Here is a 54,809-nt window from a genome sequence, read left to right on the forward strand (position 1 = left end):
TATTGGTTCTTATAATTAGATTCATGTGGTTTTGATCCCGAAAAAGAAGATATGTGAGTCTCCTGTTGATTTTAGGCCAATTAGTCTTTGTAATGTGTTGTACAAAATTGTGTCAAAGGTCCTTGCCAATCGATTAAAAATAGTTCTTCCTTATATTATCAATGAAACACAAAGTGGATTGGTTCCGGGAGACTTATCACGGACAACTCTTAGTAGCGTATGAGTGTTTTCATTGTTTGAGGAAGAAGAAGACAAGGAAGAAAGGCTTTATGGGGCTTAAGTTAGATATGAGCAAGGCCTATGATAGGGTAGAATGGAGCTTTCTGCAGAAAATGATGGAAAAAATGGGTTTCCCGTAACAATTTGTACAACTGATCATGAGGGGTGTCGACGACTTCTTTCTCGGTTTTGGTCAATGGTCAGCCTTCATGATGGTTTTCTTCGAGTTGTGGCCTTCGACAAGGTGATCCCCTTTCACCTTTCCTTGTTATTATTTGTGCTGAGGGTTTTTTCGGCTCTTTTGAGATATGCGAAGATGAAAAAGAGCATTTATGGTATTAAAATCGAAAGAAGGGTGGAGCCTATTAGCCACCTTTTTTTCGCCGATGATAGTTTGCTCTTTATTAGAGCTTGTGAAGAAGAAGTGGAAGAAATTCTTGATATTCTTTCAATCTATGAAGCTGCTTCCAGACAAAAATTGAATATGGATAAATCTGAGGTGTCGTTTAGCCGAAATGTGGAGCTTGCAAAGAGAAATTTGCTTCAGACGAAGCTAACTTTTAAGGCGGTAGATGACCACGAAAAATACCTTGGCCTTCCTACCTATGTGGGAGCGTCAAAAAGTAAGATTTTCCAATCAATTCTAGATCATGTCTGGAAAAAGCTTAAAGGGTGGAAAGAGAAGTTTCTATCTCAAGCGGGAAGGGAGGTTCTTATCAAAGCCATAGCACAAGCTATTCCATCTTATGCGATGCAATGTTTTGCTCTCCCGAAGAGTATTCTTGAGGTGGTGGAGAAGTTGTGTAGGCAGTTCTTTTGGGGGCAAAGAGGGGAAGAGAGGAAGCTTATGTGGATTGCATGGGAAAAGATGTACTATCCAAATAAACATGGGGGAATGGGTTTTAGGAACATGAAGTTGTTTAATGATGCTCTTTTGGAAAAACAAGGATGGCGGATCCTCACCAATGAAAACTTTCTAATGGCGAAGGTTTTGAAAGGGAAGTATTTCCCTAATTCGTCTTTCTTGGATGCAACTGTAAGTCCTGCAGTGAGCTTCACATGGAAATCAATTTGTAATGCCAGATGGTGCTTAAAAAAGGATTGAGGAAAATGATTGGGAATGGTGTTTCAGTTGATATTTGGAGGGATCCATGGGTTCCATCAATACCAGATTTTCGAATTGACAGCATTAATAGAGTTAATAGCCAGGGGCCGTATATGGTGAGTGAGCTTTTACATGAAGGAAGCTGGAATATTAATACTCTTGAGAATCTGTTCTCGAGTATGGAGGTTAATGCTATAAGGAAAATCCCGGTTTCTATGTTCAGTGCCGAATACAGTTGGTCTTGGATGCATACAAAGAATGGAGTTTTCTCTGTTCAGAGTGCTTATAATCTGCTTCTAAGTGATAGAAAACAGAACCGTGCTTCATCTTCCCATACTCTCACAGATTTCAAGTGGAATAAACTATGGATAAATGATATTCCCCCCAAAATTAAAGTTTTCGCTTTGAAAGCTTTAATGAATGGTTTACCTACTTGTGCTGCGTTGGTGAAGAAAGGTATGTCTATTGACCCTGTATGCCCCATGTGTGGTGATGATGAGGAGACGGTGTTCCATTTACTTGTGAAATGCTCAGTGCGAGTATTGTTTGGTTGCAATCCCCTCTTAGAATTCATGTGAGTGACTTTGGTGGGGATAATTTCAAGCATTGGTATTCTCACTTGGGCAATGCTCGTACTGACAAACGTTGGTGGAGCATATTTTGGTGTACTCTATGGGGAATTTGGCGTAGTAGAAATGCGTGGGTGTTTGACAAGAAGCGGTGGGAGAGGGGGGGAAATTATTCACAAAGCTATGCAAATTGTAAGTGAATGTGAGAAGGTTGAGGTGGGAGGGAGGTGTGGTAGTGAGGAGAATGAGGATTTTTCTAAGTGGCAGAAATCGAGCCCTGGCACCTATAAAGTTAATTCTGATGCCACGATCTTAGATACAATTGGGTTGGTTTAGGGGGAGTGGTAAGAGATATGGAGGGTGATGTGGTCCTGGCTACGTGCGTAAAGGTTAGGGGGATAAGGATGTGGAAGTGGCTGAATGCTTAGCTCTGAGACATGCTCTTCGGGGATGCTTCTGCAATGGGGCTGATCATCAAAGATATCCTTCATATGGCTGCTTCCTGCTTGTCTGGCTCTTTTTCTTGGATTAGAAGAACTGGAAACCGAGTGGCCCACCATTTAGCTCGCTTAAGTAGTAGTTTTGATGATTATCGTGTATGGCTAGAGGATTTCCCTGATTTAATCCAGGCTTATGTACAATTTGATAATTGCCATTAATAAAATTCTGCATTGCCCGTAAAAAAAATAAAAATAAATAAATAAATCCCTTATCTCCTTTTTTTCTCGATAATCTCTCTATTCTTTATACATAGATAGTCACAAATTGCAGTTAAAAATTGTTTTTATGAACTGCTTTTTTTTTTTTTTTTTTTTTTTGTTCAAAATGAACTGCTTTGCAAATGGTTGAAATATATATATGGAATGATTTAGAAATTTAATTTGTAGATTCATTAGTTTTAGATATGGAAGCCTAGAGTCTATTAAAAGGGAAATTTGTGGATTCATTTGCTCTAAATATGGAAGCCTACATTCTAAATTAAAAAACTGTATTTTTTTTTTGGTTGAATCAATTACTCCGCATTCATTGCAGTGTCTTTTTCTTTTTATTAAATTAAATAACTAATTTTTTTCTAATATTTTGGTAAAAAAAAAAATTAACTAATGGGATTAAATTTTTAAAATTCAACGATTATATGATTTAAAACAATTACAATAGCCATAATATTTGTGTAGCCATTGGATAATATATTCTTATTAATGAGAATATTATAATTTCTTGCTAAAAAAACTCCATAAACTAATATTTTATATTTAGACATCTTTGCAACAATTACCACAAATTTGTTGTCATTGTAGTTTTTTTTTAAAAAATATGATTTAGATAGCAAATATCAAACACCTACATTAAAAAACTAGAATGGCAAAAAAAAAAAAAAATAACTTTATATATGTGAAAACATATTAGAGATAATAATATAATTAAACTAATATATTAACTTATATAATTTGGTTGCTAGCCATATTGTACAAGCACATAATTTTATATCAATTATTTATCAGCAGCAGCGCGTAACATTGATAAGTTTTTATATAAGTTAATGTAAATAGCTAGTATTCCATTTTATTTTATTTTTGAAAAATAAATAAATAAATGGTTATTATTAAAATTAAAACATTGGCTTTTTATTTAAGATTTTTATTTTAAAATAACTATACAAATAAGAATGTTCCCTAAAACGTGTGAAAATTCTTCATTGTACTTCTTTCAAAAAAAATATTCTTCATTGTACTTTTTTCGTTGTTTTAATGCTTGGTATTGTTCGGGAGAGAATTGCAAGCTAAGTATTTGGATGCTAGGTATAAATGTGCCTTGATGCCTATTTATAGGCCTCTTTAGTATCTACAAAAGTATATATTGTAGAAGGCTCTGAAACTAAGAACGGACCTCCTAAAATTAAACCTTTTACAAGGAGCCATCTAGGGGTTACTTACTCCCATCACCCATGCGACTCCGTCATGGTCAAGGATATTGCCCACCAAATTTCAAACATCAAGCCTAATGTAACCCATTAAAGCCTTGAAACGCGGCTAATCATTAGGATATTAGGATATCTCCATGCGAAGGTTCATTACATTTTCATAGGGAGATGCTATCCAACTATGTTAAATATCAGTCTGGCCGCACCCGCAAACCAAGAGAGAGAGTCCACTTTACAAAACCAAAGGAGGTTCCATCCCAAAATCATATGACAATAGGAGGAGTAGCCCCTTAGCCTTATAAAGTGATTAACTCTCTCTTCTTCAACCAATGTGGTACACTTACATGTGGTGATACTTGGCAGATCTATTCTTCAACACTCCCCCTCACATGTAAGGTCATTCTTTAAGTTTGTCTCATGTGATTTTTCGGGCTAGAGTGCTTCTTCACTCCCCCTTACATGGACCTACTCTTGGCCCAGTGAACTTTAGCCATTTGAGGTCCCATATCGTGGGTCTGGCTCTGATACCATGTTAAATACAGGTGTGAACCGCACCCGCAAATCAAGAGAGAGAGTCCACTTCACAAGACCAAAGGAGGTTCCATCCCAAAACCATATGGCAGTAGGAGGTCTATTCTTCAACCAATGTGGGACACTTACATATGATGATAACTGAGAGGTCTATTTTTCAACAAACTATCCAAGGTAGTCCATGGGTGCCCCTGATTATCGTCACCATGCCCACGCACCCGTCGACACTCTTGGTGTCTAAGTCTATGAGTTAGACCGTGGCATAATGTTGTTCCACTTGAAGGATGCAATGTCTTGTACTAATATGTCTTATACACTACCTCTTCTAAGGCAATGACTTGGCAGACTTGCTTAACTTGCATTAATCCCCTCTTATTATTACTCCCTCCGTCCCCGAATGATAGTCACTATTTCCATTTTTGGACACCCAAAATGTTAGTCACATTTCACAATTTTAGGTCCCATACAATAACACAAAATGACCTATGTACCCTCATTTTTTTTGGATGTATTATCTGTGCTTCCCAAAACACCCTCATATTTGCCTTTGTACTTGTGCCTTAATTGAATGAGTTGTCTCCCTTTTCAATAATGACAATCAGTTTCTCTCTCTTCTTTTTGTTTTGCACATGATTGAATTTTAGTTCCCATGTACTTTATTTATTTCTCCTTAATTCCCGTGATTTTCACCCAAAAGTAACTATCATTCGGGGACGGAGGGAGTAGTACTTTGATAATAGTTTGATAATGAATCAAAACATTTATGGAGTATACACATTTGTAGTCTTTCTATGGTTTCTTTTTTACTTTGATAATAGTCTGATCTTTTTATGGTTTCATTTATAATTGATAATAAAGAATTCAATTCTATATGAAAATAGAGACTCGTCATTTTAATTTTTGGCTCACTTTCTTATCGACTTAACATTTTAGGTGCAAACGAGTGCAAAGGCCAGAAATTTGTGGCCTCGTGGGCTATAATCTTGGTTTCTTGAAAATTAAAAAAAAAAAAATGAAAATTTGAAAACAGGAACGAGTACGATTAATAAGTTTTCATTATCCTCTTTTTTCTTATATTAGTCTCTAGGCCGTTATTTTACATATCAAACCCTTTCTCAAAGGTTATCCCATTTTATCAACCGAATTAATTACAATTTCTAAAACATACAAAGTAATATTTAGATCATTGGACTCTAACTTTTACCTTATTTTTGTATACACTATTTGAAGGGTAAAAAAGTATACAAAAAACAGCAATTATGTATGGTCAACTATTAAGCATTTTATGAATTTGAATTGTAAACCCAAATTAAAATTCTTCCAAATCAAATCTTATTACCACTTTCAACATTATTCCTACGCCATGACTTTACGCATTCCACATGTGGGGACCACCGAAGAGACCTGGTTACATTAGCCGGAGCAGCTTTGAACCGACCCCAATCATGAAGAACCCTCCTCAAGTCAGCTACTTTGGCACTAATATACCGGCAACAATTTGAATGTACCGTTACAACGGAACGGATATCCCGACTATCTTGACAAAAACCACTAAAATAACGGGTATTAAGGAATCGCGCCCTGATACCCATTTTTTTTAAGTTCGCCGTGCCATATCATATTTTGTAACACGTCTTGTTCCTTTAGACCGGTTGAGTTGTCCTTCAACCCGTACCATTTTTCAAACAAAGAGATGGTTTTGTTGTTGGATTTTACAAAATAAAATCCGGTGTTGATTGCGTTGGAAGTAGAGGACGAGTTACCATTGAAATTGTCCGTGCTTAATTGTATGTCAAAATGCCGAGTCCTGTTTGTAGTTAGGACTTTTAAGGGATTCCTTAGCCATACCACGTCTGTATCCTGTTTCAAAATATTGGAAAGCACTTCATTTCATTAGTCTATAATCATCAAATCATTCGTAATTTTGAGTACAAGTTCTGTACCATTGGCAGGGAGAATTAACTCCCCAAAGAATCATGCAAGCACAGGAAGAGTGAGCAAATTAATTGGGAAAAAATAAAAAAAAAAACAAAATGCCATGGAAACAAAGTGATGGCCCCTAAATTATGAGTAGGTGGGAATTTTAAAAAAATCAACAAATAGAAGAAGTGCTCTTATATCTCAAATCACATAGAACAATACGGGGTTTGTGTTTAGTTGTTTACACATAATACGAAACAGATTAAGTATTTGAAGATATTAATTTTATGTCAACGTCGTCATAATATGGACTTATGAAGTAATAATTGGCATTGTCCTAGACCATGGTGTCACAAACAAAAGACAAAATGAGGTTAAAAAAAAAAAATGAGTAACATGTGACAGCGAAGCTAAACAAGGAACTTTTTTGTTTGTTTGTTTGAGGGAAACCATCGAGTGAAGAAATTAATCAAGGGACGAAGCGTACGAGGTACAAAAGAGCAATTTTCGGAGAGCTAAACTAGGAACTTGATAACCACATAAATGGAAAAAAAGGGAAAGATGGGGGTTGTACCAAAGAATATGATACCCTACAATCACCAATTCTCCTCTAAGTTATTGTGGGACTTGTACTACATTTGGATCTACTAGGAAAACTACCCTTTTACTTTGAAAACAAAGTCTTTACCTGAACTAGTTACAACTAGAAAGTTAACAATTACTCGTATGATGGAGTGCTTCGTATATTAGTTCAGAAATGGTAGGATTGTGTTAGGTTTCAGGAGTGCATGTTTATGCTTTTATGGGTTTCCTTGTTATAAATGAGAGATAGATTAAATGAAAAACAACAAACAATCACACACACTGACACACATAGTCCATTGTTTTAGGATAGTAACCATATGTTAGTTACTCCACTAGATATAGGAAATAAGTTTTATTGAGTTTGAGAAAAGTTAAGTCACAAGATTAGATTGCTTTTGTTTTTACATTATCGTCATATAAGAACAAATATAGTTATATAAGGTCTAATTTGATTCATTTCAATTCACATTTTAAAACTATCAAACGAAATAAGTAAAAAACATGGAGTACATAGTGAATTAGGGCCTGTTCCGATCTACTGAAAACAACTAAACCGAACTGAATAGAATTGAACTGATTAGGGCTGAACTGAACTGAACTGAATAGAGTTGAAATGAATTGTTTATGAGAGAAGGAAATTAGAAATTGAACTGAACTGAACTGAATAGAGTTGAAATGAATTGTTTATGAGAGAAGGAAATTAGAAATTGAACTGAACTGATTGGAGCTGAACTGAACTGAACTGAAATTCAGCTGAACAGAATAGGCCCTTAGAATAAAATTACACTCAAAGGGACAAACTTATTCGTACAAAGCATATACTGTATTTTTCCTCCAAAGAAAGAAAGAAATGAAAAAAAAAAAAAAAAAAAGAAAAAAAGAGCATATACTGTATTTCAATAGGCGGCCTAACAAAAAAAAAACTCTCATTTGGCGTTTCTTTGAACGTTAAAAAGTATTAAGCCCTCCATTCATATTTATTGGTAAAAATGATCAAATCATAACTAACAAAAAGCAATGCAAGGAATAAGTGCGTACCATAACATGTACTCGTAAAGGGAATTTACACTTCCATTAAGTAAGCTATAACTTTGTTGTGATATGGTTCCATCATTGTTTTCCTAAGATTTTTGTTGAGATTATAGAACAAGTATAGTTTGACTATATATTTCAGACAATCAAAGATTGTTTTTCTTAGTTCAATGTTCGTACTTATGAATTGAAGATCTTTGTACGATAGGTTACAATTTCATATCTTCCACCCTCATTTGTAATTTGTATTGCCATTGTAATTTATGCAAAAAAAAAAAAAAAAAAAAAAAAAAAAAAAAAAAAAAAAAAAAAAAAAAAAAAAAAAAAAAAGTGTACCAGTTAATGAGGCTTAATTTTTAAATATGTTTGTAAGAGTTATCCCCAAATACTTTGCTCTAAATTATACAATACTTTATTAGATAAAACTATTTAACACAAAGTGATTTTAGTTTTTTTAAATTGTCGAATTGAGCCTGCATTTTGGCTACACAAATTACATACAAGGGTGGAGGATTTGATCCTGCAATCCAATGTACACAGGCTCTAGTTTAGAGTCTAGACTCTAGACCAAGACCTCATTGATTCTAATGATTTATAGGCGAGGCAATCAAGGATGATGTCCATTCCAACTCGAACAAAACCAACAAACCATATAACTACTTTTAGAAATCAAATGTTGTAGCGTAAACATATACTTGTAAATACATAACAATATAATGGTTAATTCCAAAAATAAGATGATACATACTTCAAGCCAATTTAGGAATTATTGAAATTTTCTGTTTAAATTTTTCCACATGTGCATAGTTTTCAATCTTTTCATAGGCATTAATGCCTAATTATACGGAATTGCTAATACCGTCAACTTTTATTACGCTAAAAGATTCACCAATTAGAGTAACAGCTTTGATTTTTGTTTAAGACTAAACATTTAATGCTTCTTGAATACTATGGCAATCAATTTGGATCTCACAAGTAACCATAATTATTATTTAAATATTGTATTTACATGCACCTAACCTATTTCAGTATTTCTGTTGTCAGGCCCAAAATGTGATTAATTAAAAAAATACTTTAACCTTAAGTCCGTAATCCCTACGTTACACCTTTATGGTTTCAATATTTTGACTTCTTTATTATATGACTGATTTATTATGGTGTAAGTTATCAGACTTATAGTTATAAGCTTATAACTCATGATATTGTGAGTTTCCGAACCCGTTTACAGTTACACCAAACCAACAAGTACAACCCGACACGTTTGATACCCGAATATTAGAACGTGATGTAATTAAGTTTAGATAAATTTTAATTGTATAAGATAAAAAAAAATAAGCTCGGATAAAAAAGACTATGCACCAACATTTTTATGGTAAGTGACTACATTTGAAAAATTTGCAATTTTAATTGACAAAAAGGGATTATTAATTTACAAACAACCAGTTCAGCCTCCCCTTGTTGAACTTGTGTTTTGTTTTTGTTGACATTTATTTATCTTTTCAAATTATATTCCGTAACTATGTAAAGTTCTACTCCGTAATACATCTAATTAGGTAAGTTCCGATAAAAATATTATTATTCACCAACATTTTTATGGTAAGCAATTACATTTGAAAAATATATAACTTTAAATTGACAAAAATTGTCAATTTAGGTTTTAAAAAAAAAAAACTGTCAATTTACAAACATCCGGTTCAGCCTTCCCTTGAACTTCTATTTCATTTTCGTTGACATTTTAATCTTTTCAAAAGTTACGGAAAACCACTTAATTGTCATTCTTAATAAATTCAAAATTAAAAGCTTCTTCGCCAAAATCAATAACAAAATGAATTCCTGAATCCTAAATTTTATAAATTAAATAGTGTCAACAGTCAAAGCATTAAGAACGTTCGAGAGGTGAAAAAAATAAAAATAAAAAATGCACACGTACCGTAAAAATAAAGTTGTACCCCTTTTTAAGAATATCAGTGAGAAACAGAGTTCGACTCCACATCATCTTGATGAAATCTTTAGACATGAAAATTTTCTCCCCCATGAAATCTACACCGTCCGTTACTAGTCGATAACAATGGAGCCCACGATACCGACATCGATCGTAAGCCGTCTGATCAACAGCCACAATCATCAGATGGTTCACAAGCTCTCTTGTATTTTCCCCTGCCCAAAACCCTTCTAAGAACAAATCAAGCATATTTGGCACTACTTCACCTTCCACATACGCCTTATTTACAACTGCTATGATTACTGTTTTATTATCCTTCATCGATGCCTTCTCTAGCGCCTCGTCTAGCTCGTCTTTCTGAAAAGGCTGTAATACTGCCGTCTGTTTTTGAAAAAATAAACATGGTTAATTATTGACACAAACACGAATTTGACACGACACGGGGGAAAAATTAATGATGGAAATTACCTCGTTTGGACGGGGGAGAGAAGGGCATTGGAGGAATTTAGAAGAGAGGAGGGATTTGGAAGAGAATGAAGAGAGAAAAGATAGGGAAAAAACTCCAACAATGAGAAGAAGAATAATGGAAATGTTTTTAATTGAATAAAAAAAAGGGTTTTTGTTGGAATCCATGATTATTGAGAAATAATTAGAAGGTTTTTCCATTGAAGTTAGAGTTTAAGGAATGAAAGAAGAATTGAAGGGAGCCGAGGAGAGAGAAGGACGGAGTGATGTTCGGGTGGAGAAGTCATGCAGGAAACATGAGTCGTTATTGGAGATCATAAAAGGTAGTATTGAATCATCTAATTAATCTCTTGTTTTTATACTAGTTTTATGTTATTAGGAGAAAAAATGGGTTAATAAGGAATAAGGAGATTGATATGGATTTGGGTTTTTGTTTTTGGGTGGGGACACAAGGTGGTTATCTTATTTTTTAACGCTCAGCACGACTGTACTACACGTAATTGTAATTTAAGTTTTTTTTTCGGGGATTAAATAAGGATGGAAGCATGAATAAGGTTTTAGGCGTCTAGATAATCATACATAAAGTCATGGCCGAATGTAAGGCTTTAATTGGTATTTATTGATGTTGCTTTTATATTCGGTTTTGAGATTCTTAGAGTGGTATATAACTGACTATTTTATTTTGGAGGTTTGAAAAACATGAACAAGGTTTAAGGCGTCAAGAAAATCATACATAAAGTCATGGCTTAGATCTTCTAATATACTACAGATTATCATATGATTATTTGTGTTAAATTTGAGAACAATCGACCGAGAAGCTGAGCTTTTTGTTTGCGTGTTTCCTAGAAATTTGTTTTTTGAAAACTGAATACTCACAATAATCGCAAGCGAATACATTATCAAACAAGTCATTATAAAGGCAAAAAGGTGTTGTTTGTATAACAATCAATTAAGGAAAGAAATGACAAATAACTGTAAAAGGCATGAACATTGATTAATTTGATATGAACCAATAATAAGGTCTTGTTTGACAAAAGTAGCGGTAGCGGGTAGCTTTTAGCGGTCGAGTAGCGGGTAGTTGTTAGAGTAGCGAGTAGCTGTTAATTAGTAGTGGGTAAAGGTTAGCTGTCAAGGTAACGGTTGATAGTATGAGCGTTTGGCAAAAGTAGCGGTTGCAATACTAAAATAGATCAATATTCATATAAATATTAATTAAAAAGTAATAAAAATTTGTCAAACGCTACCCGCTACTTCTAAACGCTACTATTTTCAACGTTTGAGAAAAGCTACCTAAATGCTACCTCTATCGCTAACCGCTACTAAAATCGCTACTTTACCAAACACTCTCAAAAAATTTTTAGTAGTGTTTTGACTAGTCAAAACACTAATCGCTACCTAAAACGCTACCACTAAACAGGGCCTAATTTGAATTATGAACCTCATAATTCACATTCTTTCTATTTTTTATCATATGGAGGGATTCTTTCCTATTTTATCTTCAAGTTACTTTACGTGGGATCCTATATTTGTATATTTTTGACAGAAGATCTTTTTGAAATTTTATATTAGAGCTAATTGCAATTTTCCCAAGAACAATTCAACAATAGAAAATTTCTTTATTACTCTTGGAGATATATATTGTACGACGAAGTATATTTCTCTTTTAATGGTCATGAATGAAATTAAAGGTTGGTAATATTAATTTTTTTTTTTTGAAACAAAAGGTTGGTAATATTAATTTAATTAAGCTTAAATAATTTTGGCCACTTGGTAAATTTACATTTGAACAGAGCGATGTTAGATTAATCTTGAGATTAATGTCAAAAGATTATAAGTTTACCAAATAGGAGTACTAGGAACCAAATTTAGGTCCATACTTTTGACTTTTTAATAGCAAAAAGGGTCGGCAAATATTGGTAATTTTTTTTATTCTTTTTTTTTTAATATCTGTGCATAATATATTTCTATTATTTGAGGGTGACGTAAATAATTAATGGCACACAACGTTTGAAATGACCTTTTTAAAGTATAAATCACAAAAATTACTTGAAAAGTTGTCTTACAAAATTAAACAAATACGAAATATCAATTACTATATGAATGGGTCTTTCGATCTTATAATAAGTTTAAGATCTTATTATATATAGAAGGCATTCAAGGCAATAATCATTGTAAATTAATGCTATGTAAAAAAAGGCCAATAAGTTGTTACTCCGTAGTACTAACTTTTTTCTATTTTTTTGATAAAAAGGACAAGAAGGAATTAGCGTATTGCTATAATGCTATTAGCTAATTGTATTAGTTTGTTTAGCCAAAAAAAAAAAAAAAAAAAAAAATAAAAAAATAAAATAAAATTGTATTAGTTTGTATAACTAGTTAATTGTATTAGTAATTGTTTGTATAAAAATGTTTAATGTTTGAATGAGCTGATAGCTACTTTATTTGTGTATTAATGACTAGTAAAACTCTTGGAACAATCAATCGCTAGAGGAAGCTTTGAAAAACCCTTGGCAGAAAGTACAACTAATGAATATTAACAAATTTAATGTGATGTACTGATGAGAGACTAGAGAGCTATATCTCGAGTCTCTCTTTTTTTTTCCACAAATGCTGAAATTTTCAATATTTTTGTGAAAATAAATTTGAGACTACGTAATAATGAAGTATATATATGTTCTCACAAAAAAAATAATGAAGTATATGTATGTACGTAGAGTTTTTTTTTATGCGAAGAAACATCTCTAAACAAGTTATAAAAAACTAAATAGGACATAACTTTTGTTGTAAGCGAGTATCGCTTAACACATTCCGGAAGTTTGTGGCTTTGTTTTTTGCATTATTATTTATTTGCATGTGACCAACACTTTTTTTGTTGGTTTATTTGGCCATTTTCCTCCTTTTTTCCAATTGATTTTTTTCATGATGTTCACCTCAGTCCTCAAAGTACTCGTGCTCTTCTCCTTCCTCCATTTTCGCACTCAATCTTTCTAGAAGCTCCCACTATTTCATGTGGAATTGTGGATCTGCAAGATTATTTTGCCCCCATATAACTCATGACCTTTCATTTATGTAGAAATAACAATATAGCAATTAGCAAATACTATCATGTTTTGTTTATCTTGATTTTACTTTTTTTTTTTTTAAAAAAAAAAAGAAGATAAATGTAGTTTAGGAAACAAGGATTACCAAATCTATCTAATATCATATCACTAACAAATAAAACTGAATTCGCAGACATCCATATGACAACGACACTTGGCATTCCAATTATTTGCCAAGTGTTGTGCCATTTAAGCGACAACTATACATAAACTTTTCACGTTAGATACATGCTAGCGTTATCGGATAGAGTTTTATTATCGATAAACTATTAATCCTTTTATACGTAAGTAATTCATAATTTTTAAAACATATCTAATAAAATTGTAATTTTTGCTTCATAAATTGTTTTAAAATTTGCTTTAAAACGAGATTCATTTATGAATATTTTTAACCAATTATTAAAATTTTAATTCAATTTAACAAATATAGAATAAAAAAATTATAAGAAACTTGTTTTTTTTTTTAAATTTCCAGCATTAATATTTTTTTAACACCATACATACTTAAATTTATAATGAATTTTGAATCATTCATAAACATAATAGAATATTGAAAAAAAGGACATATGCTCTTTATAGAATAATTTTCATGTGATAAAATTTAATATTCAAAGTTTATCCTAAAAATTTATAAGCAATTCGGGCATCACCCGAGCACAAAACTAGTATATATATAAAGGGGAGTTTTTCCCGAGTTTTTAGAGAGCCACAGGATTAAAAAAAAAATTAACGCGCTATGTAGGATTATAAATTTTACTTATAGCCAATGAAATAAGAGATTTGTAATTTCTTGCCACATAAGCAAAATTGATTTTTAAGTTTAAATTAATTAAATATAAATAATATTTTTGAGATTAGAAATTTTATCTAAATATATAACGAATAAGAAAAAAAATTTAGTTTATTTTAAAATAAAAATATTAAATAATATATTACGTACAACGAAAAAAATAACAAAATTGATCACATAATACTAAAAATATTTGGTTTTAAATATACAAACAAACCGTGCATTGCACGAGCTTCATCTAGTTTAATCTATCACCAAGATATAATCTTAAAGGTTTATATCGGTGAGATATAAGTTTTTCAAATTCTGTAGTTAAGCTTATAAATGATAAAGGATAATCAGATTAAAAACCATCATATATTGAAAAATGAGTGTGAAAAGTAACAAATAGCCTATGCCAATCATCAAAAGGGGAAAAAAATATCAAAGCTTTGAAATCTACTAATCAAGCGTAGTTTACATAGTGTAAGGCCTTATTCAATTCACCTTACAAAAATAATATTCAGTAAAAAATAATTTTAGTTTAGTAAAAATAGTTTCAATTCAGCAAAAATAAGTTCAGTTCAGTAAAATTAATTTCATTTCAGTAAAAATAATTTCATTTCAGCAAAAATCAATAAGGCCCTGTTCACTTCACCTTAAAAAAAAAATATTATATAAAATTAATTTTAGTTCAGTAAAAATAATTTCAGTTCAACAAAAATAAGTTCAATTCAATAAAAATAAGTTCATCGGTTCAGTAAAATATTTTCAGTTCAATAAAAATCATTAACTTTAAAGAAGAAATATAACAGAAAATCAATAAAAATAATTCCAGTTCAGAAAAAATAATTTCAGTTCAGTAAAATAAATTTCAGTTCTGTAAAAATAATTTAAGTTCAGCAAAAATAATTTCAGTTCAGTAAAAATAATTTAAGTTCAGCAAAAATAAGGTGAAATGAACGGGGCCTAACTCTAAAGAAGAAATATAATAGAGAATCAATAAAAATAATTTCAGTTCAGCAAAATTAATTCCAGTTTAGTAAAAATAATTTAAGTTCAGTAAAAATAATTTAAGTTCAACAAAAATAATTTAAGTTCAATAATTTAATTTCAGTTCAGCAAAAATAAGGTGAAGTGAACTGAGCCTAATAATTAAAAACAAATATATACTTCCTTCGTTTTTTTAGTCACGTTTTCCAATGCACAAATTCAACCGTTAATATCTTTAATTACTGATAAGCAAAAAATTATAAAAATTTGATATTTTGAAAATATATATTGTGATGAATTTAACAAGACCCCACATAACTATATTTTTTATTACGTATAAATCACAAAATACGGTCAAAGAAAAGTATGTGAATAAAGCTAAAATCAAAATGTGTCAACTAAAAAAAACAGATGTATATATGTAAGGTAACTCTGTGTGGTATGTACAACCCACCAAAAACATGAGCATTCCTATAGCAAGCGCTTTTTAGTATTTTTTTTTTTTTTTTCCCTCTGGCCAAATTTTAATATCCCAAATTCCCAATGTATTCACTCTGTTAATGATTCCGAGTAATTGGTCTTCTCTTCTTCATTCCCCTTAATTTCAATTTATGAGGAACAAGCTAAGCAACCACTTACATAGTTACATAAAACCAATTATTAAATGACAATTAACACCCCCTCCCACCTCAAAAACAATCCCAAATACATAAATTCTGAACCAAATGTAGAAAAAATATCACGGAATTAACTTAATTCCACTTCAACCAACCACATATAAGATATAATGGATCGACGAGCTGATTTTCTCAATAATTGCCTAAACAAGTTTATATCTACAAAAATTAGATGAAAAAAAAAGAGAAAATAACAAGGAAATAAGACTTTGAAAACTAACCTCTTGAACAATGAGGTTTATCTAAATGATTAAATATAGAGGAAATAATTTAGATAAACTACAACTTACTTCCTTTCTTTGAAATATAATGGCTACCCAACTATTGTAGTTGGGTTACTTCCTTTCTTACTTCATATTGTCATTGCCTTTTAATTTACGTCGTAATGGTGAAAAGGCTAAAAATACATTTGTTAAATGTAGAGTTAATCAACGAATTCAATGTCAAACAACACGATTTTCCATAAACATCAACAATTATATCCTTTTTAATTTCAATAAGAATTGAAATCTAGATCCTCCTTGCAATTGATGATTAATTGATTATACCATGTACAAGTATCTTTATTTTTGTTTAATTTTTATAGAAATATATTGCAATCTATATAGAATTGAATTAAAAAATTTGTGGAATTAAAACTTTCTTTACGATGGATTCGAGGAAAAAGAAGAGTTTTTTGCGAAGAAAAAAAAAAAGAAAGTATAATGCTCCTTTTTTTAGTATAATGCTTGTCCTTTATTCAGTTGAGACGATTACCCACTTTAAAACACTGTATATGAATTATAAGATACAACCATTTATATGGTGCTAATCTATAAATAAAAAATCCTTTTTTTTTTATGTAGTATTTTTTATTGTTGTGCACCCTAAAATTTATGAGGAAATACTAGTTTATCTCCGCAGTTTTGTTTATCACGAGGACAAAAGTGTAATTTTTTGCGATAAAAATGCGTAAAATCAAAATAACGTTTTATCAAAACCACTATTTGAAAGCTATATGTAAACCTGGGCACGGGCCGGGTTGGCCCGCGTGCCGCCCGGCACGGCCCGCCGTTCGACGCAGCCCGGCACGGCCCGCGTGCCAACGGCCATATTACCGTTTAAAAGCAACGGCTAGTTGCTTAATTAGCCAAAAAAACGGCTACTTAACGGCTATATTTTTGCCAATTTGCTCCCCAAAAATTCTATAAATACCCACCTCCATTTCATTAAATTATAAAGTAATAGTATAAAGTAAATATATAAATATAAATATTGAATATACAAAATTATAAAACATAAATATTCAACTTATAATTATAAAATTCATAACTTAATAACTTATAAGTTATAACCTTATAAAACTTATAATTATAATTTTATAACTTATATAAGTTATAATGTTGTCACTTTAAAAAAAAAAAAAAAAAAAAAAAAAAAAAATGGAAACTGCCACCAGCCCGCAGGCCGGCACGTGGCCGGCACGGCACGAGCCCGCCAGGCACGAGGGCCGTGCCAGGCCGTGGGCTGGCCTGTGAGAATGGCCGGCACGGCACGGCACGAATTCCTGGGCACGCCGGCACGACCCGCGACGGCACGGCCCGACACGATGCCCAGGTTTAGCTATATGAAGTAGCGGTGCTAAAGACCGCTACTTAAAGTAGCGATTTTAGTATGTGATAAACAAAATTTGTCTATCACAGATATTAACCGGCCAGCCTCAAAATTTATTGTGTATTCATAAACGGGTAAAAATAAAACAGTAGAAGAAAATTGAGAGCTTTGCAGAGGGAGGAGAGAGAAAAAGGAAGGCGAAGCAATGGCGTCGAAAATAGAATCACCGCCATATCCAAGTGCTGCTAAAATCTCCGATTCTTCATGCTTCCCTCAATACACTGCTTCTCTTAAGTGTAAGCTCTTACCTTTTCCTCCTATTTTCTATTATGTTATTGCGATGTTTTTCCAGATTTTTAAATCCCTAGTTCATAGCTAAATTGGGTAATCTTTCATTAATTTTTTTCCAAACATATTTGCAAAATCATTCATGTATGTGTATTTAGCTTAAGGGTTTTAATGAAAAACTTCGATAGATAAATGATCATTAGATGATTTTTTCCCTGTAATTTCTAAGAAACCCTTGAAAATTAATCTTCATGATTTTGTGAACAGATTTTATGTTCCATTTATGTAGTTTTGATGATGAAATTGACGAGATTTGTGGGATTTTGCTTGTGATTATAGTTTAAGATTTTGGATTATATAAAGTTGTTGAATTTGCCTTCTTAATGAATAGGTTTAGAGCAAAATAACTCAGAAAAGAGCAAATGTCAAGAATTCTTTGATGATTACAAGGAATGCAAGAAGAAGGAGGTAAGCAATATTAATACCCTATTTTTATTTTTATGTTTACTAATTATGTGTATTTATTTATAAAGGCTGATTGCTGAAAAATGCATATTACATGTAATGCACATTAAATTGTTGCTAAATCTGTTTTCTTCTTGAGATTATTTTGGTGCACTTGTCTTAAATTGGAGAATTTTGGTGAATCTGCCTTCGAAATTGAGACTTAGAAGGCGGTATTGGCAGAAACGGATATATTTTTGGCGAACCTTTTATGTGTTTTAAGTTTCCTTGGTTGAATTGGGGAAATTTGTTTGCATTTCAGTTTTTCAAAAAGTAGATAAGATCAACGATGCATTACCCTAGCTAACACGACTTGCCATTGTCTGTGTTGTGGCCATGTCCATTTCACTGAACTTATCCCAGTATTAATTTAGAAATTGATGAAAATAAGAGGTATTAAAGTTATTGAACATATTGTGTGTTAGAAAGCAGAACGCACCCCATGCACCTGACTCCAACATCCCCAAATTAATTCTCCAAAACCGCAGACCCTACTCGTTCGCCTCCTAGCTCTGCATCTGGCCACCGGCGATCTGAGTGGGCTGGTCCTCCTCCTCGGTCGCCGGCAAGCCCTTTCCTGATAGAGTCATGCCAGAGACGGAGCCCAGAGGTCCGTTTTCCCCCCTGTTGTTTCTTTGTTTAGTTTTGGGTTTTTGGTTGCCGTGGTCGCGGAAGGTGGAGTTTCGTTCTCAGTGGTTGCTGCCTTGCCATTGGTTGAGGGTCCGGTCACTGCCCCTACTGCTTTACAATTTGTGTGTCTTCCTTTCTTTGTACTATTCTTGGTTTGCCAGTAGTGGTTTACAATTTGAGGGTCCGAACTTCGTTTCTTTTGTCGTTTTTTGGTGATATTCTTTCGTGAGTCTTCCTAATTATTTTGTGTAAGGTGATCTCTAAGAAACTTTCTTCTGTTTTTTTGGGTCTCATCACCGCTTTGTCGCTTGTTTTCTAGCGTGGGTTATCAAGGGTTTCGGTTTTTTGTTTGTTGTTTTCTCTTCCTTCTATTTGTGGTGAAATGGATTGTCAAAAATTACCTAGAGCCCTTATGGTCACTCACTTGAACAATGATTATGACGAAAGCATTGTCGACTTTGCTAAAAACAATTGTCCCCGTAACATCCTTAATCAAGCAAAGGGCTTGAAGGAGGAGGGCAATACTCACTTCAAAAAAGGTGAAGTCGTTCTTGCTGGGGCTAAGTATGACATAGGGTTGAAACTTTTGTGCTTTTATCTGCCAAGAAATGAAGATGATTGTGTTTTTCTATGGAATCTTGTCATATCCTTTGAGTTAAATCTTGCAGCTTTCGCCCTAGAAGTCTAATGAACAAACTAAGGAGCTTTGCTCGAGTCGTTATGCTTGATGGTAACAATAATAAAGCCCTGTACATAAGGGCTTTAGCCGAAACCAAGCTCTATCCACTTGAAGAGGCCCATGAAGACCTTGGCAAAGTAGCTAAGGCTGAGTCTAAAAATCAGGACATCTTTCGTGAGATGGAGAAGGTGGAGGAGTTAAGAAGTAGAGCTAGCAAGATCAAGGGCAAGAGGAGTACTGAGGATTCAGACTTGTCTTACACCATCTTCAACAAAAAGGGGAAGATCAGCAACACCTCCGTCTGTCTAGATTATAGATTCTAACATGTTGCCTAGTAGCGATGTTTAGAGTGATGTAACGGCCTTATCCACCATGGATGCTGCTAATGAGATGTTGGTAGAGAGCTTATCACTACATCCAATGAGTTTACCCCTTTGGAAAAGGGGGACGATGATGCTACTAAGCCTTCCAAACAACCAAGATTTTAGACAAGCTAAGGACGAGGGATTGACTCACGAGAAGTAATCAGTCCCTTAAGATTTTCGATTTATCTTATTCGGATCTTAGTCAAGGGAAAACCTTGAGTTTCTTCAAACATTCTGCTATTTCATGGATGACTGTATGTGTGAAGGAAAAGACCACTATGATGGGCATTCTGAATCTCATAAGGCAAAGGAATCCAAAGTTCCTGAAACCTTTCTCGTGCCCACTAGGATGGTGGGTCCTAAAAAGAGGTGTCAATAGAAAGGGCCAAAAGAAAAAGGCCAAACGATCCCGATCCTAGGAAACCGGTGTTCTTGAGAAGTTAGATGTTCATATACTTACTAGCCTAACTTCTTGCGGCAATGAGGGCTCAACGATTGGGGAGGGGAGCGAGATACCTGGGAGAGATTTAACTACCACTGATATCGATGAAGTGGAATCTGTAGGTTCTAATGACGAAGACCCCATGACTGTTGAACCCGACCATGTGCAGTCCTCTCCACCACTCTCTACCTTCATGTTCTATGCCACGTCAAGAAAAAATGGAAGGTTAATCAGGTAAAAGGTACAAGGTATTCTAGTCGTCGTTTTTACAGGATCAAGAAACGCAAGGGAACAAGTTTGGAACAATTTAGGGCTATTTCTGGCGATGGACCTTCTCAACCCCCTTATTTGCTTTGTCCCAATCCCCTTTATAGTTCTTGTATTAGTTGGATTTAGAGGTTTAAATTTTCTCGTTGTAGTCTTGAGTCAGTTGGGAGCTAGGCTCCTTTTTGGACCATTGTAAAAAAAAAAAAAAAAAAAAAAAAAAAAAAAAAAAAAAAAAAAAAAAGGGATTTCTTTAGTCACTGCATTGTATTGGGTGATCACATTTTATTCAATTTTGTTCAATGCGCATGGTGACATGGTTTGACACTCAAAGCTTATTATTTTTTTTTCCTTTGCAGAGAGAAGCACGATTGGAACGCAACCGACACCGCTCTCTCTTCTCATAGTTCCCCAGGACAGGCTGCTTTGAAAAGGTTCTGCTTTGATAAAGAAAAATTGAGATAGATTTGTTGCTTTGAAGTGCACTTTGGTTCTGAAATAATACGAGTATTTCATTAGCTTGGAAAAGCTTTGTCATATGCCGAGTTACTTGTATATGTATGCACTCTTACAGCTTACTTCCTCAGACTTGGGCATTTGCTCTTTATTTTTATTAGCCTTGATAATATTAGGACCCCATAGATTTTAAGATGCGAATTTTGTAGTGCCGAGTAAGAATCTTCCTTTCATAATACATATACTAATTCATTGCAAATTTTGAATATTTCACTCAATGTGGTGGTCAATAGTTTGCTGAAACATGGACAACCTGTTGCTGTGACTTTAACTGGGAAGAAAGTTGGCTAACCTCATAGCAATATACAGAGTCCCTAATCAATTGACTCATTAATCTGTCTTTATCTCTTGTTTATTGTGATATATACTCGTAGTATGAACATAACCTCTTTGCTGTTGCTGGGTTAAAAGTTTACAACTTTGCAAGTCTGAGCCTCTAGATGGCTATGTCCCAATATGCTGGATTTTCTTTGTAGGCACTTTCAGGGGAATTATATTATTGTTGTACACAAAGAATAAAATTCTTGCCCTTTGTAGGAGTTTAATTTCATGTTCAGGTCGAGTTAAACTCCTTCAGGTTCAAGAACCAGCTTTAGTTACAGTACTTTGCTGATATTCTGGCAAAAAGTGAAAATGAGAGAGTAAGATCACTCAAATTCTAAGTGGTAATGTCAGTAAAGGGTGAAAACAAACCACTTTTACATTCCTCTGATCAACAGGATTTCGAGTCCTCTCTCCCCAAACTTCAAGCACCTCAGGCTCAATCTCAAGCTCAAGCCTGCCATAAACATCAAGCAGTAATGGTGCTGTGTTAGCAGATGTTTCATGACCGGGCAAAATCTATGGTACTCATCTGCAAGTTTTCTTGATCAAATTACAGGGCAAGGTCTTCCTTATTGCTGCTTCTGATCTTATTGCCTTTTCAAGTTTTTCTTGTAAAATAGCCATCTCATGTATCATCCTTTTCTTTCCAAGTTTCTATAGCAACACGTAACATACAGTATATTCATAATATCTGAACTATATGTTCATTCCAAACCACAAATCCACAATGCATGTCATAGTCCCACCATGATATGATTTTCGATTACTTAACAAAGAATTTGGGGAAAGATGAACAACTTTTGTTTGTAACAGTTATAACTTCAAGTTTCTTGGGGACATGGTGCAACAGAATTTACAATTCTTGCAAGTACACGGTATATTCATTATATTCAGAGTTGAGAAAACAAGATTGTTCAATCTTAATTTCATACTTCTTACTATACTAATTCAAAGTCTTTCTTAAAAAAAAAATAAAAAAATTTGACTTCTCACAGATAGAAAAATTGAAACAGGCCAATAATTGAGTTACAACCAAATTGAAACATATCAACATAAAAAGAACAATCTTTTTGAAACAAAGGATGTATTAAAGTTTGACTATTGTTATTGAAATGTACACAAATTCATGATATGAAATTTGTGCTTTAAGGAGTGTTTGGGGTAGACTTTGTTTATTGCTAAGGCTTCTTCTCACTGATTATAATGAAAAAATAGTAGCTAATAGCAAACTATGGCTTTCGCCTACAGTCCTACACCATGGCTAAAATCTAGTATCAAAGAAGGTGAGAAAATACTGAGTTTGCAAAACCTGAACCATTCAAGCGCTGCTTAGGAGGAGTTTAATTCCATGCTCAGGATCTATTACTAGCCTAAACACGGGGCTGTGCTGATAACCTGGTGAAAGCGAAAAGCTAAACTTGGACAAAATGAGAGATAAGATCACTTTGAGCTCCATCACGGCGAAATTTTGGCCAAGACACACACGAGCTCCGTAAATGGTATGTAAGCTTGCGGGACTTTGCATGCTGCTGCAATTCCATTTGCAAATCTTTCAGGGTGAAATTCTTTTGCGTCTGCCCCCCATAGATCTGGATTCTGGTGCAACATTGCTATTGGAACTTGAATTTCGAGTCCTTTTGGAACTTGAATCTCTTTTAGCCTGGCATCTTGTAGAGCTGTTCTTACAGAAAATACTCCTGGTGGGTACAGACGAAGCGTCTCTTGGATAATCGTTGTCAACTGCCAAAAGAAAGTTCAGGGTTACAGAAAGGAGTATTGCAGAGCATAAAATATACATGCAGTGCTCACAAAAATTTGTATGGTTTGCCTAAAACTTTAAATATCATTCAATAATTGGGACTTCTTTATCATAGCCAATGTTTCTAATGCTTACTCCATATTTGAAGTTAATATAGTGAATAGTCTAAAGTTCGATTCCATTTTAAGATCCAAGCACCATAATATTCACAATTCAACATGTCAAAACAGACATACTATAACACTAAACAGCGTTAACCAGTAATACCATATACCAAACTAGAGATATTAGAATCTCAACCTCCACATACACCCTCTTTCTATAGTAGATGAAGTTGGCAAACTACACTTTTGAGGAGCTATTTGATGTGAAATCAATAATTTTTTTTATATTTTTTTTGGTGTTTAGAGAGCCACAAGGGCGGGTGATAAGAATCGATCCCATGATCTCCTAGAACCGGGAGACAGCTCAATCACTTCAGCTATCCCTTACTCTCTAGTCTCTATGAAATCAAGATTTATTGTACAATCTATTAACGAAATGACAATCGTATTGATAAAATAAAAATGTATACATACCACTTTCATATGTCTCAGACTGTCAGCGGTTATAATTCCATCTTTACAAGCTTCAAGTGCCTCAGCTCGAGCCCGAGCCTGCCAATCAGGGTACACAGCCAGTAACATTAAGCTCCATGCTGCTGTAGCAGCAGTTGTTTCCTGACCAGCAAAATATATATTCTTGCAATTGTCTACGATGAGCTTCTCATGGCTCTTATCATACATTTTGAAGGGAACGTCATCCTGTTCACCACATTTTCTAGCACCTTCAAGTATCTTTTGTAAGAAGTCCGTCTCACGTTCAGCTCCCATTCGTTCTTTGACAACCTTTAATATCATTGAATCGATTTCTTTCTCTAGTCTCTTTATCTCCCGATTGGTCTTGGTTGGCATATACCTGCATATATATATAGAATACAACAATCAAGTTTCATCTCCTTATCGAGCTTCTATTGTGATAAGATCAGTATTTACCTTGAAAAGGGAATCCCAACATACAGATTTTTACTCATTAGCTTTTGAAGCTCCCTGAGCTTTGAGAATATGTCTTTCCCCTTAGAGTAGCTGCTCCCAAATGCAGTTTTTGAAATTATATCAGCTGACAAACTTTTCATGTCTTCATCAATCGCAATCTCTGCTGTTCCACCACTTTTGCTTACTCTATCTTCCCAAGAACTCAACATCGAGGTTGTCGCTTCCACCATCAAACCATACATTCCCTGCACACATTTCATGTCAGTTAAGGTAAATCATATTTAGCCTTACGACACCATTGTCAATTATGTACAACGAGTTTGTAACTTGTACATAGTATTACATAATAAAGCCTGCTTGAGGACAACTCAAACAGTTATGATACTGCTTAATTGTTTAGAGCCCTTGTCGCGCCAAAGATTAAACTAAACTGCTAAATCCTCTGGCAGCCACTCCTACTCCTCGGTCGAAGAGAAAGCTGTCAGCTTCTGCTTCCAAGGACGACCAGTCGTTTATCCAAGAAAAACTCAGGAGAAATGAGTTTCCTTTGATAAGACCAAAAGGAACCACTAGAGGAGATAACACCTTGACCAAGCAAAGGACCGCGATCCTTTGACAAATACGAAGGCTTTCCTAAATCCACAGAGCTGCATTGGACTATATCAATCACAACATTAGGGTCTGTTACGCACAACATCTGCATCCTTCCAGTTGAATATGTGAACGATGGTCCTGCTCCACCAAATTCATTGTTCCAATTTACCCAAAGTAAAAGAGAGGCACAATAGTAAAAGCTATCAGTTGTTTGCATTGTAAATTTGTAATTAAGATAGACACATGGTACATATAGTAATCAATCATGTGGTTTTAAATTTTATGAAAACGGTCTTTCGGGTTTGGGTCAGCCCAATGAGTTAAGGAATTTTAAAAGAACCATGATAAATATTACCAAAAAAAAAAAAAAAAAAAAAAAAAGTGCGATAAATATAACTGTATCTCAAAATTGTGTACTCCATACTTCATTTGTATAATTTAGTTGACATGTATCCTTTACATGTTTGGCAATGCAAAGTTTGACAATAATATCTCTAGTTATCAATAAGTACAATCATAAAAAGAATATGTATTTAGACGGCTTTAACAAGATCCACATGATTGTGTTATATTCCCATTTATTCTCCCCCTAAATCACACTAATTAGTCAAAATATAATTTGTGAATAATGTTAAAATCCAATGGTGTCAACTAAAAAAATAACGAAGAAGGTACCCTGTATATCATGTATGTATTCGTACAATAAAAACATATTTCCTCTGTTCCACAAATATTGCAACAAGGATGAAATTACGCATCTCAAAGCACATTTTATTGGCTAAATATCTATAATTATGTAAGAGTAAAAATTATAAAAAGTTGATATCGTGAAAGTATTTTACGAGACGAATCTAACAAGACTCCAAATGACTACATTTTACATAACGTATAAATCATAATATGTGGTCAAACAAACGTGATGAATAGTGTAAAATTTCAGTTGTTGCAATATTACTAGAATGAAGGAAGTATTTATTTATAATAAATCCACCATAAAGTCCAACAAAACAATGTTAAACCCATTAATCATAACATTCAAAGGTATTTTGTCCAAAATAGTCCTAACAATCTCATTCTATTGCTATTAATACGATAATTCTTGGTTCGGTCAGGCCAAAACAAGACGGGTCAAGTTTGACACTTTATTTTTCGGGGTTTTCGAACACAATAAAACAAATTCATGAACACATTACTACAATTTCTGTACCTCAAAAACAATCATAGTATATGCATTCATAGAGTAAAACCAACCAAAATTACCAAAATCATCATATAATAGTGCAAATTAGTATAAAACAAAAATGAATTAAAGAGAGAGAAAAAAAGGGTGTTACCGTATAAAGATTGCCATTTATAAAGGTGAGGACCTCTAATTTGGATAATTTAAATTCATGATTAACTTCAATATCACATGCATTAGCATAAGATGGTAAATTAATTTGAGATTTAATTTGGATAATTTCTGGGATGTTACCCAACAATATAGAAGAAGGTGGAGGACCTCTAATTCCTTGATTTTGCAACTTTAACCTTAATAACTTAGGCTACAAAACTAGCTTAACATAGATGTAACCAATTAACACTATAATCACCCTAATAATTGCTGACATTAGAGCTTCCATTATCTTTTCTTTTTTCTTTCTTTTTTTTTTTTTTTTTTTTTTTTTTTGTGTTTAATTTTTAACAAGAAACTAAAAGAGAATTTCGATTTTTACTTTGGTTTTCTCTCTCACTGATAAACTGATTACATAGTTTTCTTTACAATGGATTGTGTTGTTGTGTGGGAGAATCTTAGCCTTACACGTGCTCCATTAATTTTGATTTAGGTTTCTTTTCTAAGGTTGACTTAATATACTTCCTCTATCTCAGAATAATTTCGATCATATTTTTTTTTTTTTTTTACAGAATAGCTTATTTTAAAAACACATGTTATCATATAATATTTTATTAAATGTTAGTAAAACGAAGTTGTATAATATCAACTTTTTTTAATAGGATTAAAATAGTGCATTGACATGTGTATCAAATTTAAGATATGGGAGAAATATTACTATTTTTGTTGAGTTGGTATTTATTTTTCACAAAAATATGAAGGGTTTAATTTGCTGAGTTATTTAGAGTAATAATCATTCAATACTATCTTTATGATGAAAAATGTTTGGTAATAAATCAATCTGTGCAAATTATGGAGGTTTATTACCATTTTTTATCCAGACTTTATCATTGCATTGATAAGATTTGATAATTTGACATCTATCCTTTTGTTCAGAATTAATTGTTGGTTTATAAGTGTATAACCTTTTATATTTCTTTTATGAAGTTGTTGGAAACATGTTGTGAGTCTAATAATATTTGTTTATATCAATAAATAAATAAGTAAATCCAATTATATTAGAGCATAGGACTAGAAAAAAAAATCCCTAGAAATTATAAAAACAATTCATAGCTAGAACGGAGAGAATATGAAGCATTATCACTTGATAGAAACTATCCAATGGCCCAAAGCCTACATTGGTATAATCACTACCGCATAAAATGTCTTCTTGGATTGAAATAACTTCCATTACTCATAATAAGTTCATATTAGTTTATACTAACGTATATTTATGTAAGTTTAGCTAAAAGAAAAATCAAAAGAATAAAATTCACCTCTAATTCAATGACTAATTATCTCTTCATCTAACACCTTGTAATGTGTTTTCAACAAAAGCACGCTCATGTTTATCAAGTATATAACAATACTCCGTAGATGTTAACTAGGGAGTAGGGAGCTAGCAAGATTTTTATTTAAAATCAACTACACACTTTTTTTGTTAGTAAAAAAAAAAAAAAAAACTATTAGGGAAACAACAACTTTTTAGTGCGGCAGGTCACACCGTGTGACAAGAATTACTCGAGTTTTTTTTATTAGGGATTACCCGAGTTTATTTTGTTAGGGGTTACCCGAGTTATTTAGTTAGGGGTTACTCGAGTTACTCGGTTAGGGGTTACTTGAGGGGTTCGGACAGGGGTTACTTGAGGGGTTCGGACAGGGGTTACTTGAGGGGTTCGGACAGGAATTACTTGAGCACACTCGTGGTTCCGGTTGAACCATTTCTCCTGGGATTACCTCCTCAGAGTCAATTCATTTCTACATCCACAGCTTGCAAGCTTTGATGAATTCCATTCCCCGGAGAATTTTCTGGTGTCCGTTTGAATTTTTTATTAGATCGCCTCATCAAGTCTACTTCCTCAGTCGAAAGCTAATTTTTTCTCCTTTCGCTCTCCATTTTTTCTATACCTAATAATGAGGGTTCTTATGTATGTCTTATCTTGCAACAAATTGATGTTAAATGCGAGGAATTTGATCGACAATTTCATGATGATATTAGTAATTAACGAGGTTGTCGTACGGTACGGTTGTCCTACCATTTTTAGCTTGGTTTTACTCTCTCCTAAATTTTTAGTGATTCGTGTGTTGGGTGGAGTGGATGAGAGATTTGGAGTGGAGATGGGGGAGTGCGGTGGGAGTGTTTAGAGGTAAGCGAATTTTTGAGTGAAGGAATATGTAAAGATGAAGGTCGTCTCACCCATGGTTGGGTGCCGCACCCAATATTTTGTGTAATGAAAAATGGTAAGAAAATAATTTATATAGATAATACTTCATACTTATCGTGTTGCTTGCTTCAAGATAATACTTCATACTTATCGTGTGGCTACTTATAAAAACATAAACTTAAGAGAACAAACATATATTTACTTGTTAAAACCTTTTAACTCGTTCGTTTTATGTGTTTTAAAACCTACTCCGTATAAAAAAATTTCAATATAATAATACCATACGGAGTATATGGCAAGTTTTGGATAAAGACAAATAAATTTAGATTTTCAATAGATGCTTGATTGTGTAATTAAGTAATTAGTAGTACTCCGTATATGTCTTTTTATAATCTCAATTCCATTAATTAAAATATAAATATAACTCAAAATATGCTTTAAACCAAGTTTATACTTCGTATATCACAATTCTCATATAAATGAAAATGTAAGGAATACAACATTACATACACTATTACTCCAGTTTTTATTTTTATTTTTTTGCATAATTTTAGCAACTCGTTTAATATATTAGCAACTCGTTTAATCACACACTCACATGCAAATAACGTAGACAAGATTCGATTTCATATTTATAAGTACCATTTCAAATCTTAACCAATTAACAACTATAATTAACATCCATATACATTATCCATAAATTTAAAGTCTTCGAAACATCAATTAATGATGTGATACAACACATAATTTGTATAAAAAAATTTGTGTAAATGAATTGGAAAGAAATTGAGATTAGTCCATTAGATTTGAAAAGAATGGAAAATTAAGGAAAGAGAGAGTAAAGGAGCAAAGGCAACAAAAGAGGAGTTTGGCTTGCTCTCTCATCATCATCGTCACCATCTTCATCATCATAATAATAATCATCAACCCTTCAAAATTTCCCAGATTTTTTCACCCCCGATTTCTTCAACAATGCCCTAATTTCTCAAAAATCTCCAAAAAATCAAAATCATGTCCACCATTTTCAATTTCTAAGCTCATACCCCTCTTTCTCTTTCCTAAACTCCAATTTCAAATTCGAATTTTGGGGGCGAAAATCATGCATAGAGAAAGAGGTAACGTCGGAGGTGGGTCGTCGAAGTCGTCGGAAATCGGAACTATTGATCGGAAACGTATCAATGATGTGTTGGATAAGCATCTCGATCGAAGCTCAGCTTCAACTTCGAGGGGATTGAGCACTAACCCTAAGGATAAAGAATTTAGGGTTTCTGCGCCTTCGACTTCTACCGGAAAAACGCCGCCTGATTACTCTGGGTTGGATAATTCTAAGAATCGCTCTGATGGTTGGTAACACTTTCTAAATTTAGCTCCAGAAATTTGGATTGGGGGTGAATTTTTTGTTGCATGTGTGTGTTTGGTTGTGGATTTTGGCTCATTTTGCGAATTAGGGTTCTTGTGGTGTAATTTTGTTGTTTATTTCTGTGAATTTGAGCTCATACTGAGCTTTTTATGCACTTGAGCTTAGCTGATTTGGAGCTGCAATTTTGTGTGTTATATTGTTGTCGAATTTGATTGATAATTATTGATGTTAGTATATTTGATGAAGATTGAGTAATGGGAATTAGGCAGGTTTAGTAATTTGTTTGATTGGGCTGACAGAGGTGGTGGAGTGTATGCCTTGAAGTTATGTAAACCTTACATTTAGGTTTTTCATGATTATGAGTACTTAGGTACGAAGTATTAGTAGCTCGTATTTTGGTGCCAGAAGTTTTTTTCTGTTTGGATGGAAAAAGGTTGTGTACATTAGTTTGTAATTGGAGTAGTGGCAAATCTGAATTGTTCCATTATGTAATCATGTAAGGATGTTACGAATTAAGGAGAGATTTCTTTCCTTTTTTGCTTTGTACCTCGTGAATAGTTGTAGCTGATTGTCGAAAATGAGGAAGGTATTCCCTTAACAATGTAGAGGAATGTGTGACTCTTTTGGGTTTGAATGCTCCAGCTGAGCTAAGATAAAGCAGCATAATAGAGTTGGGAGAATTGGGGCACGTGCACAGGCAAGTAGGGCTCTGTGCATGGTGGACGTTCTGTACTTTAGCACTGTGATGTTTTATGTTCCCTCATTATGATTGATAGAATTTGAGTTCAGAGAAAAGAATTAATCCTTCAACCTATTTCTTATTCTCTGTCCATTCAAGTCGGCCATTTAATGAAGGTTGATCCTTTGACTACTGTGCAATTACTCGTATAGTCAAAAGCTCAACATCCGTAGCATCTTGATGATTGAAGATGCTATTGAACATCTATGTAAGCTCTTCGCTATCTATTTAAATTAATCAGTATACACAATGCAGCAATGCACAGTTAGTTAACTTTGGGATAACCACAGGGAAGACTGCTTATTCAGAATTTGGCCCTGAAGCTGTATTTTGTTTTGCTTCTAAATATGCTTCAGGACATGCTTAAAGATACTTCAATTAATTTTACTCTGTTTACTTGAGTGCAAACCTCGGTGCATCAGGTCTTGCTGCAGTCCATGTATAACAGATTAACAGGATTGCATCTCATATGTGCAAAGTGCAAATAAATATATTGAGCTTTAAAACCCCACAGATTATTACTGGCTGCTGTCCAAATTGTAAATTTTTTTTTTTTTTTTTCTTTTCCTCTTAGCAATATGATTATGGAAATACTGGTTTGCCATACAAGTTATATTTTGTACTTTTGTTGGAAGTGTCTACCCACCCCACAAGGGTATTATACAGTGAGCTACCTGCAGTCCCCTGCACACAGCACACTGTACATGTGCATATTGGCTAACTTGAACTTTTAGCTTCTTGATAAGCCCTGAATTTGAGTTGTTTTGAGTTTATAGATCATCATATTTACTACCTGGTCTAATTTTCCTTGAATTTCTAAGGTGATCCTTTTCATTCTTTATTTTCCTGATATTCCAATTCTAGCTCTAGCTTGTTTTTCACATTTATGAAGTTTTATTAATTGTTTGATCTGATTATGTTAACCTTGTTGATAGATATGGAGTCAGGATTATGTGCTTGAAATCATGTCTTCTGATAATTCATACTTTTCTTCATTGTAGAGGAGTCTGAAACTGACAGTGAAGAGTCAGATGTTAGTGGTTCTGATGGGGAGGATACATCATGGATTTCATGGTTTTGCAATTTGCGAGGGAATGAATTTTTCTGCGAGGTTGATGACGATTACATCCAAGATGACTTCAATCTTTGTGGATTAAGCGGCCAAGTTCCTTATTATGATTATGCTCTTGACCTCATTTTGGATGTTGAATCTTCTCATGGTATGTGTTTCCCTCCTATTCTTTTTTCCCCTCTTTTTTGAGTGCTTTAACTGCTTTTCTAGATATTTATTCATTTCAATGCTTGCTACATGTCTTTTATGATATCTCCAAACAACTTGGTCTCTACTCACTTGCCTAAAAGAATAGTTCTTGCCTTAGAAATAAGGAACACTGTTTTATAATTCTATTGATGTAAATCTTTTTTGCTTATATGCATGCCTTGGTTAGTAATTATTTTTCCTTAGTAGATACTTTCCGGAGACATAAAAGCCATCTGTTTAAGCATGAGAATTTGAGTAGTAGCAAAATTAAACTCAAGACGCATCTTTCATTTTTTTGTTCTTTTCTTTTTTGGAAGAGGTGATTTATTTCAGTTATTTGTCTTTATAACTTGCTACTCTCCCCCGTGATTTTAGAAATATATTCACTTGGGTTTAGTGACCACAATGTGTCAAGCAGCCCAAAATAAAATTTATCACTAGGTGGTGGCCTGCCTTCCTGGTCATCCTGGACCTATCTCACTGCACAGAACATGCAGCAAATATTGTTATTATGAGATTTCTTCTACAAGAAAATGTGTTGTCAATCAATGATAATGTGATGCAAGGAACTAGGAAAGTCATTCTTGGTGAGGTTGCACCACTGCGCCACTAAAACTTTTCTGTCAACTTTATGCTAAGAAAGTGAATTTAGATATGCGTGGGAATGGTTTTTATTATTATTATTTTTTTTTTTGGGATACATGTGTAGCAATTGTTTAGGACTATATTTCTAGGTAGACCTTTGTCCTGGAACACTTTACATACTGCAGTACCGCACCCCTTTTCCCATAGTTTTTAAATCCCTTTTCTCAGGCCACTTACTTGCCTGTTATTATGAGGGGGGGGGGGGGGAGGATTATCACGATTTGTACTTCTTTGATGAAAGCCATCATTTAGAGACAATTATATGTCTTAGCTCTGCCACTTTTTAGAGTCAAATACACTGCATGAGTTCTGTCCGTGACTTTATGTGTCTAGTCTGAAGGATGCTATATTAAGCTCAATTTGGCTCCTCTGTGATTTGCTCCTGATCTTGATCAGTGTCACTATGACATCTTCTAGGTGATATGTTTACGGAGGAACAGAATGAGTTGATAGAATCTGCAGCAGAAATGCTTTATGGCCTTATTCATGTCCGATACATCTTGACTACTAAAGGAATGGCTGCTATGGTAAGTTTTTTTCTTCTCTGTTAGGTTGCTCCACTACCATTATCTTCCTTTTGAAGGATACTTTTGTAATTTTTTTATGTGAATTATTGTGCAATCTTCTACAGCTAGAGAAATACAAAAACTACGAATTTGGGCGTTGTCCTAGGGTTTATTGCTCTGGACAGCCTTGCCTTCCTGTTGGCCAATCCGACATTCCACGATCAAGCACTGTGAAGATCTATTGTCCAAAATGTGCAGACATCTATTATCCGCGATCCAAATATCAAGGCAGTATCCTTAATAGAGTGCAATCTATATGTGTCTTCTCTGTGTCATATTTGACTGTGTTAGTGTGCGATACTTGCCTTGACTTTTCTAGTTCTCTGTCCTACTAATTCTTTGAAATATGGCCAATATCCTTTTTTGAGGGGGAGGAACCTCGGGAAGGGGGGAGGGGGGGTCCAATAATTTTTTTGTGACTCGCCAGTGAATGACCTAATATATTGTCTTTTAAACATATGTGAATCGTTTTTCTTTTGCCTCTTTCCAAAATTCATAACCTCCAATTATAAAATAGTTTGCATGTTTAGTGTACTTAGGTTTGTATATTAATTTGTTAATTAGCCTCTTTCTGTTACGGAGAATATGACAATCATGTGCCTGCTAATTTGAATGTACCTTGCTTCATTATAAGTGTTTGCACACTTTATTGGCAGACATTGACAGGATTGGAATTTGGACTGATCAACAACTTGAATCCTATTCTTGACAAGCTCTCTATATATTGCAACTTATTTCTGGAAGTTAACTTCAATTTATCAGTTATAGACTTTGATTTGAATTATATGTGTGTATGTGTACATCTGTGTTTTCAAGTTTATGGCCAAAGTTAATGGTATTGATATTTTGGTATTCGGAGAATGTGAAGGCAAACTCCAGAATATGATGCATATAGGTTTTTCTTGTCTTGTCTTGAGATAAAAATCATTTACCTCTGCATGTCATATATCTATTAGCACTTCATCATAAGTAATCAAATCAATGTAATCTGGCAAGGAGATAATTGACATTCATTTGCTCCATTTTGGTTTCATGGCTTGTAATCTGGTATTATTCTACTACTATGTGCATACATTTTGTCTTGTTTGATCTTCATTTCTCTATGTGCTGTTTCCTTGACATTGAGAAGATATAGATGGTGCTTACTTTGGGACTACATTCCCTCACCTTTTTCTAATGACGTATGGTAACCTCAAGCCAACACAAGCAACTAGGAGTTATGTGCCAAGGATTTTCGGTTTCAAGGTGCACAAGCCTTGATATGTCAGCATTTCATGCTGCCTCTCACAATGCCGAAAAAACCACTGCTTAGCAGTGTTCCTCTTTTGTTCTTTTTTTGAGTACATATGCCTCAAATTTTCCAGGTAAAAACTGCAGTGGTTTTTACAAATTCACAAACAAACTTTTAGGGAAGAAGATCCATGTACAATGGCTAAAGCCACCTCGAAAGTTGTTAGTGACAGTATGCGTGTAATTTTATTCTTAAGTTTTATTGATAATCACTTAGTTTCACATTGGTTGTCTCTGAACTGTCTTCTTGTTACTACCCTTTTATCACATCATCCATTCTTATTTGGGAACTGGGACCATGGATTTCTACAGCGTAAATTGCCAATTTTACCGAAGTAGGGAAAATTGTTCATCTGTTTCCATAGATATGGAGTAGCTGTCTGGTTGCTCTAATTCGTGTATCTAAATGTGTTCTTGGAGTCTAGAAGTTAACTAACAGCGAGCAAGTGACAGCATTATGCAACTGATATGAACCTTACGCAGGGCTTCAGATGCATATGCTCATATTGCAAGAATGACCACCTCAGAATCGAAAATGAAACTTAAAAAAGCTGCATTGCCATGAATGTTGGTCAAAGGAAGAATGCTTGTTATGGAATGTGTCTAGCCTTTCAGAGCAAGACAACGTATGCTCGCAGCGTCATCTACACATCTTGCATTGTCCAAGTCCTGATTTCAGACCATTAGGTATCTCTTTATTATACAGTTGTGGTCTAAAATTAGCAATCGTTCCCAATGCACAAGTCATTAATTCAGTAAGAGTGTTTCATAAATCATAATCATCCTCGAGAATGAGTCAGACAGACAGTTTAATTGAACGCTCCTAGACTGATTATTTTTTGCTCAAATGATATTAATAATTAGTACTTGTTAAGTCTCACTTGGAGGCCATGACTTCAGTACTAACATGTGAAGAACACGTAACCTTACCGTCCCTTCACTGTCCTAATTCAGACGTATTTTCAGTTATGGAGTTGAAAGAGAGGGACTAATAGATAAATTTAGTCCTGTAATATTATATCAGATAGCCAAATTTTTAATATCTTGTTCTGGTGAATGGTGATCAAGCTGTAAGGTGCGTTAGATTTACTTTATTTTTTTTACTTATCTGAACTTATTAGGGATGATAAAATATAAAACCTATTCGTGGCCTTCGTGGGTCTTATCAACTTAAGGTTTTGGTTGATCTTCTAACAAATGCAAATAGCGTCCTTAATCTTCATTTCTAGTCTTAGACGATATTTTATTAACCATCATTCATAACCTATTTTTTCTTCGTTCAATTAATAATCCGAGAACAAAAATGCAATTGAAATAAACATATGAAGTACGTAAATTATACTGTAAAAGTTGTCTAATAAAGTAATTATACATTCGTACAAGATGAGCTCTCCAGGTCATACAATGGTTATCACTTACCCACGCAATTAGCCAATTAGCCATTTTTAAAAATAAATAAAATTAAAAAAAAAAGAAAAAAAAATAAAAAAATTAGCCAATTATATCAGGGTAATTCTAATACTCCGTAATATTCACAATTTTTTGTATGCGCCTTACTGTACCTTGTGGCAGGGGTTACTTGAGTTTTTCGGACAAAAGTTATTCGAGTTTTTCGGGCAAAGGTTACTCAAGTTTCTCGGTTAGGGATTACTCGAGTTACTCGGTTAGGGATTACTCAAGTTGCCGGAGTTACTCAAGTTACTCAGTCAGGGGTTACTTGAGTTACTTCTGACCGAGTAACCCCTCAAGTAACCCCTGACAGAGTAATCCCCGACCGAATTACTCGAGTAACCCCTAACCGAACTCCTTAAATAACCTCTAACCGAGTAACTCGAGTAACCCTTGACCGAGTAACTTGAGTAACCCATGATCGAGTAACCCTAACCAAGTAACCCTTGACTGAGTAACTCGAGTAACCCTTGACTGAGTAACTCGAGTAACCCCTGACTGAGTAACCCCTCAAGTAACCCTTGTCCAAACCCCTTAAGTAACTCCTAACCTGATAACTCGAATAACCCCTGACTGAATAACTCGGGTAAGCCACACGATGTGGCCTGCTACACCAAAAAGTTGTTGTGTAATATTATGGTACATTCGAAGAAATATCTTGGCTGCTGCGTTTTAGTCTTGGGTTCACTTAATTGGCCTATAGTTACACTTTTCATACCATTTAGAATTATTGCTCTGTTAACTAATCAACATATTTTGTCTTTATTTTATTTGGAATTTATTATCAAATACCACTACTATTTATGTGCTTAACCTTAATATTAATCAGGGTAGATATTTGTGAGCTCAACTTGAATTGGAATCACTTTTTCCGAGTGTATAATATATAACTTGCAATATAAGACGTATTCATATGAATTACTCATCTTCCAATTCTAATATATCATATTAAACACTAATAAAACAAATTGAATATTCACTTTACCTCAAATTGACCCATTCATTATAAATTTTATAATTCAAGAAATACAATAGAAAAATGTAGCAATAATTTGTACATATTTTGACTAAATACTATGATCAATCTAGATAACCAATGCAGGCATACTGGATCAACAAATTCAACTTGAACAATTTTAAATATTTATAAGATGATGGCACGTGTCATTCAAGCAATAGATGGATGGCAAAATAGTAAATAGATAAAAAGACCGAGGACAAGACTAGAAAAAATTCATCATTTCCCAACATGAGCATGACCTCTGATTTCAAAACCAAAAAAAATTGCACTAATTTTCTCTCTCTAAAATTAGGAAGAACTGAACGAAGAAAACGCAAAAATTACTCGTATTTCTTCTCCCAAAAAAACGGCATCATATCCCTTTACCCTCCTTATCACTGAGCTTCAAATTTCATCCCCCAAAAAAAAAAAAAAATTCAAAGAAAAAATAGAAAGAACATAAATAATACAGTAAATTTTACAAGAAAAGAAAGAAAAGTGAGAGAATTTTGTAAGTAGTAGTAAGAGTTTTTGGAAAGTCTTTTTCTTTTTTTTTTTTTTTTTGAATAATTTTTTTCTGGGTTGTGTAAATTTCTGGGTTTGATTCCATATGTAAATGCATCAGAAGAAATCTGAAGTTCAGATCGGAAAAGAAAGCAGTGGCATCTCTTCCGATTTCAACCCAAGTCCACCATCTTTTTTCCCATCTTTAATCACACAAAAACACCCAAATTTCAGCAATTATAATCATCAATTTATCGAATTTCAATCAAACCCACCTCTAACTTGTTCAATTGTTCCAAATTCTGGTGTTTTGGATCCAATTTTAGTGAAGAATGAGCCCAATATTGGGTCAATTCCATCTCCTTCATCTTCAGCAACAACACCTAAAAACCCCCTTTTGTCAACTCCCCATAAACGCCCTTTGATGAACCCTACTCCTTCCCTTGTTAAATCCCCTACTTTACCTTCTTCTCTTAGTAATTACCCTTTTTCTTCAACACCCACTTCCAATTTCAAACCATTTTCTGTAAATTCAAGGTGCCCATCTTTGTTTTTGGTGGTTTCAACGGCAAAGTCGGCTGCTTTTCGGTTAATCCGCCGCTTTCGCCACCTTCGCCGGCTTAGGGTTCATCTACGCCTCCTACTTTTGCTTGCTTTGCCATTTTTTTACTTCTTGGTATCACATCCTAGTCACTCTTTTATTCTTGATTTTCTTTCTGCATTTGCTTTTTCTGCTGCTCTTTTGTTCTCCCTTAATCTTGCCCTACCTAGACTCCCCTCAATTAGGGTGTTCCTTAATCGTTCATTCCCTTTCCCTATTAAGCTTTCATCTGCCTCAGCCTCGGCGGCTTCCCGGCCTTTGCCAGTGTTTTGGTCAATAGGGTCTAGGTCAAAAGCCGAGAAGAAGGTTAATTCAGGATGTTGGGTTCAAGTTTATAGCAATGGAGATGTATATGAGGGTGAATTCCATAAGGGGAAGTGCTCTGGTAGTGGGGTGTATTATTACTACATGAGTGGGAGGTATGAGGGGGATTGGATTGATGGGAAGTATGATGGACATGGGGTCGAAACGTGGGCTCGAGGGAGTCGGTATAGAGGACAGTATAGGCAGGGTCTTAGACATGGTTTTGGCGTGTATAGATTTTATACAGGAGATGTGTATGCAGGTGAGTGGTCTAATGGACAGAGCCATGGTTGTGGGATACATACTTGCGAGGATGGTAGCCGGTATGTTGGTGAATTTAAGTGGGGCGTCAAGCATGGGCTCGGGCACTACCATTTTAGGTAATTTCATGACATCCTTGTAGAAGTTTTGCTAATTAATGAATGGTTTTTTGGCTATATGATTAATTGTGGGATTGCTATTGTGTTGTCGCTTCATATTAGGTAATTTCATGCTTGTTTGGTACATGTTTATAAAGGCATTTGTTGCTCATGATCCCATATTTGGAATTTTAGGTGATAATATACTTCTTTGGTATGTTCCAACATTTATGATGATCCTTAATGATGTGGATAACTTTGCTTTGTGTTGACATGCATACATTTGGAACACCATAATTATTTCCTTATAGCTGTATTGATACAATTTGAAGTTAATCATCTTGTTTGTTTGGAAATTAAATGCTTAGTCAAATATTTACAATTTAGTTGCGTTGGATATATACTGTGCATTTCTATACACTTTACTCCTATTGCACTAGAACCATGGTGATAGAATCCTTAGTCAATATCACTGATCCTTTCACTAGATAGTAGATATCTTTATAGTTAAACTGAGCAGTAATGCTTGTGATATACTAGTTGATAAGTATAGGATATTTTTTAATGGAGTATAAGTTTCTACTCGATTGCGTTAAAGTGATTCATCTGCAGTATAGGAGAATTTTCACATGATAATTATGTTATGTTAATTGATAAGTGTCCTTTTATTAGTAGACATTGTCATAACTAAATAGTTGTTTATACTTATATTTTGAGTACGGAGGATCTCGACAATTGTTGTGGTTAGTGAAGCATTCATAGTGCAGTAATTCAACAATGTCTCTGAGAAGAATGAACATTGAGTAATCAAGGTGTAGCTTAGTGTTTGAGGTGTATAGAGGGTTGTGTTGCAAAACTGAGGTTCTCGACAATTGTCGTGGTTCGTCAAGCATTTATAGTGCAATAAATCGCTAATACCTTTGAGAAGAACGAAAACTGAATATTAAAGTGTAGTTTAGCGCTAATGTTGTCATTAGATAGAATTTAAACACTCCGTATAATTGTATTGGGGGTTAAGATCATATGATGGAGTTGGTCTGTCAGGATTTGGTGGGGCCACTGCTGACCAAAGATTTAGAGTTTCTCAAAACCTAATCAGCCTTTTTTGTCTGATTTATTTATGTAACATAATGGAGTTGGTTTGAGGGGGTTTAATGGGGCCCAGTATGAGTGACAGTAGCTCTGTTGTTAGCTGTTTTATATTTGGTGCTGCATTATCCTATGTTGTAGAAACCCTGTTATATCCGATTAATCCCTGGGTGCAAAGAATTTTATAGGTACCACCGTAGTATTTTTAGCTGCTATCACTGTTGGTGCTTGACAGGGGTAAAACTTTATTGCAGAATCATTTGTTGCTTTGTTCATATATCTCTGTTTACTTCAACTTTTCATTTATCTTCTGTAATTGTATTTAACTATGTACTCGTACTTGAGTATGGATCCATCAAGGGTAGAGCTTGACGATGTATTACTCAATCCTTGGTATTGTAAATTTTTTTGGATAAGACTTGATTTGAAGGATACAGTATCTCAGGTGTTAGGAAAAAATAAGTTCAACATTAAATTGATACACATTTTCCGCCTTTGAAGGTAGGCAAGTCTGAGAAGTGAGTTCCCTGATGTAGTTTCTAGAAACTAAATAAATAAGTTGTACTCATAAATAAGCTATTAAATGAAATGTTTATTTCCTTGATAATGGGCCAGGATAAATTTTTTTTTCCCCTCATGTTGGCTCTGTTTTACACTTTTGGCCGAGTAAAATAGGAAAGTTCTATTTCTATACATCACTTGACTGCACAGTTTTGGGAATATATGATGTAAGAAAAGAAACAGCAATTAGATTCTATCCGATGGAACTTCTAACCTCTTAGATAATTAGGCTTTCTGATAAAATTTTACTTTTACTATTTAATTTTTCCTTAGTGGTTAGCTACATGGTCAAAGCAACAAGCCCTCTTTAGTGAGGTTATATGTGAAAGTGTTGTTTTTTTGTTGTTACATTTTTTGTTGGCTCACTTCTTTCTTTGACTTTGAATCTCTGATAAGACTGTTGTATTGATGGATGATTATCTATAGAGTAGTGTAGTATGATGTTGCGTTGCAACTAGCTATCTTTATGTTTCAATTGGGCTTGGAGGCAGAGGAGAGCTCAGTGTTGAATGTATCCATTCCTCCAGATCAATAATTCTGCAACCTGTTGATCGTGCCTGTATGGTAATTTTGTGGTGATACACTGATACTGGGGCAAAGAGTGTACTTAAACGCTATAGATTCCTGCAAGATATCTTCTCTCTTCTCTACTTTTTACAGCAACCTATCAGCTCCACACACCTCACCCCTATATAGCGAATATGATTGACTACGATGAATCTGCAAGTGATACACATTACACAAGCTATTGTTGTATAACTCAAATTTCCTCTTGGTAGTTGCATTTATCGACTTGTGTGGAAATCTGGCCAATAGCCTTTCCTTTTATTTGAATTTAAGTGAGTGATTTCAAAAGCAGAAAAGGTGCACTTTTCGTTGGAGAGTAGATGAAAGGAGGTTGAATAGTGATTCAACCCCCTTCACCCCCCCCCACCCCTCCCAATTGCTCTACCAGTGCCTCTTCCTATTGTGGTTTTTGAATTATGAAAGATCACTCTGTTCTGTTTACCTTTTTTTTTTTTTTTTTTTTTACCTTTTTTATTATGTTTGGATGTAATTATGGTCTTAGTAAAGTGACAAACTGACTATTGTTGTGATAATTGATGTATTAAGATGTGGTAAGTAGATAAATACGTATCTTTCTTTTTTATTCTACCTTGATATGACCATTTATTCTCTGGTTATTTTTAGGAATGGGGACACATATGCTGGAGAGTACTTTGCAGACAAAATGCATGGATTTGGAGTATATAAGTTTGCAAATGGTCATCGATATGAAGGAGCCTGGCATGAAGGTAGAAGGCAAGGTCTTGGGATGTACACGTTTAGGAATGGAGAAACGCAAGCGGGCCACTGGCATAATGGGATACTTGATGTCCCAAGCACACAAAACGCAACCTATCCCGTATCTCCCGTTGCTGTCAACCATTCCAAAGTATTAAATGCTGTTCAAGTAAGCTACATGCCTACATATAAGGAACTTGTTAGTTTCCTTTTTATTTTTGTTTGTGATTACATGTTTATATTTGCTTGACTTGAGGTGAATGCTTTTGTTCCATATACTGGAGGAGTGATGGTCTGGCGCAGTAAATGTTCATGGATGTCTGAACAACTTTTTGATCTTGCTCACATTGTCCTTGTTTAATACTAGTTGTAGGTTTATTCATGGCTATATATCACATTGTAATAGCACTGGTTGTGTGTGTGTGTGTGTGTGTTTCATGACTTGACCCTGGCCCCAAAAGAAATTTAAATAGCATTTGTATGCTCTCCTTTTGAAAAAATTGAGCAGGTGAGGATTGTTGCTTATGGGCAAAATATTTTATGCTCTACCAAGTTGAGTTCTCATTGCTTTACTTCACTGCTTTTGATAAGTTACGAAGAGGATTTGCCTGACAAACTGAGAACATTTCATGTCACAAGCTAACAATGTACAGAGTATGAATGAAGTCCTTGTCATCCATCACACTGTTTTTGGAATGCTTGTTGAGATATAGCTCCAACTTTTTAAGTGTTTGGTTTTGCGTGTTGGTTCTTTCCCATAACCCTTTGCAGTCAAGGTAACATCACTTTTATTTGTTCAGGAAGCAAGACGAGCAGCAGAGAAAGCATATGATGTTGCCAAGGTTGATGAGAGGGTAAATAGGTCCGTCGCTGCTGCTAACCGGGCAGCCAATGCTGCCAGAGTTGCAGCAGTTAAAGCTGTTCAGAAGCAAATGCATCATGATACCAAGCATGACCACCGAGCCCCTACTCCAATTGTGTGACCATTGATTTGCCAAATTGTCATCAATTTTCAACTCATCTATTATGAAGATATAGCAGCTGAGTAAGTGAGTGATTATTGTATCGATATCCTCCACTTTTGTGATCGGCTTTAGCATCGTTGTTTTTTTTTAACTTTGAGAGGGTTTTAACGAGTATTGCTTAAATAGAAATACATTTCTAGTTGAAACAAAAGTCGTCTTATTCCTCTGATGTTATTTCCCATTAGCTTCCTCTTTCTTCAGTTTATTGGAGGAAGGTATGGGTGTTAAGTTTTGCCCTTTCTGGCTTCATTTTGTATAAAAGAAAAATATGCGTAGTCAGGTGTAATAGGAGCTGGTGCTTAGGTCAAACCTTAATCCGGCCAGTGTTGTATCAAATGTGAATTTCCCTTTGAAATGAAAAGTCTAGAGAAAGTTCATGTAACAACCTTGCCTCTTGTTTTGTACTTGGTCAATATTTCAGATCATAAAATGATAATGTTAATCATAGTTTTTTGCAACAAGGAGATTTATGAACAAGGGTTTACTGTGCTTATTTTTTTTATGCATTCTGGTGTAGGTGGATTTTTTCCCCAAGCTTCACCTATTATGAGCACATTAATCTCTTGACGTTTAAAAAAAGTATATCTGTTATTGGCTAGATTCATGACGAGAGGCCTCTCTTCTTTTTCTTAAGACCGTCTTGAGCGAGCTATGTTAAATTCATCTTAGACTCTCGGTATTTGTACATAAAAAATAGTGGAATTGAAAATTCCCATAAGTTTGGAAATAAGGAACTTGTTTAGTAGATCATAAAAAGTGAGAATGTGGGAAATGAAAAATCATGGGAATTTCCGATTCCCACAAAATATGAGAATTTAATTACCTAGGCCCCCTTAGTGACCGAATTCTCACGATTTGTGAATTTTCATGTAACAACCAAAAAAAATTAGTTAATTCTTAGGAAATTTTATGTTGGATTTTAATTTCCATAAAATACAAATGCCCATTGATAATTAATTCCTTTGTCAACCAAACAATACCTCAATATCAATCTCCAAGCTTTCTTATTCTTGCACTCACAGCTAACGCCTAGTTAACCTTTTTTTTTTTTCCTTCCCATCCTTCATCTCTATAGGAGCAAAACGAGAAGAGTATGCACAAATGAAAATGTACTCAACTAGATGAACATCAATTAGAAATCCACAGCCGGTTAACCTTTCTTTACCCTTGTTGCAGTCCGTTAGTAATTAGTATAAACAATTAACCCCTTATTATTATTATTTTATTGCTTTAAATGTAGGCTATTATGTTCATCAGTACACATCTTGAACGTAATCTTCAAGAGTAATTTATTCAGAATATAATTAGCTTACATTAACCAATGGCCTCGTGCAATATTCTGATTGCAATAGAAAATAAATAAAAGCCCCAAATACTAGAACAAATGAGTAATGAGCTAACTCAAATTATTTCCTCAAAAAGAGAGCTAACTCAAATTATTTCCTCACAAAAAGAGCTAACTCAAATTATTGCGACATACTGCAAAAAATGTACTTCTAAGATAACAGAGAAGTATCGTCCTAGTTTTGGAAGCCCACCACTGCCACCACAAGCAAAAATTAAAAGATTATGTGCATTAGAATATGATATCATTAATACTAAATGCCACAGAGAAGATACTGTAATGACAAACGTCTAGCTTGCAGATAAAACCAACACAATGTAAAACAGGCACAAGGAATTAACAAAAAACTCAAGATATGGTTTAGCACTAACTGCTAACTTGTCAAAACATTCAAAAACAGTGATCCAAGATAAACTTATGATCAGTCGAATACAAAATTTCTAAGTCTTCCAAATATAGGCACTAGAAATAATTTAACTCTCGGTCTGCTCCCTCAACCTCCTGATTGTACTTCTCACGGTCACTGCACTGGCGGTGCTGTTCAAGTAGGAAAAAAAAAATCAGTAAAGAATTAGAGATATGGAAAACAAAATCCTCTTATATAATAGAATTAAAAAAAAGATCCTTACTTCAAAGTGTAAGCACCACCAGCCTTGACCTTGCCACAGTCCTTGCATCCCCAGATACCAACAGCCTTCCTCTTCACGGCGTACTGCAAATTTGTTTTGAGATGAGTCATCAAAAACAATTCACAACCCCCCATAGGCATTCATTTGAAAGAGAAGAAAGTAACAAGAATAAAAATGTAGCTCTACCTTTCCGCAGAACTCGCAGAAGTACTTGCTGTGCTGACTGACTTCCATCTTCTTAATCTGCTTCCTCAGACTTGCACCATAACGGGTTCCTGAAAAATGAACAATGAAACGATAAGCATCAAATTGTGATACTCACATACATACACTTTCAATCTACTAACCCAAAATGAACAAAGCCCAACAAAGACCAAGACATAACGGCAGAACAATTAAAAAAACTGCTCAAGGCTGATACCAAATAATTAAAAGAAAACACTAAGCCACATGTATTGAACTTCAAATTACATAGGAAGCTGTTCTAAACAAAAATTATACTATGCTATCATCAAGAATGCTTTCCAATATGACGTGATCAGCAATGTAATTCCTTAATCAATCATATTATGATCATAATTTGAGTATCAATAAATGCAATGTAACACAATTGAAATACAATAAGATTACATGTAAACAAAGATGAAGGTACTCACCGTATTTCCCGACAATACCAACCTTCTTGGTTCTCTTGGCCTGTTTACATAAACACCAGCAAAAGTGAAAACTTGCTAAGCAAAAGCTGAGCATAAACATCGCACATTCTTCTACACAAATATATAACACAACAAATACCACAATTAAAACAAACATACCAAAAAAGCAACTTTCACACCCTCAAGTTTTGACATTATGCACCGTCCCAACCATTCAACTCACTCATGGTTAATACCAGTATATGAAGCAAATTCCCAATTTTTTTTTTGTAAAAATATGATACATACAATATTATTTTAAATGCTAAAAACATCATACATTGTCCAAATTTTAATAAATCTGAGTGTGACGGAAACAATTCCAATAAACTGAACTAAACTCACTATCAAAGATTACAGATTACAAACAGATGTTTCATAAACCCTAAATAACAATTGATTTCAACCTCAAAAGCCAGCAAAGATTAAAGATTACAAAGAGATATTTCATAAACCCTAGATAACAATTTATTTCAACCTCAAAATCCAGCAAATTAAGCTAATAATCAGCATTAAAATGGAAAAATCGACTTCTCATCAGATCAAAAAAAAAAAACAAAAAGCACATAAAAAATAGTACTAATTTGGAGTGATTAAACTGCAAATTTCACAATAAACTAAAAATTACTAACAATTAACATTTCAAGCAACAAAAAAACAAACTAATTAAACCGAAAATACGTCGATTAAATCAGATTCATACACAATAAATTAAGTTAAGCTAGGATTATTATCGATGATTGATAAGAGAGAGAGATTGAGAGGAGTACCATTGCGAAGAATGTCGACGGCGAAAGAGAGAGAAAATGAAATGGTGAAGAAGCAACTGCCGAAGTGACGAGAAAAAAAAGAATAGGGTTACGTTAGGGTTTTATACTTCTGCTTCTTTATTTACGGGTGTTGGACTTCTAGGGTTTACACCACTTCATTCTTTGGGCCTGTTTTTATTTTTTTTGTGATGTGGGCTTAATGAATGGCCCATTGTTTTATGCACCACGTTTCTTGTATTGGTTGCCCAACTATAAAGATGGGAAGTTTTGTTCGATGGTTGGAGTCAATGAGATGATGGTGATTGGTTGTAAACTCGTAGTAATATTTTTTTATTAGGAATTTTATTCATGTAATGTCAGTAATGGAGGAAATATAAGGGAATGGTGGGAAAAATAACTGGAATAATGTTCCATCAAGAATGATTATTCTTGAAAACATAAGCTTTTATAAAGTCTTGTTTTGTTTTGGATGCACGTCTTGACATATTACACAGGTTTCACTATAAACAATCAACTTTTTTTTTTTGAACGGAAACAGCCAACTTAAACAAAGGTTAACTAATACAAACAACCAAAATGAGCAATAATAAGCAAACAAAGTATTTCCATCAATAAATCTAATTTCAAAAACTTGAAAAAAAAAATTGAAATTAATCTAAAATCGTTTGTTATAACCTTCAATTTTAGAGATTTTTCAACCTTTTTGGACTTAGAAATCATGGAGGTCGAGGCAATTTCCAATAACTTTACGAGATTCTAAGAGATCGTTTAGATGGTAGAAACCACCTACTTTACCTATATTCATCAATTAAGCTGATTACATAACATGTCCCCCGTTATACTTAAGGTCATCCTAAAACCTACTAGTGGGCACAATATGGTTCCTGTTGGATATTTAGAGTGTTGATGGTTGCGCGCTCACGCCCATGAAGAGCGCTCGCGCAAGGTAGGCGCGACCGCGCAGAGAGCGCGCCTAAACCGCGCACCTCTCTGGAAATCAGCAAATTGGAAGGGTGTGGTTGGCGCGCCCGCGCGCCTTGGTGGAGTGCCCGCGCTGCTGGTCGTGCATAAACCGCGCCCTTCACTGCCTTCTTGTGGAATCTCGCGGATTTTGGGAGGCGTGCCCGCGCTGAAATGTGGCGCGGCCACGCCTCCTTGTTTTGCGGTTTTTCCTGACGGTTGAGTCTTTTATTAAAAGACAAAGTTTCGTGAAGAAAAGATACAAAAAAATTCTTCGTGTCTCCAAATAGTATCCTCCACATTTTCTCTCAAATTTCTTGCAAACTTTTGTGAGGAATATTCTTGAAACTTAGCCATCTTTGTGAATTGTTCATTGTATTTCGTTTCTAGTGCTAAGAACGAAATTGGCTGTCAATTGTATCTCAAGCGGTTTAACCCAAGCACCGTGTGGGGAAATAAACCTCTTTAGGAAAGTATATACACGCCTTTGACAGTGTATCAAGGTTTGAGACTTACGTGGTCATCGATATTCTCATGTTCATGGTTGGTGTAGTCGGCTTGGAGGAAAGGCAACTTTGATTCTTCACACTAGTGTAGTCTTTGTAAATTTTTAGTAATTTCATTGACAATTCAAATACTTGACTGTAATACTTTGTTTTGTATTTGATATTTACAATTTGGAATTGTAATCATATATTTTAGGATTTGTTCCCACACAATTGTTTAAGTGTTTTATTGATTGAAATCGTTGTAAATCCTAACAGTTCCAAGCAACATAATCTCTAGGTGCATCCCACCATCACTTGTATTATCCATGTCAACTTTTGACAATGTCAGAAATGGTCCAAAATTGTGTTATATCCTTAAATTTAATCTCCAGAAAACATTCTTAGACTCGACAAGGTGAAACATTAAGGCACTTTTCCTATGCTTCCCATAAACAATGCCTTTTATGTGATAAAAACCATCTAATTCACGTCTTGGTCCATGACTTTGCTCCCTTCAGGAAATTAAAATTCAAACATGTTTAACTAGTTAAAAATATTAACGATTATGTCACAACAAGGGGAGGGTTACATGTACAATGATGATGGGGTTTTCAATTTTAATTAGTGTGTGGCCCGGGTTGCTAGTTTGTGTACTTCTTTAATTAAATAATTATTTTCGACTATTTGTATAGTAAGCGTGTGTAGTGGTTCTGGCGTTATATATCTCAAGTGTCACTTTTTTTTTTACCTCATATGTATTTATATTCTAATCTTGTGAAAAATAAATAAATAATATTACCTCTAATTTACTTAATAAATAAAAAGGAATATATAATATTATGTGTAATTTGAAACACTAAAAAAACTTGGTTGAGATGGTTAATGTGTTACCTTTATGTATCGGAGGTTATGGTTTCGAATCTAGCTCAAATCATATTTTATTTTGTTAAATGAAGTAGTGAGTTGACGTGGCACATATACTTTGGATAGTGACGTGGCATTGTGACATAACGCATATACTTTGAAGAGTGCCACGTGAGAGAACGACCTTTTAATATATAGTATAGATATGATTTGTAATTTTTTTTTATTAAATCACATCTTTATAAGTTCTCATCCAGTGACAAACCTACTAGCTATCACATAAATAATGTGTCTATGTTATTGCCTCATTGACAGGCCCGTCTCTTGGGCGGTTCTTTCTGATCCTCAGAACAGGGGCCCCAATATTTTGGGGCCAAAAAAAGATTACTAAATCCTAAATATAAAAAATAAATAAATAATAAAAAAAAAGGGGTTAGTTTTCCCATAAATCCTGGCTGCAGTACTACTAATTCTCATGGATTTAATTGCTTCTAATTCTCTTTTTCCCCCAAATACAATTAATCCTCTTAGTTGTGATTCACATCTTCTTGTAGATTTTTTTTTTTTTTTCCCCAGCTAGCAAGTAAGAAATAACTATCCAATAATCTATATCTTTCAAACTGTACATGTCAATTCTCAAACAATCTATCCAAAATAATGGTGTTTAACAACCAATTTTTCTGATAGTATACAAAGGCGAATAGGCATAAATAACCCACTCGTAGTAATTTTGTACGAGTATTTTAATTAATCTCTCTATTCCTACTATTTCTCATGCAATAAATTTGTTTTAAGTTTTTATGATTTTCTAACTTTATACGATTTTTCAGTGTATATTTAATGCTTATATGTAGCCCTAAATGCTATGTATAGCATTTTCCTTGTTTTAATTCACTGCATAAGGAGGAAAAATATACTACTGGAAGCAAACAAGTTCTTTAATTTAGTCGTTGGTGATTCTCCAATCCATAATTAAAATCCAGGTTATAAATGTTTTCCTTTTGATGCTCTACTTTTGATATTATTTCTTGTTGGTTATTCTACTATAGTAATTATCATTGTATTTAAAATGACTAGATGAGAATGACATATGTTACAGTAGGGGCCCAAATTTTCTACTTAGCACAGGGCCTCTTAATCTCCCGAGATGGCCTTGCTCATTGAAATTGTCACTTCATGTTCTATCCTAAATCTTTGTATATAAACTCATTACAATTGAAATTCATTTCATGAATTGTAAGACTAGTTTACTTCGTTATTACATATGATAATGTCTACTTCGTATGGTGTTTGTAACAGTGGCGGAGCTAGTTGGGTACAAGGGGGGACAGCTGTCCCCCCACTTTTAAAAAATATAAGCTTATAAATCTATTTGTCTGCAATTGCAAGACATAAGAACAATGATGGTGCAGTGGATTAAGTCTAAATTATAGAGCCTTCTCCATAACATTCAGCACGGGATCAAACTTCCAAGTTGTTCATTTTTAGCCCTCATTAATTTTGTGGTGAGTGGAATGAGGCTGTGTTTAGAGGACTAAGGCTTGATTCTTTTTGTAGTAGCATTTCACTTTCTTTTTTTTGCAATTATTATTTTATGAGCAAGACAATATATATCCTTCCATTTTTTTTCTTAACAATTATATCTATATAAATGTTTTTTTTTTTTTTTTTTTTTTTTTTTTTTTTTTTTTTGCATGAACAAACCCCTCAAACTACGGTTGTAAATGTAATAGAGAATTATGACAAGTGCATTTGATTAGCTATATTATCTTATGTTCGAAACCTTCAAAAATTTTGAACCCAGGCCATAAGCAAATATTTCTCTATTATTTGCATGTTTACGTTTTTAATACGCAAAAAGGGCATTTACTTTATTTTTTTTTCCCAAATCTGAGCTCAATTTGGTTCCTTTAAGTTCCAAAATAGCCCTTAAGCCTTAAACGAAACAATTTATAACACGCAAATCGATAAAAAAAAATTTAATAAGTGAAGAGCGGGTCCCACTAACGGCATTTGTTAACGGCAGAATAACAGCAAGGTTACCTTATAAACACTAAATGTATTTTGAGATTACAGTGTGAAAAGTTCTAAATGGACACAACATAGAAAAGTGAAATTTAGAGAGTTACTATATAGAAAGAGCAGGTCCCACTATCGAAATTTGTTGACTGCAGCATAACGGCAAGGTTACTTTATAGGCACTAAATGTATTTTGAGGTTACAGTGTGAAAAATTCTAAATGGACACAACATAGAAAAGTGAAATTTAGAGGGTTACTATATAGAAAAACCCAAATAAAAAGGATTTTATTGCCTGATAAAGTAAAATGACTATAATGTATATTGTCCATTCCAGAACCTTCGCATGGGTCTTAACTCTTAAGGATACTACATGCATAACACAGCCCACGGCTCGTAACCTAAAAATATTGTTTTAAACTTTTAATTTTCGTTAACCCAACAATTTAAGTGGACTTCCAAAAAGAAATTGCAAGGCATTGGCACTACACTATATAGGGTCACATTCACTTCAGAAGGTAAAATAATAAAGATTGCACCCTCCATACAAATGTTTCATATTTGAAGGTGACAATTTCAAAATCCACTACTACCAAAACTCAGTACAAGTACTTTAACCGGAAAGACTAAAGTTTGAATTTCTGAAGTGCCGTAAATATAACCAAATATAAAATAGAAAAAACACTAGGGAAAAGACCTCTGCAACACAAATACTTCTTGGATCTAATTCAACCTCTGGGCAGCTTCCTTGGCCAGGACTCTCTCCCTTGCCTTCATTTTGGCCTGAGATTTGGAACCCATGATACCTCCTCCCCACTTCTTCCTGTGCTCCTCGTACTTGTCATTGAAGTTGGCCTGTCAAGGGCAAGAGAATACACATTGTGAGGCTCTTTTTTATTAAAATAAAGAATAGATATACAAGAACTCAGATGCAATCAAGCTCAATCCATTCGACACATTAAGCAGTTGCTATTAAATAGAAAATAAGAACAAAATTATCACCTTGACAGCCTCAACAATCCTGCTGAACTCCATTTTGTCCTCATTCTTCACAGAAGTAAGACAAAGAGCAGCTGCGGTCTTCTTGTGAACAACCTGCACAAGATACAAGTTCAGGAGAAGGATTAGTGTCAGGTTAATCATATTCAAAAAAGGAAAGTAAGCTAGCATGACAGATAAATTACCGTTCCAAGACGAGCCTTTCCCTTAACAATGCAGTATGGAACCTCCATCTTACGGCACAAGGCAGGAAGCCATACAACGAGCTCAATTGGGTCAACATCATGGGCAATGACAACGAGCTGAGCCTTACCCTGCAGCATCATTTTGAAGTTTATACAAGTCAGTGAAACAACTACAGAAACAATTACAACGATGTCATTCATATCTAGATACATTACCTGCTCAATAAGATATGTGATGTGGTTAAGACCATACTTCACAACAACAGGTTTCTTGCTCTCGGGCTTCTTTCCCTCAGCTTCTGCTTGTGCAGCTTTCAAAAGTCTTTCCTTCTTAGCGGCTCTGTCCTCAGGTCTGTACTTGAGAAGCAACTTGAAAAGGTTTGATGCTGCAAGAGAGAATTCTCAGTCAAGCACCAGTTTAACTGGAAAAACCTTTAAACTTCATACATATCAACATCAAAGAACCCGTCAGATTTTATGAAATAGCACCATAACATTGCTAGCAAAGAACTTTAGCTTGCATGATTCTAGTTAAAGTAAGAAGATTACCAAGGTTCTTGTCAAGAGCCTTGGTGAATTGGTTGATAGCTGGAGGAACCTTCAAACGTTGCTTCAAGATCCTTCGCTTCCTCTGAAGTTGAACAACTTTGGGCCATTTGATAAACCTGGTGAGATCCTTCTTTGGTGGAAGAGCACCACCAATTCCAAATTGCTTGGGTCGCTTCTCAAACAAAGGGTTTGTAGTCTTCTCCTGCAATTATTATTAAAATTAGAAAACTGCCCGTAAAGATTGTACACTCATCTCAATAGCTCTATGGACCTAATCTATGTCAACAATAAAGATTTGACCATTAAGCAGACATAGTTGTACTACATTACACCGAACAAACAATGTGTTATCAAGGCATTAATATCCAAAACAAAACTACAAATATATGTTCATATTTGGATCACCATGATCAAATTCAGACATCTATGCAACAATAGCCTACGGCGAAATTTAGCTATCAATAGAAAGAGTAATGACTATAAACAAATGAATTGATAGCGATATATGAATATAAAACAAGCATCATCCAATAAAGTGTCATGTTCGTCATGTTCATATCATCTGACATAGTGTTAGATATAGAACAAACTTACAGGCTTCTTCTTTCCAAGAGTCTTTACGGCACCACCTTTTTTTGGGGCCTGCCAAGCAAACAAACAGTAGTATTTGTTAGGGAATCATAAACTCAAACAATAGCTTAAGCAGTAATTCGCTAAGCAAATTCAATTGACACGATATAAAAATGCAAAGAAACTTGACCTGTAAATTTTTTTATTCGAATAACATACCACAAACACTCAAACTATCCGAAACATTCATGACATCAATATCAATTGGTAAGTTTTCACTCTCATCATTCACAATAATTAAAGCAGCAAGCGCACCTTAGGAAGTGTAAATTATCGGAAACCGGCAACAGATCAACCAACCAATGTGAACTATATAACATGTTTTCATTCTCCTTTTCAGACACCGAAATACACAAAAATACAAATTCCAAGAAGCACATTCGACCAAACAATTAACCCAGGAAGAAAACCCTTCTTCATTACAATGAAACCCTAATAACAATTGAAATCAACCCCAACAAATTAAGCTACCAAACGACATAATAATAATAGAAAAATCAATTTCTCATCATAGTAAATAAACAAAAAGCACACAAATTAGTACTGATTTGGAGTGATTAAACTAAAAAATACACACTAAACTAATTACTAACAATTGCTTCACATTTCAAGCAACAAAAAATCAAACTAATTAAATCAAACACATGTCGATTAAATGAAATTCATCGATGATTGATAGGAGAAAGAGAGGCAGAAGAGTACCATTGCGAAGAACGTCGACGGCGGAAGAGAGAGAAAATGAAATCCTGAAGAAGCAACTGCCGAAATGACGAGAAAATAAGAATAGGGTTGAGTTAGGGTTTTATACTTCTGCTTCTTTATTTACCAGTCTTGGACTTCTAGGGTTTACACCACTTCCTTCTTTGGGCTTTTTTCTTTGTATTGTCATGGCCTTAATTAGCGGCCCTTGTTTTTTAACACTGTCTTATTAATTTGGTAGCCCAATCATGGAAATTTTGTAGTGCGTCAACAGCCCGGCCCGCTAGCCTGATCCGACCCGACCTAGAATTAACGCGGGTGCTTTTTTATTTCAAATTCAAAATCCGAGACTAGCTCAAAAGGAATCTGGAAGCTTGGTTTTGCTCAATAAACTAGATACTATTTTTTCAGTTTGGGCACAAAAATTTATGCATAGGCCCGATCCGGCCCAATTTTTATCATCATTAGTTTCTTTCACCGTAGACAACCAATATGAACATAGACCTATACAAACAACCAAAATGAACAAATATGTGATAAGTCAATGAAAGATTTTCAAAATCTTTATGTGACCTCGGGATGTCTAGTTAGTGATAAAAAAATCTCTTATGTCTCTTTACTATTAATGCAACATAATTTCAAATATGTCATGTTATGAGCTAAACTCGTTCTCAAAACTTTAGAGATCTTTGGTATGCCCATTATAGTTTCAACCAATATATAATTACATTGGGTGAAACCTCCTACATCCCCTCTTGTTATGAAAAAAAAAAAGGTGACCTAAAAGCATGTATATATCCTTCAATTTTAAAGAATCTTCAGCTTTCTTGAACTCAAAAATAATTGAGATTAAGGTAATTCCAAGGACCTCAAGAGGTCACTTGAAACTATTTACTGATTACTATACCTCATAACTATTAATTAAGCGTATTACAAATACACCTCTTTTCATTGAGTCTAGGTCATCTCAGGACCAACTAATGGGCATACATAGTTCTAACCATGTTATAACCTTGCGTGCATCCCCACCGTCACCTAGATTTTCCATGCTGAATCTCGAAATTCTCAAAAATGATATGTAATTGTGTATTATAACCTAGACTGTTGCATAAGCATTGACCATTGCGTTTGATAACATTCTTAGATTCAATAGGGTTAGATATCAAGATGCTTCACATATGTTGATTTTTCAACGGACCTCAAAAAGGCTATTAGGTGGTCAAAACCATCTAATTAAAGTCTTGGTGAAAAACTAGAAATTTAATTTAGTTCAATTAGTTAAAAGGCTACTAGCTGCTAAATGTACAAGGATTATGAAGTTTTCAATTTAAATTTGATCTATACGTTCTTAAATGATGCTTTAAAAGTTCTCATCTGGTTATAAACTTACCACATAAAAGAACATAAATATTGCATGTATGTAATCTACAAAATACACAATTCTTAATTAGTTAATCTATGTACAACCTCGAGTTTAGTAGTGTGATACTAGCATACTATAGTAGTACTAACTATCCTCTATTCTGTTATGTAATGTTAATATTTTGCTCGTAGAGCTTGTTACTTAATGTTATATCGTAAATT

General features: G+C 34.2%; 6 protein-coding genes and 1 pseudogene across 8 annotated transcripts; 3 read left to right on the forward strand and 4 right to left on the reverse strand.

Annotated features, from left to right (window-relative positions):
- Nucleotides 1–5,391: 5,391 nt before the first annotated feature.
- Nucleotides 5,392–11,165, reverse strand: LOC110721558 (uncharacterized protein At1g28695-like). The gene is given in 4 exon segments (XM_021900734.1): nt 5,392–5,946; nt 5,948–6,205; nt 9,813–10,205; nt 10,293–11,165. Coding segments are annotated over 4 exon segments (1,125 nt in total). The 5' UTR covers nt 10,491–11,165; the 3' UTR covers nt 5,392–5,670.
- A 6,381-nt stretch (nt 11,166–17,546) lies between these two features.
- Nucleotides 17,547–21,440, forward strand: LOC110721560 (cytochrome c oxidase-assembly factor COX23, mitochondrial-like). The gene is made up of 3 exons (XM_021900736.1): nt 17,547–17,718; nt 18,102–18,178; nt 20,954–21,440. Exons 1-3 carry the CDS (start codon nt 17,628–17,630, stop codon nt 20,999–21,001), a joined length of 216 nt encoding a protein of 71 aa, XP_021756428.1. The 5' UTR covers nt 17,547–17,627; the 3' UTR covers nt 21,002–21,440.
- A 1,031-nt stretch (nt 21,441–22,471) lies between these two features.
- On the reverse strand, nt 22,472–27,041 carry LOC110721559 (annotated as a pseudogene).
- Nucleotides 27,042–29,151: 2,110 nt separating this feature from the next.
- On the forward strand, nt 29,152–34,443 carry LOC110721561 (putative casein kinase II subunit beta-4). Of its 2 annotated transcripts, none has more exons than XM_021900738.1 (5): nt 29,152–29,701; nt 31,459–31,677; nt 32,781–32,890; nt 32,995–33,160; nt 34,065–34,443. In XM_021900738.1, exons 1-5 carry the CDS (start codon nt 29,458–29,460, stop codon nt 34,187–34,189), a joined length of 864 nt encoding a protein of 287 aa, XP_021756430.1. In that variant the 5' UTR covers nt 29,152–29,457; the 3' UTR covers nt 34,190–34,443. The 2 variants fall into 2 exon arrangements, with proteins under 2 accessions (XP_021756430.1, XP_021756429.1); XM_021900737.1 differs by having other exon boundaries at nt 29,156–29,701; nt 34,059–34,443.
- A 2,313-nt stretch (nt 34,444–36,756) lies between these two features.
- On the forward strand, nt 36,757–42,776 carry LOC110721562. Its single transcript, XM_021900739.1, has 3 exons — nt 36,757–38,456; nt 41,277–41,538; nt 42,170–42,776. The coding sequence occupies exons 1-3, from the start codon at nt 37,285–37,287 to the stop codon at nt 42,350–42,352; spliced, it is 1,617 nt and encodes a 538-aa protein (XP_021756431.1). The 5' UTR covers nt 36,757–37,284; the 3' UTR covers nt 42,353–42,776.
- Nucleotides 42,777–43,966: 1,190 nt separating this feature from the next.
- Nucleotides 43,967–45,962, reverse strand: LOC110721563 (60S ribosomal protein L37a). Its single transcript, XM_021900740.1, has 5 exons — nt 45,834–45,962; nt 45,025–45,064; nt 44,555–44,643; nt 44,369–44,451; nt 43,967–44,276 (listed from the first exon to the last, which is right to left on the reverse strand). The coding sequence occupies exons 1-5, from the start codon at nt 45,834–45,836 to the stop codon at nt 44,213–44,215; spliced, it is 279 nt and encodes a 92-aa protein (XP_021756432.1). The 5' UTR covers nt 45,837–45,962; the 3' UTR covers nt 43,967–44,212.
- Nucleotides 45,963–50,619: 4,657 nt separating this feature from the next.
- Nucleotides 50,620–53,353, reverse strand: LOC110721564 (60S ribosomal protein L7a-2-like). Of its 2 annotated transcripts, XM_021900742.1 has the most exons (7): nt 53,229–53,352; nt 52,491–52,538; nt 51,897–52,098; nt 51,564–51,733; nt 51,348–51,476; nt 51,166–51,258; nt 50,620–51,018 (listed from the first exon to the last, which is right to left on the reverse strand). In XM_021900742.1, exons 1-7 carry the CDS (start codon nt 53,229–53,231, stop codon nt 50,887–50,889), a joined length of 777 nt encoding a protein of 258 aa, XP_021756434.1. In that variant the 5' UTR covers nt 53,232–53,352; the 3' UTR covers nt 50,620–50,886. The 2 variants fall into 2 exon arrangements, with proteins under 2 accessions (XP_021756434.1, XP_021756433.1); XM_021900741.1 differs by having other exon boundaries at nt 51,348–51,733; nt 53,229–53,353.
- Nucleotides 53,354–54,809: the final 1,456 nt, after the last annotated feature.

Source organism: Chenopodium quinoa, unplaced genomic scaffold (genome assembly GCF_001683475.1).
Source record: "Chenopodium quinoa cultivar QQ74 unplaced genomic scaffold, ASM168347v1, whole genome shotgun sequence".
Lineage (NCBI taxonomy): Eukaryota > Viridiplantae > Streptophyta > Magnoliopsida > Caryophyllales > Amaranthaceae > Chenopodium > Chenopodium quinoa.

Excerpts from the sequence above, each read along its gene's own strand:
- LOC110721560 (XM_021900736.1), top strand. The coding sequence starts at position 17,628 with ATGGCGTCGAAAATAGAATCACCGCCATATCCAAGTGCTGCTAAAATC. Across the intron at positions 17,719-18,101 it reads ATACACTGCTTCTCTTAAGT|GTTTAGAGCAAAATAACTCA; the intron begins GTAAGCTCTTAC and ends CTTAATGAATAG. Across the intron at positions 18,179-20,953 it reads AGGAATGCAAGAAGAAGGAG|AGAGAAGCACGATTGGAACG; the intron begins GTAAGCAATATT and ends TTTCCTTTGCAG.
- LOC110721562 (XM_021900739.1), top strand. The coding sequence starts at position 37,285 with ATGCATCAGAAGAAATCTGAAGTTCAGATCGGAAAAGAAAGCAGTGGC. Across the intron at positions 38,457-41,276 it reads CTCGGGCACTACCATTTTAG|GAATGGGGACACATATGCTG; the intron begins GTAATTTCATGA and ends GGTTATTTTTAG. Across the intron at positions 41,539-42,169 it reads AAGTATTAAATGCTGTTCAA|GAAGCAAGACGAGCAGCAGA; the intron begins GTAAGCTACATG and ends TTATTTGTTCAG.
- LOC110721563 (XM_021900740.1), bottom strand. Across the intron at positions 44,452-44,554 it reads TCTGCGAGTTCTGCGGAAAG|TACGCCGTGAAGAGGAAGGC; the intron begins GTAGAGCTACAT and ends ACAAATTTGCAG. Across the intron at positions 44,277-44,368 it reads GGTGGTGCTTACACTTTGAA|CACCGCCAGTGCAGTGACCG; the intron begins GTAAGGATCTTT and ends CTACTTGAACAG.
- LOC110721561 (XM_021900737.1), top strand. The coding sequence starts at position 29,458 with ATGCATAGAGAAAGAGGTAACGTCGGAGGTGGGTCGTCGAAGTCGTCG. Across the intron at positions 31,678-32,780 it reads GGATGTTGAATCTTCTCATG|GTGATATGTTTACGGAGGAA; the intron begins GTATGTGTTTCC and ends GACATCTTCTAG. Across the intron at positions 33,161-34,058 it reads GCGATCCAAATATCAAGGCA|ATATAGATGGTGCTTACTTT; the intron begins GTATCCTTAATA and ends GACATTGAGAAG.
- LOC110721564 (XM_021900741.1), bottom strand. Across the intron at positions 52,099-52,490 it reads CTCTTGGAAAGAAGAAGCCT|GAGAAGACTACAAACCCTTT; the intron begins GTAAGTTTGTTC and ends TAATAATTGCAG. Across the intron at positions 51,019-51,165 it reads GGATTGTTGAGGCTGTCAAG|GCCAACTTCAATGACAAGTA; the intron begins GTGATAATTTTG and ends TGCCCTTGACAG.